Raw genomic sequence first — 72,089 nt, 5'->3', positions numbered from 1 at the left:
CATCGATTTGCTAAAAATCGACAAAACAAATTGGCACGCCCGGTGGGACAGTTTTTAAATCGAAGTGTGTCAGATAAATATTCTTTCCAGTAATTTTTAGTGTATGCGATTACGAAGTGGGAAGATCATTCACATGGCTAATGAATTATCAAATGTGAATGGTGGTTCGTCCACTAATGATAGCATACCAGTGTCCATGCAACAAACCGACGTATCTTCACGTTCGGAGGGTGCAATTGGAACTGAAAGTATAGTTGTTACGACTATTCAAACTGAAAATGTTGGACGCAATATTCGTCCACGTGGCCCTGTGCCACCATATCAACCTCCATTAACTGTTGGTTGGCCTCCTTATGGTCTTCCTCCTGGTTATACCCCACCGGTGGGTGATTTTGTGCCACCTGTCTTCTTTGGGAATGTAAATAGAGTGAATAATGTTTAAAACCCACAACAACATTCTGAGTATTCTTGTGATTTTAGTGTGGGCTCCACTTCAAATTCTGTGAGTTCGATGGCGGCATATCGACAACAAGTGGAGGAAAGTCATCATGACCTGGTCAATTTATTAACTCAGCAAATGACTACAATTCTGAATCCCATGATGGCTGATCATGAATCAAGATTCGAGCGTCTTGCTAGACAAGTCGAGAGGATTGCTCGAATTGTTGATTATGATGAAGGTGAAAGACATAATGCCAGGGGAAATAACGAAGCGATGGAAAATATTTTTCAAAATGAAAATGATATTCCAAATCGAGAAAATCCTCACGTGGTTCCCCGAGGTCAAAATGCTGATGACTATTTAGCCAGATTGCGTAGTGGCGAATGCTATCAAGTCACTAGAATTGTAGAAGAGATTTTAAATCGAGTTGGATTGAATGTTGGTTTTATAAACCAACCGCATTTTGTGTCTGCTTTTCCCTAAGTGGTCCAAATGGCAAAAGTTCCAAGAGGGGTAAAAAATCCAAAGATAACCACAAAATTTGCTGGTGAAGTTGGAGAATCAACTACTGAACATGTTGCTTGTTATTTGGTTGAGATCGGGAATTTAGCTAATGATGAAAATTTGAAAATAAAATTTTTTCCTTCGTCATTGACGAAGAATGCATTTACTTGGTTCTCGAATCTTAGACCAAATTCGATTACAACATGGAATCAGTGAGAAACTACTTTTCATGCTCAGTTTTATCGAGGTGAAATGAACGTAGCAGTTACCGATCTAGTGGCTTTGAAACGTGAAGATGGTGAGACCATTGATGATTATTTAATACATTTCAAAAACGCTAGGAGTAGATGCTATGTGTCATTACCTGAGAATGAGATAGTGAAAATAGCAACTATGGGGTTAGGATTCTATATGCGTAGAAAACTGCTTAACGTGCATATTCCTGATTTGGCCCATTTGGCTGAAAAGGTTCGACAGACCGAAATTATGAAAAAAGAAAAAGAAAAATATAGGAGTGAACAAAGATCGAAGAGTAAGCCTTTTACTCGAAAAGAAAAAGTTGCTTATGTAACAATGGAGTCTTTCGAAGAGGAATTCGATTTCGAAACAGAAATCGATTTGGCCGAACTTAAGAAAGGCCCTCCTTATGTTTGTTCTTTGTTAAAGAAATTGCCAAGTAGTGAAAAGTCAAATTATTCAGAACTAAAAAGGAAAGAAATATAGTTTTGATATTTTGAAATCTGATCAGATTTTTGATGTGTTGCTTAAAGATAAACAGTTAATTTTATCTGAGGGTAGAACTTTGCTTTCTGTGAAAGATTTAAAAGGAAAGCCTTACTATAAGTTTCATCAAGCAACAAGTCATTCGACTAATAGCTGTGTCCGTTTCAGGGATTTGATTCAAGAAGCAATAATGGAAGGACGGTTGAAATTCGATGATGGCAAGAAGGAGATGAAGGTTGATGTAGATCCCTTCGAAGTTGATGCCAGTTATGTTGAACCTTGCCTTAGAGTAAACATGGTGGGCATGTCCTACGATTTTGATGTGGCTCTTGATGATTTCGAGTCACAGGTCAGATCAGTATACCCTAGGACAGGGGATGGTTTACTGGACTTCTTAGTTTAGCAAAAGATCAAAGACTGGGACGTATCTCTGTGTCCGCGGTGCAATGTTGTTTTTGATGCTGAAGCAGCAGAAATCTTTGAAAAAGAAAGGATGAAGAAGGAGTTGGCTCATAGGGAAGAGCAGGCGCGCCAGAGTCAGCCACTCAGGCGTATGGAGGGCTCTAGTTCAAAGACTCCTCAGGAGAATGTATCTACACCTTTAAGCCATTCTCAAGCTGTAGGTGTTTAGTGGATCAGGAATTGCAAGGAGTTCCAGAGACGTGACCATTTGTATCGGCATAATCCACAGTGGGGGCATCGAGCACCTTCTCGAAATCAGTATTCCTACTATCGAGGTCGTGCTAGAGGTTACCCACGAGGAAGAGGAGGAAGGAGAGGTTTCAATCAGAATAAGAAACTTTCGATTGAGACAGGCAAGGAACTAAGCAAGGGGGCAATGCCTTCTGTGCATTCTAGAATCGTTTTTCCTTCTGATGGAGAAACTTACCCTAAAGAAATTCCATCACCTGCAAAAATGGAAAAGGGCAAGGCAGTAGCCCAATCTTCTGGAATTGATAAAAACAAAGATGTTGATGTGGATGTGGAATACTTCGATGAGGGCGATGATGATATGGTTGGGACAATATCGATCATTCCCACTGAATATTTGGGGGAGTATGAAGGAGATCCTGATGCAGATTATGATTCGGAGGATGAGGAAGCTTTTTCCTTCATCCGGATAGAGGATGAGCCAGGTTACTTCTTACGGCCTACTGAGAAGCAGATGTCTCACCTTCGCCCACTTTATATAACAACTACTTTAAGTGGGATAAAGGTGAATAAGGTTTTGATTAATGGTGGTGCTGCAATCAGTTTGTTGCCAGAAAGGATGTTAATTAAAGTAGGGAAGCATCCTGATCATTTAGTCCCTACAAACATTGCTGTGACAGATTTTAGTGGGGCTTCGACTCCAGCCAGGGGATTGGTGACTCTGACCGTAAAGGTTGGCTCATCTGAGTGTAATACTGTCTTTGTGGTGGTTCCTTCGAGAGCAAGTTATAATGCTTTGTTGGGGCGAGACTGGATACATGGTGTGGGAGCTGTACCTTCTACATTGCATCAAAGTGTGCTTTTATGGACTAATGAGGGTAAACCTGAAACCGTCAAGGCAAATTCGAATTTATACGTCGAACAAATGCATGTCGATTTCAGGATTTATAATTGTAAGTTAAGGGCCTTAGATGTTGATCGATCACTGAGTCCTTATAATTGTGAAGGGTGCTACTTGTCCTCAGAAGGCCTTTTGGTGAAGTTGCATTATCCAGAGTTGGATTGTGAACCAACTGGTTGGGATTGCCTCTCTTAAAGACTTAGAAGGGACTGCTCCATGGACCAGGTTGAGGAAGTTTCCAACTACCTGGTAATATTACAAAATTATTTAAATAATTCGCAGTTATTAGATAATAAAGATAATTCTTCTTATGAATTTGAATATGATAGGGTTAGTAAGTTTGTTAATTGTAATGCGTCCGATTCGACATTCCCAGTCAAATTTAGTTTCAATTTCCTTATGTCTTGTAATGGAACTAATAATGCGAGCCGGACTGCCGATTCAATAGCAGAGGCCCATTGTGTAGAAAATAAAAGTGATGATGATTTAATCAAAGATCCAATTTCTTCTATTTCTGATGATTTTATTGATTTCACTTTTGATTGTGTTCCGAGGGTTACCTGAAACTGTAGGTCGATCTCGGACGAGATCTTCTGTACTGGTCGGAGATGACGTGCCCGGCTGGTGGGTGGCGGCCGGAGCTGTCGTATCCGATTTGTTGAGCTTGGCTGCACTGCTGATCCTTGGTCACCGGAGGGTAGGGGATACCTGCAAGGGATTCCGATGCTTAAGTTAGCAAGGGTATTAAGCAGGTTTTTAGTAGAATCAGAGTATGAGTTATACCTGGGTGCTCCAGTGTATTTATAATGGTGTAGAGTGACCTTTTTAGATAAGATAAGTTAGTTATCTTATCTTATCTTATCTTATCTTTGAGTGAGGTCATCCTATCTTCTGGGGAACCGCCTTTATCTTTCTGGGCTTTAGCTGCCTTTAGATTGGGCTGTGTTCCTTTGTTTGGGCCTACTTGGGCCTCTGTGGCATTTTGTCCGAGCTCTTTGAGAAGAGGTCGGTAATGGGCCAACCTTCCAAGAGGTCGGTCATGGGCCAACCTTCTAGGAGGTCGGATAGTCTGACCTGAAGAGGTCGGTCGGCTTGTCACTAAACATCCCGGGTCGGACAGCTTTGACCCAAGGTATGAATAGTGCCCCTGCTTGAGTTCGATCTTTCCGTGGGATTGTGCTCAAGCATATGTCTGGCTTGTTTCTTCATTGCTTTGCAATCTTTTGCAGATTTTCTAGAGGTTTGGTTCTTCACAGTCCGACCTCTTTTGAGTGGTAGTGTGGGTTTTCTACTCTTGCCTTCTGGATCACGCCTTGCTTTGAGTTTGTGTTGACAATCCTCTGCTTTGGCGAAGTTGTCCTTGCGGCTTGATATCCGGGCTTTTAATGACTTGTCTGATGACTTTTTTAGTGTTCTTTATATAGAACCTTTTTTAGTCTCGGATGACATTCGTAGCCCTGTTTGAGGTTGTGCCTTTTTTGAGCGGAGTTGTATCCCTTTTAGCTAAGCACATTTGAGCCTTAAGTTGTTTTCCAACCTTTTGGCTTGTTCTTTTTTTGAGATCGTACTTGCGCCTCTTCTTAGCTGACGTCGACCTGTACGACTTTGTCCCTGCTTGAGTTCGGACTTTTCCGTGAGATCGTGCTTTCAGAGCTTCGATCTCTTTGGGGAAGTTGCGCTCAAGCATCTGTCTTTGGTCGATCTTGCGTAGTTTCTCCTTGTGCGAGTTTGGTATTGCCTTTTTCGTTGAGAGGTCTTTTAAGCCTTCTTCCGGCTTGTTTGTCTTCACTGCTCGGGCTTTTTAGTCAAAATCCAACAACTTTTTAGGTAGTATTCTGATGGGAAACCTTTTTATAGTTTGTTTGGACGACTTTTTAGCTCCGTCTTTGAGGCCGTGCTTTTTGCTTTCTAAGTAGTGTCTTTTTTCAAGACTTTGTACTTTTCAGCGAAGCACTTCTGGCTTTGGTCTTTTGACTTTTCCTTGGCCTTTATGAGATGTTTATAGAGTGTTGGTACTTTGTTGTCCAACCTCTTTTTGATTAGATCTTTTTTAGTCAGTCTTCTGTTTAGGTGGGATGACCTTTGGGGCTAACTTGTCCGACAACTTTTTAGTGTTCTTGGTAGAACCTTTTTAGTTGGTCTGAACATTTTTGATAGCCTTGTCGTAGAGCCGTGGCTTTTTGGGAAAAGCTGTGTCCTTTTTAGCGCACGCTTTTCGTTGATCCGACTTCTCGTGTCGATCCGAGCTGTAGCTTTCGTTGGTCTGACTTCTCTTGTCGGTCCACCCTGTAGCTTTCGTTGGTCGACTTCGCTTGTCGATTCTTTCTGAGTTATTTTTAGTAATCCATTATACCTCCCGGATCTTTTTTATGGATTTACTTTTTATAACTCTGTAGCTTTAATCGTCTTTGGGCCGACTTCTTCATGTCGGTCGCTTCTAAGTTCTTTCTAGTAATCCATTTTTGGTTGGACCTTGGTGGGTCTCTTTTATGGATTACTTTTTATAACTTTTTGTCACGCCGACTCCGTTATGTCGGTCTCTTCTAAGTTATTTTTAGTAATTCTCTTTTTTGGACCTTTGTCAGGTCTCTTTCAGGGATTACCTTTTATAACTTTTTCATTTTGGGCCGACTTTTTCATGTCGGACCCTTCTAAGTTATTTTTGTAATCCTCTTTCTTGGACCTTGTTCAGGTCTCTTTCAGGGATTGCTTTTATAACTTTTGTGTTTTGGGCCGACTTCATCATGTCGGGCCCTTCTAAGTTATTTTTGTAATCCTCTTTCTTGGACCTTTGTTCAGGTCTCTTTCAGGGATTACTTTTATAACTTTTATGTTTTGGGCCGACTTCGTCGTGTCGTGCCCTTCTAAGTTATAGTAATCCTCTTTTATAGGGTTGGCCAGACCTCTTTCTAGGGTTTACTTATAACTTTGGTTGACTGGTCCGACTTCTTAACGTCGGCCAGTCTTTAAGTTATTATTTAGCAATCCATCTTATCAAGACCTCGTCAGGTCCTTTCTCCGGATCACTTTCGATAACTTCTTGCATTATTCTGTTTTTATCTTTGCCGATTTGTAGAAATTGGGTTCAATCCTCGTTTGGTCGACCTTTAGATGAATTTGGTTTTCATCTCTGTTAGTCTTTATCGTGATTGTGCAGTGAATTTGATTTTCACTTTCTGGCGATCTGTAGCTTTATAATCGGGCGATGATTTTGCTTTCACTTTTTTGCCGACCTTGTCGAAATCAGGCGATGAATTCTGCTTTCATCTTTGCCGACTTTTATCGTGATCGGGCGGTGAATTTGGTTTTCACCCCGCCGACCTTGTCGTGATCAGGAAGTGAAATTTTGCGCTCAGATTAATGCGTCTTGGTAGAGCAGTGAATTTGGTTTTCACTTTGTCGACCTTTGTCGAAATCAAACGATGAATTCGGTTTTCATCGTGGTCGGGTGGTGAAGTTGGTTTTCACCTTGCCGACTTTGTCATGATCGGGCGGTGAATTTGGTTTTCACCTTGCCGACCTGTCGTAATCGGGCGTCTTGGTAGGAAACTTTTTAGGGAATCTGCAATCTTTTAAACAATAAAATAAGGATAAGAGTATGTATATGTTAGTGCTTACCCTTCTAGGTCAGGCAATCTTTTTAGATCTCGGCCTGGCACCCTTTTTAGATTGCAGGCATGCCATGACCTTGGTAGCTCTTGCCCTTCGAGTTCGGACAGTCGGTAGTAGCCCTTTCCATGTACTTCTATGATTCGGTAGGGTCCTTTCCAGTTTGTTGCCAGCTTTCCTTCTCCAGGTCAAGTTGTTCTGATATCATTTCAGATTAGGATGAGGTCGTTGTTGCCACAGCTTCGCTATACTACCTTCTGATTGTATCTTGAGGCCATTCGACATTTTAATGCCTCTTCCTTGATCCGAGCTCTCTCTCCGACTTCTGGAAGTAGGTTGAGTTCTTTCTTTTGGATTTGGGAGTTGACCTCTTCATTGTAGAGGATCATTCTGGGGGATCCTTTTTCAATCTCTACTGGGATCATTGCCTCCATTCCATAAATCAATCGAAAGGATGATTCCCCTGTGGTGAAGTGTGGAGTTGTCCGATATGCCCATAGGACTTGTGGGAGCTCTTCAGCCCAAGCTCCCTTTGTGTCGTTTTAACCCAGCTAGTATGACTTTGTTGGCAGCTTCTGCTTGTCCACTAGCTTGTGGGTGTTCTACGGATGTGAATTGGTGCTTTATTTTCAAGTCAGCCACCAACTTCTTGAAACCTGTGTCCGTGAATTGAGTGCCATCATCTGTGGTGATGGAGTAAGGAACCCCAAACCTTGTAACAATGTATATGTACAAGAATTTCCGACTTTTTTGAGTAGTGGTATTAGCTAGGGGCTCTGCCTCAATCCATTTTGTGAAGTAATCCACCTCTATAATGAAGAACTTGACTTGTCCCGATCCTTTGGAAAATAGTCCGAGGAGGTCGAGTCCCCTCTTTGCGAACGGCCAAGGTGATGTTACACTGATGAGCTCCTCTGATGAGGCAATGTGGAAGCTGGCATGCTTTTTGATGTAAAACTTTGACTTTGTATTTGGGTTTTGGCTCTGTTGTTGCCTCCAAAGGGTGCCCCTGGACTTTTGTGTGAGTCTTGGGGTTTCCCTTTTACTGCTATATCTGACATCTGATGTTTTTCTGTTATTGTCCGAGTTGTTTCCTTATTTTCCCGAGTTGTTGGTGCTGGCTAGTTTTGAAAGTGCATCAGCTCGGGCATTCTGCTCCCGAGGTATGTGTTGGACCTCATATCCACCGAAATGTCCGAGCTATTTTTTGTTTTTGTCCAGGGTCCCCGAATTGTCGACCTGTTCTCTGGTTTTGTCCAGGGTCCCGATTCTTCCAGCTAAGTTTATTTTCTGTAGGATGCCTTTTATGGGCTGGTTGGTTCGAACTCTGATAGTGTGAGCTTGAAAGTATGGGTGGAGTCGTTGAGAGGTGAGTATGAGGGCGTAGGAAAACTTTTTCTATCTTTTGATAGTTTAGTTCGGCCCCTTATAGAGCCTTGCTGTAGACGGGTTGTTGCCCCCTTTTCGTCTTCTTTGACTAGTGCTGAGGCTATTGCCCGACTTCCCACTGTGAGGTATGATATGAGTTCTTCACTTTCCCTTGGTCGGGTAAGAATGGGTGGTTGCCCCAAGAATTTTTGAAATCTCGGAAGGCTTGTTCGCACTCCATTGTCCTTTTCAAACCTCTCTCCCTTCCCTAATATACCTCTTTGAGGTGTCTTTTGCAAGATGATTTAGAGATGCCTCCTCCTGCGAATCCTCCATTTATCATATGAATATGTCTCTTAGGGGTGTGAGGTGGACGTTCAACTCATCCGACCTCTTCGGTGTGAGGTGGACGTTCAACTCGCCCGACCTCTTCGGTGTGAGGTGGATCTTCAACTCGCCCGACCTCTTTGGTGTGAGGTGGATGTTCCACTCATCTGACCTCTTCATTGTGATGTGGACCTTCAACTCGTCCGACCTCTTTGGTGTGAGGTGGACCTTCAACTCGTCTGACCTCTTTTGTTTTTGATTAGGCGAGGTGGCGGGATCTTCTCATTGTTGCATATTTCTTAGTAAACATCCACAAGAGACACCCGAAGAGGGGTGTAATTGTGGAATTTTATAGGCTTCTCACCGGGTTGATCTTCTTTTTTCTTGGACTCTTTATCCTTGTCCCGTGGTGGGTTAGGAGAATCCAGTTTTTGAGCTATCTCCCAATCGGGAGTTCTCCTCCATATTGATATATTTGTCCGCCCTTTTTCAGACCTCGTTTAGAGATGTTGGGTACTTCTTGGATATTAAGTGGTTGAAAGGTCCTTCTCTGAGGCCATTGATGAATCCCATGCTGGCCGCTTCTGTTGGAAGACTTTGTATGTCAAGGCATGCTTTGTTGAATCTTTCCATGTAGCTGCGGAGAGTTTTCCGATCTCCTTGCTTGATTCCTAATAGACTTGGGGCGTGCTTGGCTTTGTCCTTCTGGATGGAGAATAACGGATTGCATCTGAGGCCTCCGTGAGATACATCCTGCTTCTGAAATTGCTAAGATGATGGCTTGGATCTGATGTGCCGTCGTACGGAGTCATGTCGGGAGCTTTGAAGTCCTTTGGGACTTTAGCTTTCATGATCTCCTTGGTGAAGGGATCTTTGTCCTTGTGGGAGTCGTCATCGTGACTGGGTTGAATGGTTTTGGCTTTGAGATCAGCCTCGATCTTTAGAAGCTTGTCCTCTAGCTCTCGTCGTCGCCTAGTTTCTCTCCGGAGGTTTCTCTCAGCTTCTTGTTTCAGCTGTTTAAGACGATTCTGTTTCTTACGGATAGCTTCCAAAATTTCTGTGTTTGGGGGTTGCTTATCTCCCCCGTTTTGAGGTGTGTCTTTGGAGGTGGCGTCCGTGTCTTTGTTTGGCATTCTATCCACCAAACCAGAGTTGTGATCGTTGTCATGGTCATCCGCCATGGTGATGGGATGACTTCCAGGTTCCCTAGCAACGGCGCCAATGTTCCGAGGGTTACCTGAAACTGTAGGTCGATCTCGGACGAGATCTTCTGTACTGGTCGGAGATGACGTGCCCGGCTGGTGGGTGGCGGCCGGAGCTGTCGTATCCGATTTGTTGAGCTTGGCTGCACTGCCGATCCTTGGTCACCGGAGGGTGGGGGGTACCTGCAAGGGACTCCGATACTTAAGTTAGAAAGGGTATTAAGTAGGTTTTTAGTAGAATCAGAGTATGAGTTATACCTGGGTGCTCCAGTGTATTTATAATAGAGTGGGCTGACCTTTTTAGATAAGATAAGTTAGTTATCTTTATCTTATCTTATCTTATCTTTGGGTGAGGTTAGCTTATCTTCAAGGGAACCACCTTTATCTCTTATAGGCTTGGACTGCCTTTGGATTTGGGTCGTGTTCCTCTATTTGGGCCCTTTACTGGGCTTTCCTGGCAGTTTGGCCGAGTTCTTTGAGAAGAGGTCGGATAGTCGGATCTGTCGAGGTCGGTCGCCTTGTCGCTAAACATCCCGGGTCGGACAGCTTTGACCCAGGGTATGAACAGATTGCATCTATGATTTGGAACCTTTGGGATTTGAAAAATATTCAACCAAAGAGGATGATTATTATAAAGGGTTTGAATCTCAAGATCCCTTAGAAGAAATTAATCTAGGGACTCTTGATGATGTTCGAATTACATATATTTGTAAAGATCTTGTTGATCCTTTTCGAACTGAACTCTTTAATCTTTTATATGAATTCAAAGATTATTTTGCTTGGAATTATCATGAGATGCCTGGTCTCGATCGTTCATTGATAGAACATCGATTAGCATTGAAACCCAATGCTCGACCTGTAAAATAGACTCCAAGGCATTTTGCTCCTAAAATCAATATTAAAATTAAAAAAGAAATAGAATGCTTAATCAAAGCGAAATTTATTCGAATTGCATGTTATGTGGAGTGGGTATCAAACATTGTCCCTGTTATGAAGAAGGATGGGAATTTAAGAGTATGTATCAATTTTCGAGATTTAAATAATGCTACTCCAAAAGATGAATATTTTATGCCTATCGCAGATATGTTAATCGATTCTGCAGCGGGGAATGAAATTCTTAGTTTCATGGATGGATATTATGGATATAACCAGATTTTTATTGCAGAAGATGACGTGGCTAAAACTGCTTTCCGTTGTCCTGGAGCATTAGGTACATATGAATGGGTGGTTATGCCTTTCGGTTTAAGGAATGCTGGAGCAACATATCAGTGTGAAATGAATGCCATTTTTCATGAATTCATTGGGAAGTTTATGGAGGTATATATCGATGACGTAATGGACAAAACGATTTCCGCAAGTCAACATATTGACCACTTAAGAAAGGCATTCCTTACTATGAGGAAGAAAGGTTTAAAAATGAATCTGTTGAAATGTGCTTTTGGAGTATCGGCTGGAAATTTCTTGGCATTTGTTGTTCATAAGAAAGGAATAGCTATTGATAGAAATAAAGCAGATGCAATATTAGCATTGTCTGCACCCAAATCGAAGAAGGAAGTGCAATCATTTTTGGGTAAAGTAAATTATCTTCGGAGATTCATCTCGAATCTTTCAGATCGAACTAGGGTATTTGCGCCTTTAGTGAAATTAAAAAATGGTTCAAAATTCGAATGGACCACAGAACATCAATCGGTGTTCGATTCGATCAAGGCATATTTGTCAAAATCCCCGATTATGGCGAATGTTCGTCCATCTAAGCCTTTAAAATTATATATTGCAGCATCTGAAGATACTATTGGATGTATGTTAGCCCAGGATGATGAAAACGGGCATGAGCGAGCAGTTTATTACCTTAGTCGAGTATTAACTGACATCGAAGCAAGGTATTCTCCAATCGAGAAATTATGTTTGTCTTTATATCATGCATGTATGAAATTAAAGTGTTATATGGTGGCTAAGTCAGTGAAAGTTATAGCACAAACTGACCTGATCAAGTATATGTTAAGCTTTCCTATGTTAAGGGGATGTTTGGGAAAATGGATGCTGGTATTAACGGAATTCGATTTACAGTATGTTCCAGCCAAGGCTGTAAAAGGGCAGGTCATTGCCGATTTTCTTGTAGATAATTCGAAGGATCTGAATGACCAGGGGGCAAACATAATCGAAGTAGAAAGCAGTTATTGGAAATTGTATTTTGATGGATCCAAGCATAAACATGGTGCAGGAGTTAGGATTCTCATTATCTCACCAGAGGGTATTCCATCAGAATTCTTGTTTGAATTAAAGTATCTTGTTTGAATAATGTGGCTGAATATGAGGCTCTGATTTTGGGTCTTGAAATTTTAATCAGCAAAGGAGCTTTAGAGGTTCAAATTTTAGGGGATTCACAGTTAGTTTTAAAGCAGTTATCGAAAGAATTGAAGTGTAATAATGAGACGTTACAAAAATATTTAGTAACTGCTTGGGAATTATTAACGTCTTTTCGAAAGATTTCCTTGGTGCATATCCCTAGAATTCATAATGAAATTGCTAATGAGTTAGCCCAAATTGCTTCGAGGTATCGGGTTGGTCCGGAGACTCTTAGAAAATTATCTGGTATCCATCAAATTTTAGTACCAGCGAATGAAAGAGAGGTTTTGTGTATGGATGAATGGGAGGATTCTGATTGGAGAAAGCCTATTGCTCTTTATTTAAAGGATCCCAATGTTGTAGTTGATAGAAAGATAAAATTACGAGCAATGAATTTCGTCTTATTGGCTGATGAACTATATAAAAAAGGGATTGATGGGAGTCTGTTAAGATGCTTAAGTCGAGATTATCAGAACGTTGCCTTAGGTGAAGTCCATAATGGAATATGTGGTGCCCATCAGGCAGGGAAGAAAATGAGATGGGTATTATATCGAAATCATGTATACTGGCCGTCCATGATAAAAGATTGTATTGAGTATGCAAAGGCATGTCAGGAATGTCAGAAACATGGTTTGATACAACAGATTCCAGTGGCTGAAATGCATTCGATAATAAAACCATGGCCATTTAGAGGTTGGGCTCTGGATTTGATTGGATTGATCCATCCTCCTTTAGCAAAACAACACAAGTTTATTTTAATAGCTATTGACTATTTCACAAAATGGGTTGAAGCAGTTCCGTTGGTAGAAGTTGGTCAAAATGAAATAATAGACTTCATTGAGGAACATATTATCCATCGATTTGGAATTTCTCAGATGTTAAGTACTAACCAAGGAGCTATGTTTACTGGTCAGCGAATTAAAAATTTTGCGGTTTCGAGAAACATTAATATGGTTACTTTAACTCCTTATTATGCACAGGCTAATGGACAAGTAGAGGCGACAAATAAGATATTGATAATCTTGATTAAAAAGCATATCGGGAATAAGCCTCGAACGTGGCATGAAACTTTAAGTCAAGTATTATGGGCTTATCGAAATTCGCCAAGAGGTTTGACAGGAACATCACCTTATAAATTGGTATACGGCCATGATGCAGTGTTACCATTAGAAATCAATTTGAATACTTTAAGAGTAGCAAGACAGAATGATTTTCCAGTTGATCATTATTGGAATGCATGTTCGATGAGTTAAATGAATTGGACTCAGAGCGAATCCTGGCACTTGATAATGTAATTCGACAAAAAGAAAGTGTTGCTAGAAGTTATAATCGTTGAATTAAGGAAAAGTCTTTCAAAATAGGCGAGTTAGTTTTAAAAGTCATCTTGCCGATGGAGAAGAAATCGATATTTCTGTGTAAATGGTCCCATAGTTGGGAAGGCCCTTTTCAGGTAATATGGATGTATTCTGGGAACACTTATCAAATCAAAGATATCGAGTCAGGAAAAGTGATTAACTCGATTAATGGGAAGTATTTAAAACTTTTCTATTGTTGGCAAACATAAAAGTTCAATATATATAAAGTTCAGAAAAGACAAAAGAAGTTACAAAAATAGAAGTAAAAAGGAATTCAAGGTGCTACTAGTTTTGCCAAATCGGAGCGCAGTTTCGCCCTTTTGTTTTCCAGAATTGAAAGCTCTTCCATTTGTTTGAACTTGTCGGCTTGAATTTTCTCAAGTTGTTTTTCATATTCTCCCCGCTTGGTATCGATTGAGACAAGTTCTTGAATAAGGAGATGTTGTTCTTGTTGGGCTACGGCCAGAGGTTTGGCTATAGTGGCTCGATTCCGGCGTATGGTGGCAAGTTGTTCTTTAATTTGAATTATTTCTGCTTCGAGCCTTGCTTCTTCTTGATCATGAAAAGCTTGAACAGAAATAGCATGGGAGATTCTCTGGTCAAATTCCTCACGAGAGGTTTGGATTGGTTGAGCAGTTGCAAGACAATTTTCTATATTGGATCTGGCTGTGGCTTCTTTATTTTTAGTTTTCTGAAGTTGAAACTGAGATGCAACGCTCTCGTTAAGAAGTTGTTTGAATTCTTGAATTGAAGCAGAATACAGTGTGTTAGTTGGGAGTTCAAAAGAAGAATTCAAAAGATCAGCCAAGAGTTTGTTGAGAATTGGATCATTAACCCATGTGGTAGGTGGATGATCCAAGAGCTTGATGAGTGATCGAAGTTGTTCCCGAGTGTCAGGATCTAATTCGATTGGAGGCCTTGATGTAGCAGGTCTTGAGATTTCTGGTACAGGCACTGGCACTTTGTTTTCTTGGATAACTTTATTCAAAACAAAGATCAAGTCATCCAAGGTTGCACTGGTTGGAGTAGTAGGAACATTCGATGTTCCGGGTCTTGGTCCCGGAGGGGTCTGAAGATTAGCTTGGAGTGAAGGATTAGGTTGCAACTCTGGAGGAGTTTCTAAAACCTTAGATCGAGAGGAATTTGAGTTGGTGGTGTCAGCAGACTTAGAAGCGGAATCGGAATCCGGGACCACCTGGTTCCCTTCAGAGAATGCAGCTTGATTATTTGGTGAGATTGATTCAAGTCTGTGGGTTTCTTCTGGGGAATGCTGCAAGGGATTTGCTGTCAGATCAATCACCTGTGTTGAGTGAGGAAGAGGTAGATGAGCAGCAGGAATTGATTGTAGGGACCCTATAAATTGAATCGAATCATGTGATGTAGAGTGCTCTGGGTCATTTTGTTGTTAGGGAATCGGTTGATCAGGAACTCCAGTGGAAGAAGCCGATTGGGCAATATTAACGGGCTAATACAAAAGGTACACAGTTATGAGTTTAATTTTTTTTAAACTAAGTAAGATGTGTGTAGTGATGATTGTGTTACCTGAGAAACTCTGGATCTTAGTATTAACTGAGGGCTAGGATCAGAATCGGCTGCATCTTCCGATTGAGAGGAAGCAGCAAGAGAATCCTTATTGGTTGGTTCACTCTCATCAGCGCTTTCGCTTGATGATTGCAACACTAACTGTTAAAAGTCCAGAATAAAAAAAAACATAATATATAATTTGAAGGATATTTTGAGTTTGAAAATAGAGTTATGAATAGAAGAATTACTCTTCGAGAGGTTCTGGTAGGAGTTCTTCTGCTCTTATGTGGTGGTGGTCGAGTAGCATCAGCCTTCCTTTTGTGAGTTCTTTTTGGTAAACTCTCAGTGACAGCTGTTCGAACAGCAGTTTGCTGAATTTCTTCCAAGGTACGGGTGTATCTTGAGTAATAAGCAGTCCACCATTCAAAACAGGATTTGGTGATAAATGAACTGCGTTCATAGATCAAAAAGTTGAAACGGTATCTTTGTTTTTGATTTTTCAAGAGACAAGTGTTGAAATCTTCTTGAGATGTCAAAGTAATTTGATAGAATGGTTCACTGTGTCGAGGTTGTAGAGTTGGGATAGCTTGAGAAAATCCGAGTTGTCTGGTAGTCAAGTGAGGAGCGTACAAGGTTATCTTGAACTTTTCCTTCTTATACTGTGGTAACCCGATTGGTATCACTTGAACAGCCAACAAGTTTGCCCAAGTTCGATTTGCAAGTTCGTTTTTCTCATTAGTGTTTGGGAAGAGCAAACAATCGAGTCAGGCAGGGCCACAATTGCGGTGCAAAAAAGATGTAAAATTGAGTTGCTTATTATCAAAATCTTTGCAGGAATGGAAAAGAGAGAAAATAGACCAAAATCTGTCTTCATCTAATTGGGTGTTTGGAAAATTGGGTTTGTAATTAGACAAGCGAAAACCCTCAATGTGCTATTTATCAGTACTGCCACCTACAGGTTTTGTCATGAAATTTTCAAAAATGGCATTAAGCCATAATTAAAGGAGCCAAAGAGGACCTCCTGTGTTGATTATTTTGTTATCGCGGAGGTCACAAACAAGTAGACCAAATTCTTCGAAAATGTGCCCCAAAAGAAGTTTGGCCAAGTTGAGAACTTTTCCTTCATGTAAAAGAGCAGCCAGGGGAAGGTAGAGCTTTGACATCTGTACGCTTCAGGAACAGAACAAAACTGTATTTAGCCAGTAAAACAAGAAGGCTACATGTTCATTATCTGTGATTTCTGTACCGTCTGCACCCATGTTGTAGGCAATGAACTCACTGTAAGAGGTGCTGAAAGTAACATTGTACTGACGCTGAGATTGCATGTCAGGAGTACAATCTAGAGAATTTATTGGGAGTCCTGTAATGGCAGCCACATCGAGGAGAGACATCCCGATCATTCCGCAAGGAAGGTGGAAGTTGTTGGTAGTCCTATTCCAGAAACAAGTCACTGCTCCAATCATCCAAGGATGAGTAGTGAGTGAAAAATGAGAGAGCCTTAGTAGCTTTTGTATTCCTAGGGCTCCCCAGATAGCACCTTTTGTGGGTTCGAGACGTTGATACCAAGTTGTGAAATCAAATCCTCAAGGATTGATTTTTGGATTATTTCGGAAGGGTTTTTGGTTGATAAAGTGAGAAATGTTAAAAACTTGGTTTATCAATAAATCTTCCTCTTCAGCATTAGAGAAGAAAGAGAGTTTTTTCTTTGCTCTTTCAAGAGTTTCAATCGGTCCGAGGAAGCAGTGTGTATCTGTGCCGATTGTGAAGGGGATTAGGATTCTCGTGTCATTAACCTGCAAATGGGGGTCGTCAATGATTTCATCATTGATTTGATTTAGAATGCGAAGGGCTGGTGGAGATGGTGGCGCTATTACAGGACCTTTACCCTTATCTTGAGTAGTGGCATGAGAAGAAGAATTAGCCATTGTCAAGGAAAATTGAAGGTTGGGGATTTTTGTGAAAAAAATTCTTGGTGCAAGGAAAGTTCAGAGAATGATGGGGTTCGAAAGATTTGAACAAAGGAGAAAGTGAGAAATTTAAAGTATCACAGTAGCCGTTATTGTGGAAGGAATGCAAATAGAGGTAACTTCGCGAGGAATGTGAAGTGGTAGAAAGAGAAATCGCAAGTTTCGGGAGACGTATTGAGTGGATCAGTAGTAATGGAGAGTTTAAATAACAATTATTACTGATTTGAAAACTGACGTTGCTTTTTTGGATTAAGTGTTTTATTCTTCGATAATGTTATCGAAGGCAATCACATTAATCCAAGGGGGCAATTTGTTAGTCGAAAATATTTTCGACCAGAGTAAGTTGATTCGGCATGAGTCAGTCGAATAGGCCTAATCGAATAGGAGATTCGATTTGAGAAATCGAGCAGGTTTTCGATGAACTGTTCGAAATAGTCATGGAAGCGGGAGAGTTAGTAGCTTCTTTCACACAAGGAAATCATGGGGAATATCTACAATCATGCGGCGGGAACGGTTACCAAGAGTGATTGCAGTTCAAATTTGTATTTTCGTATTTAATTATAATTAATTGTAAATTAATTGTCAGTTATGTAAGATTGACCTATAAATACTAAGAAGTTATAGGGATTAAGGGTTGGAACTTTTACTCAGAAAAACACTCAAGCACACTCACATCCCAGGAATTTCCTGAGTCTGCAATCGAGTAACTTTTTTGTAGGATTCCTCCCATCTTTTCATTCTTTTAGTTTACACTTCTGTAAATTTAACATTTCAAGTAAATTTATTTTCCAAGTGTTCTTTATTTTCATTGTTCAATTTATCCTTCTGCATTTCAAATTTCTATGTCAAAGACCTTCGATTCAGTCAAAGGCATTTCTTTGTTTTCTTTTAAATTCCGATGCAAGCCTTTCTGCTTTCTTCACATTTAATCTTTGAAAATTTTAACCTTTAAGTTTCCTTTACCAATTTATAAACCTTCTTTATTTCTATTACCAATACTTATCTGATAGAAGATACTTTGATGCACTTTTAGAAAATTGGTACCCGCAAAGAGGAGTAGGTTTCGCTCGCAGACCACTAGATATCGAACCACCATCGATTTGCTAAAAATCGACAAAACACCGTCAACTCTTGGTAAAGAGTTTGAACTCTATGATTATAATGATTGAGATTAATAAAACTTTGGCCAAGGAATTGAATGAATGAAGAAATGAGTTTCTTAGGTCATTCATAGTTCATTATAATAATAGTAACAAGTTAGAGTTTGACAATTAAACCATACTCTAAGGGTTAACCAAGAGCTAGAAAAATGTAAGGAATTATACTTTGTTCTTCTCAGGTTCTTAGTAAAAAAATATACTACTTCATACTATCGGGTCGTTGAGGAGTGTTGGTAGACGTCAACCTTGATTAGTAAATTTAATATGACTAATTTACTATCCGCTTAGTATTGAACCTATGGGTCACACACTAACGAGTGTTTTAATCTTTACTGTAGAATTATTTAATTATTATTTTGATTTGATCAAATAAATAATTATATTTATTCAAATGGAATATTATTGTATTCTTTGTTAGCACCAATAATATAATAATAGTATGATAAGTAAGAATATTAAATGAGATTTGAGAATAATGAGTTATTCTATTTCTAAATTTGAATTCTAAGTTTGGACGAGATTCTAACTGATTCTGTTTCAAATTGAATTATGATTGATTCATAAATTTGAAAAATTCAAGTTTAAAATAAAAAGATATGATTTAAATTTGAATTTGAGATTCAAATTTAAAATCAATAACAAATCTCATACTATATATATGTATGACAAGAGCAAAGGGAAATGAGACTAATAACAAGAGTTTTATTCCTTTACCTCTACATACATAAACATATATGAGCCTAATTCTTGGAGAATAATTTTATGGTGTGCAAAGAGTTGCAAGAGATTTATTAATTTAGATTAGATGTCCACTAGTCAAGGAGTTGACAGTAAAGGTTCGTTTCAGTGTGGATACGCATAGAGTCTTCATACAATTGAAGAATAAAGTTTTTACTAAAGTATCTAACGGTATTTAGATCTGATCTATATATTATTGGAATAAAATTTAAACGCAAAATAGATCTTTAAGATTACTTTCTTTTCTTCCGTTGCGTGTTATGAACACATGGTAATCCTTCACAAACATCGGCTGGTCTTACAGAAAATGAAGCTCACTCTAAACTCAGAAAACTACCCAGAGCAAAATTCCTTTTGCAGAACGATCACGGAAGGGTACTCTTGCCTCCATCTGAAGGGGGAAAGGAAGGGACACTTTATTTATATTCAGAATGCATCGAAATTACTTAATGATAACTCAAAACTCCTCATCCTTCTTCTTCGTTATCATCATCATTTTCTTCTTCTCTTCCTCCTCCTCTTTTTTTTTTCCTCTTTCTCCTTCGTTATTGTCGTTGTTAACACCACCACACCACCACCTCCATCACTTAGTCTGTGCTTGTTTTGAATTGAGTTTGTTTGTGTGTCGTCATCATTAAGTAATTTCGGTGCATTCTGGATTTTATTTTGGTCTATTTTTTATTTATTTTCGGTGCATTCTAATCTGAACTTATTTTGAACTGAGTTTATTTGTGTGTCGTCACTATTAAGAAATTTTGGTGCATTTCGGATTTGAACTCTTATACATATAAGACGACAATAATGACAATAATAATAACAATGACAATAATAATGATGATAGAGGAAGAGGAGGAGGAAAAGAAAAGAGGAGATTAAAGAAAATTCAAATAAAAAAAGAACAAGGAGAAGGAGATGGAGGTGGTGGCACAGTAGTGGTGACAACGACGATAATAAAAGAGAAAATGAGCAAAAAAAAGGAGAAGAAGAAGCAATAGCATAAGAGTGGAAAGAAGAAGAAAAAGATATGCGTGACGGTGAAAAACGGTTATAACAACTTAATTGGATTTAGTTAAATATTTTGCTTAGTTGTAAGACTTTATTCTCTTTGTAAAGTAGTGCGTTATTTGAAAATTTTCGAACGTATAGTTTTCTAAAATTCTACCAAATAAGATGGCACGTCTTTATAAAATTTGATTAAGAGTGCCTGTTACTCTTGCAAGTTTATTTTGCTGTAGAGCTTTATTAATTCTTGGTCGGTTCAAGAATGTACACAGTTACACACTTTGGTTACTAATGAAATGTTTATATAATAACTATCCTTGATTCCCTGTATTGGAAAGATTGTAAAACGGCCATCACAGAGAGTTAAAACAGATCCTTCTCCTTTCACAAACATATTTTGATTATTCAGATTCAGAAAAGTGCATTCCATAACCAACAAGGCCAGTTCTCCCTAACTGCTACTACTAAATTTTAAGTGTCGTGGTGCTTCTTCATCGACGCTCAATATCTGATGTGAAACCATTACCTCCAATGCTTCCCTCATTGTTGGCGGCGTTCAATGGCTCATAAATGTCAGAAGGTCTCTTCTCAAATCTCCAGTCCTGTGTATCAGACAAGTTTACAATGAGACTGGGACATAGAAATGCAACTATACATGTCAAGACTCAAGAAGATGCCTTTGTGATTCAATCTGGAATGATTTCGGTCGGTTGTTGAGAGGCTCGAACGTCCTTGACTTTTATGTAATTGTACATCACGACGCCACATAGTGCTGCAGAAGTAAAAGATACAATAGTTGATCAAGACAAAGGAGGGAGTGATATTAAGAATGTGTTTCGAGTTTCAACTGAAACTTACCTATAGCATAGCCAGTTATATTCAACCCAGTCATTGTGGACTCTGGAAATATAACAGTTGAAAGGGCTATTAATATCCAGTCCTTAAGCACGCCGGCGACTCGGATGGTCACAGCACCAGTTCTACCGATTACTAGGAAAATAGAGAAATTCAAGGCGAGAGCACATAGAGCATTGGAAAAGAAGATCCAAAAATTGAACTGAATCTGTGAAACTTCCATTGCAGGCTTTTCCAGTAGGTACCAAGGTACAAAGAGAAACACAAAACTGCGCATAACAAAGCAAACGAGAAGTTATCACATCACATTAGACTGGATTCACTAATATCCAAGCATTGGTGCTCACAATAACATTACTTGTTAAGCAAGAGATTGAATCACATAAAGTGACATCTTTTATCAACATTGATCAATGTTAACAATACCTCTTCCGGAATAGCAAGAAGAATCAATTGGATAGTTGCTAGACACACACATTAGCTGTTACATTTTCTATACTTGATTTCTTGTATAGAGAAAACTAGTCGGAAAATTTCAACAGAATATACCTGCATGGAGCTATATAATATAAGCTTGTGATAGGATTTAAACTTAAGCCCTTCTTTTGCAGAAGGACTTGTGTTAAGACCAGTCTTAAAGCTTCTGCAAAAATGCCTGTGACCTGATAAAGTGTACCAACTACATTAAAATGAATTTCCCCATACGAGGAAACGACAACTCCAATGCTGACCAACACCATGTTCAAGAACACATCACACCTTGCTTTCTCAGTGCCGCACACAATAGCCACAACAAATGTTGCCACTGGCACTGAAACATCAAGTTTTGGAATTAAGGAAAGATTGTTTAGACTGTAAGATAAACATGGGAAGTTCAATAGAATGACAACGTACTCAGAGCCTTGAGCATCTGGATAAACGCCACAGATATATGCAAGTAGGCAGTGTTACCAAACCTGTCAACAAAAGTAATAATAATAAAATAAAATAAAAAATTTCTCATACAATTTTTCAACCAATTTCATAAGGAGCAAACTTGTGAATTTATCCTATATAGAAACCATAGTCAATAGTACTTAGTACTTAGTTACCAGTTACCACCAATGTGATCCTTTCAATTGTACAAGTGAACCATCATAGTTTCTTCACAAACATCATACTTCGAACAGATTCAAACAATAGAAATGAAAATTTCCAAGGATAGGTAAGTAGTGGCAGATGGAGAATTCCAGTTTGAGTAATCAAGGGAGGAGTAACAACTCCAGATTCATAAAAACACTGATTCACCCTAATCGAAAGTAACAGAACTATACTTAAATGGGGTAAAAATTAACAAATACTGCACCCGGAAAGAAAGCTTAAGCCCGTTGAAATTTTGATAAAAAATTCAACAGGGATAATATGGTTTGATGCAATATTGATCAAGCACTTTCCAAACTAAACTAGATAGAAAACATACAAATGAGAGATATTTCCCAATTCCCATTAACCCTGCAAGTTTATCATGCTATAGATGTGTGTGTGGCTTGGTGCAGTTCCCTGGTTCTTCTACAAGTCGTCAACAAGTGAAGTAGCATGCTCATGTACTTCAAGGAGTTGGTTGGTGTTTTTGTTTCTTTTTGGGTTTAGTTATTGTTACCGAGGTGCAGCTACTATTTGATGTTTGCATTTCTAATTTCTATGTGCATTCGGTGTTTATATTGATACTTGTTTGGTTATGCTTCCCCTTGGTTAGCCTTTGTGGCTTTGTAGATGCTCTTTTCAAGAGTCAACCATTGTTAAACTATCTCGAGGGGGGGAAAGAAAAACAGTTGTAGAGCTTACCAAAGGCTTGATGCGAAGAAAGCACTAATTGGTACCACACAAGTTGCATATCTGAGATAGAAAGAAAGTGAGTAAAAATAAATAAATAGAACAAAAAGAGAATAAGCTAAAGAAGGCTTCAAAGCGGAGAAGATACACTTACATTTCAAATGTCATTTTGACAGGAGATACAACCTGGAATTTAGAATGAGAGAACATAAATTAAGGTACTAAATATATAATAAGACAATGAAAGGTGATCAAGTAGCACAGTTAGAGGCATAGTGATGCTAAATTATGAAGAACAACCAAATGAAATTGGAACATGATCATGCATAGGCTTCATTGCACAAATCAAATCTTTGAGACACCTAAGAAAAATTGACCATAGTCTGTTATCAATGTCAAAGCCTAGTACAAAAGAGGTTGGCAATATCAAGCATACAAACTTAAATGAAATTATGTAATCTTTTTTTGTCCAATTATCACAATTCAAAGAAGTTCGTTAGTAAGAAATTAAAATATTAGAGTACATTTAATTTGTATTTTTATTTTTATCTTTTATTCTTATTTTTTCTTAACTAAATACCGAAAAAAAACACATTAAAATGAAAACATATCTTAATAGTTGTTTTCCTTTTTCAAATTAATTTACATGATTTAATTATATTAATAATTATGTAGATTTAAAAATGCATGCCATCTTAGCTCAGCGGTAGAGCGCGTGGCTTTTAACCACGTGGTCGTGGGTTCGATCCCCACAGATGGCGTTAACAAAGAGAGAGTTATTTATAACCTCTTATGTTAAAATAAAAAAAAATCTTAAACCTATAACTAAAGTCCAATTTAGTGAATAAATAAAAAAATTAAAATATATCAAACTAAATTAAACATTATAAAAAAATGAATTGAAATAGAAAAAGAATTATTAAAATTGAAAATAAAAAATAAAAAATAAATTGAAATTGAATACAAAAAGAATTGATTCTTTTTTTTACCTAATAATTTATCATGTATTTATAACCTCTTATAAAGTTAAAATAAAAAAATCCTAAACCTATAACATAAAACTCAATTTAGTAAATAAATAAACAAAATTAAAATACATCAAACTAAATTAAACATGATAAAAATATAAATTAATAACTTATAAATAATATTTAATCTTTTCATATCGCAAATATTTAAAGCACGTGTCATATATTGTGCATGTGTGATGTGATTAATGTCGCTGGTAGAATAGGTCTTTAGGTTTTGAATGATTGTTGAAATTGGGATGATTTTTTTTAAAAGAGAGCTCAACACAATAAGTGGAACAAGAACAACAACAAGCAAATAGAAAAGTCCACCGTGAAAACATAAGCGAAATTTATGACCGAAGAGGCTCTCAAGGCCCAGGTGAAGATCGTGGTCCCGGACTTCGACACGTCGGCTATTGGGATCTTCAAAACAATTCAGGACGGCAAGATTGTTGACATGCCCCGAAAGTGAACTCTTGTAACTTGCGCATTTTATGTGGATTTGTAGAACACTTGTTGAAACTGTTTACTTTTGTTATATTTAAGTGGTCGCCTGGTCGGCTTATACTTATCGCCTTTATCTTGCTGTTTAGTAGTATTTTGTTTTGTTACCATTTTTTCGGTGTGGACTTATTGCTTGTGTCTGTTTTACCGTTTGTGTTGGTAACTTGGTTGAAACCGTCTTGGTCTCATTATCGCGGCCGTTTGTTATGGCTATGATTCGATTGGCTCCCGGGGTGATCAGTCCTGGTTGCCGTTGAAGAACGCGATGGTGTGGGATACACATTGGGGAATAGTAGATGGGAGAATTCAGACAAGTAAATATTAATCGTCAGCTAAACAAGTTTATGAACATGGTAGGCACTTAATAAAAGTAAATCATTGGAAATTAAAAGGTTATCTAGCTCGTCAGGCCGCTTGACCGGTGTACCCAAGCTACGAATAGAACCTCCTCAAATTATCTGCATTCCATGTTCTCGGGATTTCTTTGCCGTCGAGTCTCTCCAATTTGTAGGCGCCTTTGCCAAGCACTTCTCTGATTCTGTAGGGACCTTCCCAGTTTGCCGCCAGCTTTCCTTCTCCTGGGTTGGTAGCCCGACGTCGTTTCGTCGCAGGACGAGGTCTCTTTCCTCAAACTCCCTTCTGAGGACCTTGGTATTGTAACGTAGGGCTATTCTTTGTTTCAGTGCTACCTCCGACAAGTGGGCCATCTCTCTGGCCTCATCCACCAGGTCTTTTTCCACCGCTTCTTCTACTCCCGTCAGAAGTAGTCGCGGGCTCGGCTCGCCAATCTCCACAGGTATCACTGCGTCGACCCCGTATGTTAGGCGAAAGGGGGTTTCCCCTGTGGAGCTTTGCTCGGTTGTTCGGTAGGACTAGAGGACCGAGGCAAGCTCGTCGGTCCATGTGCCTTTTTTGCTATCTAAACGCTTCTTGAGGCCTAGCAGGATGACTTTATTTGCGGACTCCACTTGTCCGTTTGTCTGGGGATGTTCCACCGAAGAGAACTTTTGTTTTATCCCCAGGCCAGTGAGAAACTCTGCAAACTTCTTGTCAGTGAATTGCGTCCCATTATCCGAAATGACGATTTCCGGGATGCCGAACCGGGTTATCACCTGCCTCCACATGAACTTTTTACAATTGGATGAGGATATACTGGCCAGCGGTTCAGCCTCTATCCATTTGGTGTAGTAGTCGACGGCAACTATGAGGTACTTGACTTGCCCTGGGCCAACCGGGAAGGGCCCCAAGAGGTCGACTCCCCATTGTGCAAAAGGTCGGGAGGACGTCAGTAGGCTCAGCTCGGAAGCCGGCGCTCTATGGAAGTTGGCGTTCTGTTGACACTTGGCGCATTTTTTCATGAATTCTCTGGAGTCATTCATCATTGACGGCCAGGGCTTTACCCCCGATATGGTGGCCGCAGCATCCCTCGTGGACTTCTCTGAGCACGTAGTCTGTCTGGTCGGGGTGTAGGCACTTCAGCAAAGGTTGGCTGAGTCCCTTTTTGAATAGCTGGTCCTGTATGACCGTATACTTGGCAGCCTCCCTTCTCAACGCTTTGGCTTCCTTCCCATCCCCAGGGAGTTTGCCGTTTTTCAAGAAATCGGTGATGGGGTCCATCCAAGAGGGGCTCATCTTGGTCAGGTGTAGAGCAACTGCGGGCTCTTTCGTGATGCCTTGAATGAGGGAGTGGTTGCCGGTTCTAGGTTTTGTGCTTACCAACTTAGATAGGAGGTCTGCTCGTGTGTTCCTTTCCCTTGGGACGTGTTGGACCGTAACCTCCTCAAATTGTTTGCTCAGCTCTTTGACCCTTTTCAAGTATTTTTGCAGCAGCGAGTCTCTGGCTTGGTAGCTTCCATTTACTTGCACGGTGACGACCTGCGAGTCGCTGCATACTTCTAACCTTGTGGCCCCGAATTCCTGAGCTAGAACCAATCCCCCTAGAAGGGCTTCGTATTCTGCTTGGTTGTTTGATATGGGAAACTCGAACTTAACCGATTGTTCGTAAATGACTCCGTCCGGGCTTTCTAGGATGATCCCAGGACCTCCAGACGTCTGGTTGGAAGCTCCGTCCACATGGAGTTTCCACCGTGTGCCCGTGTCCTCGGTTGGATTTCCGATCACTTCCACTAGGAAGTTCGCCATTGCTTGTGCCTTAATCGCGTGTCGGGGTTCGTAGCTCAGATCGTATTGGGACAGCTCGATGGCCCAGGTCATCATCCTCCCCGCCAAATTAGGTTTTGGGAGCACCTGGCAGATCCCCTGGTCCGTTCTCACGACCACCTGGTGACCCTGGAAGTATTGTCGTAGTCTGCGGGAAGAGATCAAGAGCGCTAGTGCCAGTTTCTCTAGCTTCCTGTACCTAAGTTCTGCCCCTTGCAGCGCTCTACTCACGAAGTAAATCGGTTGCTGGGCCTTCCCTTCTTCTTGCACCAGCACCCCTGCAAGCGCTCCTTCTGTTATGGCTAGGTATAGGTAGAGTGGTTCCCCGGCTCTGGGTTTCCTGAGCACAGGTGGTGCTGCTAGGATTTCTTTGAAGTGGTTGAATGCCTCCTCGCATGCCGGAGTCCATTCAAACGCTATTCCCTTCTTTATCAAGTTGAAGAAGGGTAGGGCCTTTGCTGCCGATGCGCCGAGGAATCGGGACAATGCGGTGAGCCTTCCCGCCAGCTGCTGAACGTCTTTGATGAAACCCGGGCTCCTCATCTGGAGTATCGCTTGGCACTTTTCGGGGTTGGCTTCCACTCCCCTTTGGGTTATCATGAACCCTAGGAACTTTCCGGCCTCCATGGCAAAGGCGCACTTAAGCGGGTTGAGCCTCATGTCGTGTTGTCGGAGGGATGCGAACACATTCTCCAGGTCGCTTATGAGGTCATCAGGTCGGGCGATTTTTGCAAGGATATCGTCCACATAGACTTCCACCATCTTGTCGATAAGATCGCTGAATATTTTGTTCATCAACCTCTGGTACGTTGCCCCCGCGTTTTTCATTCCAAAAGGCATCACCTTGTAGCAGTAGGTCCCTCCCGGCGTTATGAACGCCGTTTTATCCTCATCTGGCCGGTGCATCGGTATCTAGTTGTAGCCAGAGTAGGCGTCCATGAAGCTTAGATACCGGTATCCCGCGGCCGCGTCAACGAGTGCATCAATGTTGGGGAGGGGGTAGCAGTCCTTGGGACATGCCTTGTTGAGATCAGAGTAGTCCACGCACATCCTCCATCTCCCATTGTGCTTTTTTACCAGGACCACATTTGACAACCAGGTAGAGTAGTCTAGTTCCTGGATAAACCCTGCTTCAAGGAGGCTGGCCGTTTGTCTGGCCACTTCCTCTGCCCTTTCCTGAGACATTTTTCTTCTCCTTTGAGCCACTCGTTTGGCTTCTGGCCTGATGGCTAGGTGATGTGACATGAACCCGGAGTCTATCCCCGGCATATCGGCAGGTGTCCAAGCAAACAAGTCGCCGTTGGCTCTGATCATTTCCATCAAGGGCTCTTTTAATTCATGGGGGAGGTTCCTATTCACGAACGTGAACTTTTCCTCCGTGTTCCCGACCCTAAACTTTTCCAGGTCCCCTTCTGGTTTGAGCCTGGGCTTGTCGTCAATTCTGGCATCCAAGTCGGCGAGAAATACCCCCGATGCTTCTCTAAATTTCTTTCTTAATGCGAGACTGGCGTTGTCGCAAGCGACCGCCGTTTCCAGGTCTCCCCTCACAGATCCTACTGACCCTTCTTCAATTATGAACTTCATTACCAACATCCTTGTGCTGATGACTCCTCCTAGGTCGTTGATGGTTTTTCTCCCCAGGATGATGTTGTAGGCGGTGGAGTCTCTAGGATCACGAACTCGACCATTATCGTTCTTCTCCCTTGGCCTTGTCCCAATGAGGTCGGCAGGGTGATTATGCCATCCGGCTTAATGAAGTGGTCGCCGAGCCCTACGACGCCGTGCTGGTGAGTCTGTAGGTCGGTGTTCCTTAGGCCTAAAGCGTCGAACACATTGCGGAACATGATGTTTGAGTCTGCCCCCGTATCTACAAGGATTCGCTTGACGAGACCGGTTTCTACTCTGGCCGTTATGACCATGGGAGGGCTTTCTCCGACGTCGTCGAACCATTGATCCTCTGGGCCGAATGAAATGGGTGGGTGCTTCCTCGCGCTTCGTGCAGAGGACGAGGAGACCGCCAGAACTTTGGCGTCTTTCCTATGCGCCGACCTTGATCTAGGTGCCGCATTCCTAGCTGTTACTACGTTCACTATGGTGAGGCCTTGGTCGTCGCCCTCCGGTTCTTGGCGTCGCTTTGCTGCCTGAGTCCTGTCTTCGCCGTCGTGGTCGTGATTCCGTCATCTCGGCTCTCTAATGAGGTGGGAGAATTCAGCTAGCTTTCCATCCCTGATCGCTTGTTCTAATGCGTCCTTTAGGTCGAAGCAATCCTGTGTCTTGTGCCCATAGCCCTTGTGATAGTCACAGTAGAGGCTTCGGTTTCCCTCTGTTCGTTCTTTTAGTGGTCGAGGCTTCGACAAGATCCCCTTTTCGGCGATTTGTTGATAAACTTCCATGATTGGTGCGGTGAGGGGAGTGTAATTGGTGAACTTCCCGACACGAGGAAACGGTCTGGGTGCCTTGCTCGGACCGCCGTCCCTGGCGTGTTCCTTTTGTCCTTCTCTGCTCCTGCGGTGCTGGTCTTGGTTGTAAGAGGGCTGCCGTTTGTTGGCAGCCACGACTTGGCTAACTTCTTCGTTGTTGATGTACTCCTTGGCTACACATTGGATCTCCTGCATGGTCCACACCGGCTTCGTGGTGAGGTGCTTTCTGAGGTCCTCGTTCAGGAGCCCGTTTGTTAGGCACAAGCTTGCAACTGAGTCCGTCAGCCCATCTATTTCCAGGCACTCGTCGTTGAATCGGTCTAGGTATTTCCTGGTCGGCACTCTGGGCCGCTGGGCCACTCCAAGCAGGTTGATTGGGTGTTTTGCTTTTGCAATTCTAGTCGTGAATTGGGCTAAGAAGGTGTGGCTGATGTCCACAAAACTGGTCACCGAGCCTTGCGGAAGGTTGTTGAACCACCGTATTGCAGGTCCCGCCAGGGTGACCGGGAAAGTGTGGCACCTTACCTCATCTCCCACTCCCTCCAAGTTCATCCTGGCCTCAAAGGCCGTGAGGTGTTCCAGCGGGTCTTACATTCCGTCATACCTCATGTCCGTTGGCTTGTCAAAGTGTTTTGGCAGCCGGACCTCGAGGATGGAACGGTGAAATGGGGTCGCTCCCATTATCACGGGTCCCCGCGTTCTCGTTGTTCTCCCTTCGTCGTCCTCCTGACGAGTCTCCTCGTGGTTGCGATCTGTGGTATGCCGCCTTTCGTGCCTGGTGTAGATGAGGGGGTCGTGGCGTCTTCTCACGCGTCCTCTTTCCCCGGCGCTCTCGGATTCAGCCTGAGGGCTGGCTGTGCGTCTGGAATGGCTCCTTGAGTGAGAACGAGAGTGGCTTTAGTCTGGGGTGTGCTGGTCGTGTTCCCGGTCTGCTAGCCGGCGTTCCAAGTCTTGCATCCTGTGGCGTAGTTCCTGCATTATTCTGGCATGGTTGTCGCCAGTTCCCCCGAAAGGGCGTCTTTCGAGAGATCGGGTGGTACGTCTCGGAGGGGACCTCGTGCACGGTCGGGGAGAAATCGCGGAGGGTTCCCCTCTGCGCTCGGTCTCGCGGCCTGTCTCTCCCAAAACAACGTCCATCCAGGCGACTAGCTCCCCACAGACGCGCCAATGTTCGGTAGGTCGGATACCGGATGGGTTGGGTTGATACCTTGATCAAAGAAGGGGAAGTCGTCTGGTCGCACGTCTCTGAGTTGAGGATAGGCAGAGTCCCGAGCTCTTCGGATGTAGAGGGGGGTGTCACCTGTAAAGACACTCCGACGCTCAAGTCAGTGAAATGTGCAGGCGAGTAAAGGTTGGGTGGTATGTGACGTACCTTGGGGGAAGGGCAGGTCCTTCCCTATTTATACCGTGTCAGAGGTGGGCCCTGCAAGGGCAGGTCCATCTTCTTCGAGACCTCCCTCGCACAGCTGTAGCGAAGCTGTCAGGGACGCGTGTCTGGGTCGGCAATCGGGCGCCTTGTTACTAATTGTCCGGGTCGGGTGGCGCCCGGGTCGGGCCGGCCCACATTCAGTCTGGGCCAGGCCGTAACATATACGATATTAACTTCACTCTACTTTGCATGTATTAAGAGGCTGTTTTGTGGGTGGAAATGCTGTGAAAATTTGATGTTGATGAGAAATAACTTGCAACAGGATCATTTTACTGTCTAAATCTAATCTAACTAAAAGAATTTCAGCATAGGATAGTTTTATATTATAGTAATAATTCTTGTTATTTGCTTTTCAAAATTTAGCTCATCATATACGATTACACCTACTTTTTGAAATATTTGGTCTGAAATGCTTGCTATAAACTGATTTTTCTTAACAGGCACTATTGCTGCTGACATTGACATTCACTTACCAACAGTGCAACAAAGGGAGTTCATTAGATTAGAATTCACTTACCATTGTTAAACTCATGCCTTAGAAGTCATAGTATACTTGTGCTTTAGAGTTGCTATTTTGCATTCCTTTTTTTATCGTTTTACATGGTCTTCATCCTATGTTAATTCCTAAGTTGTTAATATAAACAACTTATGACTTTAGTATTAAGAAGTCATTGTTTAATGACTTTTGACTTTTCTATAATTTGCCCTGCCACTTATCCTTAACATTTTCTGTAGGATGGGTTTATAAATTGCATGTACGATATTCGCTTCAATATACTTTTGGCATGTATTAAGATGCCATTTTTCAGGTGTGAATGATGTGAAAAATTAATGTTGATGAGATGTAACCTTTTTTTGACAGATTGATGAGATGTAACTTACTTGCAAAAAGGATCATTATATTGTCTAAATTTAACTTAAAAAATTGCCTGTAATAAGTCAAAATGGTTTAATTGCAAATTATCTTTCAACATGTGCTCCAATGATAACAAACACGAAGATAACATCCATGAGGAACCGAAGATTGATTACATAAAGCAATAACTCGCATGTTTTTAGAACCGTGTTAATTGTCTTATTGTGGTTATTTATATGATAATAAACTAACTGAAAAGCATATGTTATTATATTAATGAAACTTATGAAAAAATAAGAAAGATATCACAAAACGCATACAAAAAGCTTTAATAAACAAAATTAGATATTTAAAATAGTTCTTAAATTTGGGATGTTACATTATGGGTGTGAAAATTATCCCATATAACACGAATTCTGAATTTTATTTTCCTGTTGCACTGTTTTGTCTAGCTGGGTACTTGTAGTATGAGTTAACTAAGTAAACCTTGATGAAGGATTTAGGCATTTAGCAATGTTTTTCACTTTTCAATCAATGTTTTTGTCAGAGGCACAGCAATTTTGGACGACAAATGCATTGCATGCGGAAAAAAGCTCTTGGCACTACACTTATAGTTTAGAAGGTTTAGTCTGGTTAGTCTTACATCGAGAAGAGCACGCAGAAAGAGATGGGGTTTTAGTATAAAAGAAAAAATATTAAAGCATATCCTTCCCGGTTTTCGGACTAAGATCAAGTGAAGTATGGTGAGTTTTAACCTGCACCTGGTCAATTGAGGTTAATGAAGAACCTTTTACCTCTAATACAGGTTAGTGCAAAGGTGTCCCTTTTTTATGATATTGTCATAAAATCCTTATGATTTGTTAAGGTGTCTCTTTTTTATGATATTGTCAAAAAATCCTTGTGATTTATTATGAATTATGTAATAGAATCTAACAAAATCAAGGAAAATGCTATTTATACGTTACCTTTCAGCCACTCTCTCACCTCACCTCTTGTGCTTTCTTCTCTTCTTGCAAAAAGGGTTTCATTGCATGCACCTCAATTCTCTTCTCTTCGATTGCGCCAACCTCACTTTTTACTTCTCTTCGATTGCACCAATCTCACTTCTCACTTTCTTTTCTTCTCCACGGTGCCCTTTGCTTTGCTTTGCGCTATTTTTGGTTCTTGTTATCTTAGGGTTTTGATTATAAATTTTGATTCAATGGAATCCATAAACTCGAATGATGAGGTTTGTATTTAATTTACTTCATATGTTAATTTTTTATTCTTGATTTGATTTTAATTTTTTTATTATATCTTAGGGTTTTTTGTTCTTGTTATCTTAGGCTTATGCTTCTGATATGTGGCTTCATTATGTCATTTAGATCCTTTTACATCATGTACGTTGTGTGATTATATCCTGAAAAATTTATGTTATAAATTTGTGTAATGAAAAAAATGTTTAGCTCCTGGATTGTAGTCAAATTGGTAGTTTGCATATTTGAAATTTCTGCATTTACTTAGATTAGATGATGATGTTGATTCTATGAATGTGTTGGGGTTTAGTGTTATATTTGACTATTGAGTTTGATTATGATGTTTACTGAATTTGATTATATTCAAGATTAGTGCTATATTTGACTACTGAGTTTGATTATATTCAGGTTCAATGCTTGACAACTAATTTGTCTTGTTTATTCATAGAAAATTGAGAGCGTTTTTATACCTGATTTAATTTTAAATTTTTTATTATCTATGTTTTAGGTTGTTCCAAGCATAGGAATGGCATTCTCCTCTGTATGTTCTAGAATTGGTTATCGAAGATAAAAAATTGATCCATTAAAGAAGACAAATCCTTTCGAGAAAAATTATAAAGTTAGGATTATTGTGAAAAGGGATAAGAAGATGGAATATGTGTTAACCTTTGTGAATATCCAGCACAACCATGCTATTAGTCCTAGCATGGCAAAGACCCTAAGAAAGAATAGGGAACTAAGCTTGCATGCCAAACGGATAGCTAAGATCATTGATTAAGCTAGTGTTACAATGAGAAACACATATCAGAGTTTAGCAACTGCTACTGGTGGCTATGATAAATTAACTTTTACTGAAAAAGATCTTCGGAATCATGTAGCAAAAAGTGTCAGAGTCATACAAGAGGAGGGGGATGAGCAATCGTTAATGCAGTATTTTCATCGGATGCAACAATAAAACTGCAACTTCTTTTACAAAGTTAAATTGGATGAGCAACATCACATAGAGCATGCTTTTTGGGCTGATGCTAGAAGTCGTACTGCTTATGAGCACTTTGGGGACGTTGTGAGCTTTGATACGACGTACCTAACAAATAGGTACGACACCACAATTATATATTTCAAGTTAATTATATATACTTTGGTTTTTGCATGTGTTTGATGGATAAGGATAGGTAGAATAGAATGAATTTGTTGCTGCTGTGCATGATATACTGAGTTTGATTATGTACTCTTATTTTTGCATATGTTTGATGTATAGGGATAGGTAGAATAGAATGAATTTGCTACTGCTGCTCTGCATGATATACTAAGTTTGATTGTTTGATTTAGTCAGTTTGATTATGTTCTCTTGTTTTTATTATAGGTATGATATGCCTTTTGCCTCATTTGTTGGGGTTAACCACCATGGCCAATCATTGCTACTTGGTTGCGCTCTTCTTTTATGCGAAGAAGAGAGTTCCTTTGTTTGGTTATTTAATTGTTGGATACGATGTATGGGTGGCAAGCCGCCTATTGACATATTGACGGATCAATGCAAAGTTTTGCGGAATGCCATTGAAAAAGTTGTTGCCAATGAGACAACATTGATGGTGTATTTGGCATATCATGAAGAAAATTTCAAAAAAAATAGGAGCATGCAAGCAATTTAACGAGATTAGTGCTGATATGACATATATTGTATGGGATTCTAGGTCTAAGGAAGCATTTGAGAGCTCTTGGATTGATTTTATCAACAGATTTAGTTTGCATGATAATAATTGGTTAGCAGGTATTTTATCAGTTTGATTATCTTATATATACTGTTTGTTTATTTATCATTTATTAATCAATATGCCTTACAAGTTTGATTATGTCCATTTTATGGTTTCAGATTTGTACGAAGAACGTGACAGGTAGGTCACTATTTTTCTTAGTAACAGTTTTTGGGCAGGCATGCGTAGCACTCAAAGGAGTGAAAGCATGCATGCGTTTATAAAAGGCTACCTAACCTCAAAGAGCAACTTGCAACAATTTGTAACACAATATGACAATTGTCTTGCAAATAAAGCTCAACAAGAATATGAATTGGATGTTGCCAGTTTCAATACCATTATCCCTTGTGCTACTGCCACTGCTATTGAAAAACAGTTTCGGTTGTGCTAAACATGCACACCACTTTCAGCCACTATTTTCAGCCACCGTATTTATATACATATACAATACAAAATACAAAATTCAAAAATTAAAAATAAAAACCTCACTCCCAACCTTACTCTCACGCGCTGAAACAACGTTCTTCTTTCTCCTTACCTTACTCTCACTCTCACTCTCCGACGCGACTCGTTCCTCATCCTCATTCTCAACGGTGATTTTCCTTCCCCCTCTCTCCGGCGACATGATTCTCCTTCCCTCTCTCTTGGGTGGCACAATTCTTCTTTGCTCTCTTTCAGGCGCGGTTGCGATTCTCCTTCCTCTGTCTCGGGCGTGGTGCTCTCTGTCTCAAGCACGAATTTCATCGACTGCATTTTTCTTGTTTGATTCTGTAAGGTAAATTTCTATTCCTTGTTTGGTTATGCATTATTCTTGTTTTATTCCATCATCTTCTTTGACGGCATTTTTCTTGTTCGTTTCCAACATCTATCAACTTCTTCGACTACATTTTTTTTTGTCATTTTGAGTTTCTATAAATGAATTTGTGTTGTGCATATTTTGTACTAAAAATATTTAAGTTAGGGTTTTGAATTGAAGTCTCAGTATGCTAATTTTAACAATTGATTATTAGTAGACTATTAATTGATTATAACTGGATTTTTGTGATATGAGTTGGAGTATGTTTGATTATTACACTGAATGAGTTTGATTATGCTCAGTTTTTTAAAATTATATTATAGCATAGTTGGATGTTTTCATATCCAATACTCTTGTCAACATTTATGTCAGAATTGGCAATTTGTTTTGTGCGCGGAAGCTGTTTGCTGAAATGCCCCAAAGAAAACACTGTTTCCTGGTCTTGTTTGAATTCAGGATATGCACAAAATGGCATGCCTGATGACGCTTGTATTTTATTCAAAGAGATGATTTTTGCTGGCCTCATGCCAAATCACTATGCCATTGGCAGTGCCCTTCGAGCTTGCCAAGACGGAGGTCCAACTAGGCTTAAACTCGGCATGGATATTCATGCCTTAATTTCTAAGTCTCCATTTTTTTCAGACTTAAACAAATGTGATATCTACAGCATGTTTGATTACAACTGAATTTTGTGATATGATTTGGAGTCTATTTGATTATGCTCAACTTTTAAAACATGATATTACAGCATGTTTGATTATAGCATACTTGATATTTGATTATTGAGTTTTAACTTTTTTTATTTTTGAATTTGATTGGATTTTGATTGTTTAATTTGCTAGTTTTGAAATATGCGAAAGAAGACTACACCAAAACGAGTAGAAAGAGAACCAGAAAACAGGGATACCAAAGAAAATAAAAGAAAAATGTAACCAAAAGACTTCGAAGGAGATGGAGTGGAGAAAGGTATTTTGTCTTTATTTTTTATCTTTTATGCTAGATTTTTTTTTCATTTGATAAGGTCTTTGCATGCTTTGATTTTATTATGCAGAGTGCATTACTAAATATTAGTTTACACAATGAATCATATGCCACTTTAGCTAACACATGCTGTATTTTAGTGTTTGATTATTATCTCTGAATTTCAGAAATAATACCCACTGAATGCAGTGTTGAGTTCAAATCTTTTATTTTGCCACTTTAGCTAACACATACTGTAACTGATGATTCCCAAGCATGATACATTGCTACTGTGTGTGTGCAGTAAAGAGAAGTGTGAGTTGCATTTGCTCCAATTATTGGTCTTTTCGGGTGATTAACTTGCAACTTTCAAAGTTTGACCTATAATTCTGGGTTTCCAATAAAGTTGCTATCATTGTGTCCATGATCTATATCTAGCTGCATTGCACTAATAAAGTAAAAACATTATTCACAGTAACCTCCAACACTAGTCTTACATAGGTCTGGTTGATTATTAACACTAGGTCACAAGCTAAGCGCTTATTAATAATTAATTATTAAAGTTTAAAATTAATTAATTAATCAATTAATAAAGAAGCACGAAGAATCTGCAGGTCCTTTTAGTTGGAAACCAATTCATCATCAATTAGGTTGTCAAAATTCAAGAAACAGCATTCCTTCTTGTTATATATAGTCAACATGGTCTAAAAATTAAGTGTTAGTAACGGTAATTAATAAGAAAATGTGTCACTAATAGGAACTCTAATCTAATCCTTTTTTTTTTCCTGCAATGCAGTAATGGTAATTAATAAGAAGGGAAAAGGGGAGATTCAGTATTCTACTATTCTCATTCTATATAGCAACTACATAGTTTGATTACAATGTTATTCATATAGATGTTACATTATTGCCTTACTGAAATGTTTATTATTTTAACTAATTGCAAGTTGCTAATTTGAATTGAAACTGAGCACGCTACTACTTTATATCTATGATTTGATTAGAATATGATTACTATTTTCATTCATGTAGTGCTATATATATGTTGACACGAGAAGCGCACCAAACTTGTTAGCGACACTTTCTTCTGATTATTTGAATGATGGGTAACGCAACGAAATCCGAGCAATGGGTTTTGGATCTCTCTTGGGTATTCCCAAGGAGAATTTAAACCATGATTTGATTTTGGCCCTTGCAAATGCCTATAATCCCTCCAAATTTCATCTTCTCACTCCGATAGGAAAAGTAGATGTTACTTGGGATTCAGTTGCAGCTGTCTTTGGATTCCATGTATACGGTAATAATTAAAATTTCTTTAAGATCCTTTGGTTTTATTAATTAGGATTTACTGTATAAAATCAAACATGCTGTATAACATGTTTTAAGATCCTTCATTATGTTGCTATTAAATTTGATTTTTAATATCACTTGATTGGTATAGGAGTATAACTATATATTGAATCTGAATCTTGCATTATTGATGACTTGCTTGTTGAACTTTTTACATATTGAAGCTATTGATGTTAAAAATATCGTGCTATGCTGAGTTTGATTATCATGTTGACTACTGAGTTTGATTATACATATTTACCGAGTTTGATTATAATCATGTTTCTCATTATTTTCTTTAAAATAGGTGACCCATTCAAGGATGTAACTAAAGAGCATGAGCCCATGCTTTTAGAGTTCAAGAAAAAAAGTCCAAATGCTTTGAGACAAATCATGTTAGAAAATCCAAGAGGGGGTCCCAGATTTAGGAGAGCTTTTTCGTTGTATGCATTTATAACATTTTTGTTATCAATAAATACAACAATAACTCGGGATAAAATTTTTCCATTTGTAATTGATATTGATAATCTAATGAAGTACAATTGGATTAGATGCATTGTTGATGGCCTTGCTGATGGAGTTAACAACTTTAAAGAAGGAGTGGTGTCAAGTTTGAATTGGTGCATATATGTGCTTCAGGTATTTTTCATTTAAACTAATATTTCTTTTAGGGGTGGCAAAGCGGGTCGGCCCGCCCAACCCGCCCCGCCCCGCCTAGGCCCGCCCCGCCAACTAAAATGGGTTCAAAATGCTAGCCCGCCCCGCTTTATGGCGGATTGGCGGGTTGGCGGGCTAGCCCGCTTTTTTATTTTTTTTAAATAAAATTCATTAAAATTAACCAAAAAATAATAATTAAAAAATAAATACAAATAAAAAATAGTCAAATTATAATATAATTTTTTATTTTTTTTTTTAATTTTTAACTTCAATAAAATTGTTCAAAATAATATTTATCAATAGAATCATCTTTATTTTAAAAAATAAGTCACATAATTTGAGCATATATACAAAATTGTAAAATAAAATAAATAAAGTTAATAACTAAAAGAAGAATAAAAACAAAAAATAAAAAAAAAGTGTTTAAAAATTCTATAATTATTAATTTTATAATAGTAATCACACTTTTATTTAATAAAAAAAAAAGAAAAATAAAAATCTTCGGCCCGGCGGACCGGCCCGCCCCGCCCCGCCAAAACCCGCCAATTTGGCGGTGCGGGTTTGGCGGGCTTTTTTAATTTGGCGGGCTCCAAATCCTAGCCCGACCCGCCTTTTTTAGCGGGTTTAGCGGATTGGCTCGACGGGCTCGACCCGTTTTGCCACTCTTAATTTCTTTGACTATTATCTAAAGCATGTTTGATTATAATATAACTTTAATTAATTGAATTCAGATTTTATACTTCCATAAGAAAAAATATGGACCATTTGATTTTGAGAAAGAACCACAACTGCCTTGGCTTTCCCATTGGACAAAGAAACTCATTTCTACCCAAATAGCATTAGAAAGAAAAAGTTCATCGATACTTACATTGTCCGCTCTCTAAAATTTCATTTTCTATCCATAATGAATGAATTTTTACTAATTATGCATGTCTTATAGAGGCTGGTTAGGTCAAAGGAAGAGCAACATATGCCTAAAAGGCCAGTTCGACCAAAGAAAAGCGTTGTGAAAGAGGCTACCAAAGTGGAAAAAGAGCAAAGTGAAAAGATAAAAGTGGTAGACAGCCCTAAGAAGGATAAAAAAGAATCGAGGCAAGAAGATTCTGCAAAATCAACCAAAGTAAAAAAACAACAAAATGGAAAGAGAAAAATGGTAGACAGTCCTAATAAGGACAAAAAGGAATTGAGGCAAGAAGACTCTACAAAATCAAAGAGAGAAAAGAAGCCAGAATGAGGAGCAAACACAAATTCCAATGAAAAGTAAGTTAGTTTGGCATTCCCATCATTCTCTATTTTGACTTTTCAGCACTCATGTATACTACATTCACTTTCGTACATGATGTTAAAAATTAATAATTACTTGCTTCCTTTGATTATACATGTTTACATATTTACAAAGTTTGATTATACTCTAAGTTTGATTATACATATTTTTAAAGTTTGATTATACTCATGTTTAGTGCTATATTTGACTACTGAGTCTGAGTTTGATTATACATGCTTACCGAGTTTGATTATAATCAGGTTCAGTGCTATATTTGACTGCTGAGTTTGATTATATTCAGGTTCAGTGCTATATTTGATTGTTGAGTTTGATTATATGTGTTTGCTCAGTTTGATTATGCTCAGGTTTAGTGCTATATTTGACTATTGTGTTTGATTATACATGTTTACTGAGTTTGATTATAAATGACTAACGAGTTTGATTATCCTTCCCATAGTACAATCTAAATCTTCATGAAATATAAATCGCAAATATGTTTGTAGTTTGATTACATCCTTGCTTTTCCGTGTATTATCTACAGCCGGAATGAAAAGAAAACACACTCACCATCAATGCCTACCTTCGACCTTGGAGTTGAATTTCCTCCAACACCTCCAGCACCTCCAACACCTCTAACAACTATGACCTTGGATTCAATTGATGTTCCAACCCAACAAGTGTTGGGTTCAAAGATACCATGCCTAATCAAACAACAGATGTGTCAATAGAGGTGTCAGAACTAATTGTTGAGGAATTAGTATTGGATGCTAATATGATTGAAAAATTATACGAGTGGGTGATGGACAAAAGGAAAGATGAAGAGAAGATTGTGGAAACATTTAGTGGCCAACGCAATCTCTTCCTTAAAAGAACTAATGCGCAAACATTAAAGACACGAAATGAAATAGATAATTAGGTTAGTAACACTAAATATTTTTTTTAGTATAAAGTATTTATTTTATTCTTGAATTATTTGATTATTAATTGTTTGCTTTGCTTGTATCAAGGTGGTCAACTATTATTGACGCATGCTTAATGAGTTACCACAAACAAGATTCAAGAAAGATATATATTGCATGAATTCAGACTCAGTGGTAAGAAATTTTATTATGTATCTCTTCGTTTTTTTATTTGACAGATTTTGTTCTATTCTAATTTATGATCAATTTGATTTTAATTGCAGTTATTGAGTTTTTATAAAGATGGGCAACGTAAGAAGAGCTCTACATCAGCTGACATATCTAGGATCCCTAATTTTATCAAAATTAGGATGCGAGGAAGAAACTTGTTTTCTTACCTTTTTACCATAACCATCATTGGTGGTTATATGCATTAGATATTTGTAATAACAAATTTTACGTCCTCGATCTGTTGTACACATCTTAGACTGCTGAACGGGATGAAATAGATCAATATGTTGTAAGTTTATTTTTTTATAACAACTTTTATTTAGGTCTTGATATTTGATTATCATATAACTTTGACAATTTCAGGACATTTTTTAACAGGCAAGTTATCTTGAGAATATGTTAGGAATTGCGGATCCTGCATATGTTCAAACCTCCTCAACTCCAATAATTGAATATCTGGACACCCAAACAACCAAATTTTCATGATTGTGGTTTGTTTGTAATGAAATGAATGGAATTGTGGGAACTATCAGAAGCCATGCCACAATTCCATCCATTTCATTACAAACAAACCACAATCATGCAAATTTGGTTGTTTGGGTATGTTCAGATATTCAATTGTTGGAGTTGAGGGGGCTTGAACATATGCAGGATCCGCAATTCCTAACATGTTGTCAAGATAACTTTCCTGTTAAAAAATGTTATGAAATTGTCAAAGTTATATGATAATCAAATATCAAGACCTAAATAAAAGTTGTTATAACAAAATAAACTTACAACATATTGATCTATTTCATCCCGTTCAGCAGTCTAAGATATGTACAACGGGTCGAGGACGTAAAACTTGTTATTACAAACATCTAATGCGTATAACCACCAATGACGGTTATGGCAAAAAGGTAAGAAAATAAGTTTTTTTCCTCGCATCCTAATTTTGATAAAATTAGGAATCCTAGATATGTCAGCTGATGTAGAGCTCTTCCCACCTTGCCCATCTTTATAAAAACTCAATAACCGCAATTAAAATCAAATTGATCTAAATTAGAATAGAACAAAATCTGTCAAATAAAAAAACGAAGAGATACATAATAAAATTTTTTACCATTGAGTCTGAATTCATGTAATATATATCTTTCTTGAATTTTGTTTGTGGTAACTCATTAAGCATGCATCAATAATAATTGACCACCTTGATACAAGCAAAGCAAACAATTAATAATCAAATAATTCAAGAATAAAATAAATACTTTATACTAAATAAAATATTTTGTGTTACTAACCCAATTATCTATTTTATTTCGTGGCTTTAATGTTTGCACATTAGTCCTTTTAAGGAAGACATTGCGCTGGCCACTAAGTGTGTGTTTGGATTACAGTTTGCAAACGGGAGTTTGCATAGAATTGATTTTGCAAACTTGATTTTGATGAAAAGTAAGTTTGTATTAACGTGATTTATGTTTGGCAATCTTTATGTCAAAATGGATTATAGTAAAATAAATGTTGTTTGGATTATACTACTCAAAATTACTTTTAGATGAAAAATTACTAAAAGAGACATCAATTAAAATAATTTTTTATATTATTCTATTATTTTACTTTAGATAGTTGAAAATCTTATTAACCCATTTTATAATAAAGTTAATATTTACTTACTAAATTAAAGTAACATATAAAAATTGACAAAATATATTTTAATACATAAAAATACTAATAAATATTAAATTAAAAGATAAAACACTAATGAAATACATAAAAAATAATATCTTATACAAAATTAATACATAAGAACACTATTATTTTTACTGCATGTGATTAATAATTTGATCCCTAATCAAATCTCGAACACGGTCCATTTCTACAGAAGAGCTAATGGTTAGAGTTTGATCTGAGCTTTCACCAACATAACTATTATCTTCTCCATCAAGAATGTTTGCATGTTCATATTGATTAAACTTAGTATCTATTTCAGAATATCTTCTAATAAAATTATGAATAGCCATTGTTGCACACACTATCTGCACTTGAGTTTCAATTTTGAACTTGGGCATGTGTCGCAAGATAGCAAATCTATTTTTTCACACTCCAAAATTCCTTTCTATTGTGCATCTTAAGCTTGAGTGATAATAATTAAATACTTCATTATGATTTGTAAATCCAGAAGAACGCCTAAAATCTGAAAGATGATAGCGCTCACATTTATATGGACCAATATATCCTTTCGGTGTTGGATAACCGGCATCTACCAAATAATATTTACCTAATGAGGAAAAAATTAGTTACATGATAACCAAGTAAATATAGTTTATTTGTAAGAAAATGATAAAAATTAACCTGGAGGAGGATGCGGAAAATTCATGGTAGGAGTTGTAATAGCATTATCAAATACACGAGCATCATGCGCAGTGCCTTCCCATCCAGGTAAAGCAAAAATAAAGCACATGTCCCAATCACATACCGCCATTATATTTTGTGTTGGATATCATTTTCTTCCAATAAATTTGGGTTGATCACTTGGGCTAACCACACATGGGATATGAGTACCATCAATTGCTCCTATAGCATTTTTAAAAAATGGCCAATATCGTTGGTCATTTTTTATTTTGCTATGAACATTCTGAAACTTAGGATCCGATGGCTTAATATATTTAATAGATAATCTCAAGCAAGCAACCAATACCTCATGAAAATGTCTACTTACTGTCTCTTCAGAATGTTGAAATCTTTCTTATATCATCCTATTACCCACTCCATGACCAACCGTATTTAAGAACATTGCAACTATTTCCTGAACTCCCATTTGTCTTGTACATTTTAATCCTTATTCAACTAATTCATCACAAAATTAAAAAAAAATATGTTTTTCCATCCGAAACATTTCATAACAACGAATGCCATGGCCACATAAAATTTCTTGCCCCCATAAATAACATGTTTGTTCACTAGTTCTGCATGATTTTTTGGACAAATAATTGACTGCATATTGACCAATTAATGCAGAAATATTTTCAATTTCAACTGTTTCTTCTTCTAGAATGGAAAGTAATTTTGATTCTTCATGTTGTTCCTTTTCATACTCTTCAAACAAATACTCCATGTTCATTCCAAATTAATTAACAAAAATTAAGTCCTACATAAAAATATAAATAAATTCTTATCAATACCAAGCTAAGAAATAAATTATATATAATAAGAACAATAATTAAGTATCACAAACATTATATTATAAAATGATAAATAAGCAACACACAAATTTTTCTATTGTAAGTCCTAGCATAACAAAAAATTCATGGACAAATTAAAATGGAGTACAATAATAACTTAACTAGTTTTGCATGAAAATCACAAAAAAAAAATAATTTTGCATGAATGGTAGTGGATTATATGCTGCATGTTTGAGCCAATCCAACAATCTTTGATCATATCCTTTTAAGGATACAAACATTTCTCTAGCAAATTTAAACATCATTAGTTGACAACAACAACTATGAAAATCGGAATCACTAATGATCATTTCCATCTTTTGAATCTCAGCCATTACTTCCCCAATAGATGCACCGGGTACTAGAAATGTGGACACAATAGTTGAGCGTGATTCAGATGCAAAGGCAATTCTACTTATTGCATCTACAATTTGCTTTGAGGTAGGGACTTTAAAATTTTTTTCTTTTTGTTGTTTCACAAACCATATCTCTCTTTCTTTTTTCCGTACTCTTTTTACTATTATTTTCTTGAGAAGAGCTAAGATTTATGTGTTGAAATTCAGAACTAACTCCCACACTAGCACCTATACCTTCTTCACTATCTCCATAATCTTCTTCTATATCAACATGACCTTCCTCAAAGTATGGTCGATATCCATCACCATCTTCTTCTATGTCACTAGGTAACATCCCAGATGAGGGAGCCCAAGCAAATTTGCTATTGGCCATAACATTTTTTAAATAATATAGTTAACTCATCTTTAAAAAGAAGTCCTTTATTTCTGAATTTTTCATATAAAGAATTTTCCTGTATGTGTACAACTAATCAACACAAGACTTATTACCAAAATTAAAGTTAAAATTTTTGCTTTAATAATAAGTTATTACGTACCAATTATTTTCTCTCCCACCATTCATTTGGTGCATCAACGGTATGTTTAGTATAATCCCATCCTAAACCCATTTATTTGCTAAAAAGCTTGTACCATGATGACCATTCCTTGTCCCATTTATTTTTTAATTGAATCTTATTATATTGTTTTCCAGTTTTTTCATTAAACTGAGACAAAGCATCCTTCCAACTTTTTTTTGTAAAAGTGGTTCCATTACGTTGCTGTTTAGCAACTTGATCTAAACATGCTTGAATAAATTGTTTAGTAGTCTCCATGTTCCATGCTGCTTTTGTCTTTAGAGATTCATTGTTACTCATTATTCTATTATATATATATATAATCAAATATGTTATCTTTTTTTAAATTTCAAGTAATAATGTGAGAATATTAATTTAATATTATTTTTATACTGTACTTTCAATAATTTTATTTTTATAAAATTTTTTTGGCATCCAACATTCATAATTTTGTTAATACTTATGAATAATTTTTTATTTAGTTTGTCTTTTTTAATGGGATCAATTAATCTATATTATAAAAAAAGTTACAATAAAATATAATATATGAGAATTATAATTATAAATTTTACATAGTCGAATAAAAAATAAAAAATTTCAGCCGAAACAAAAATAAAGTATAATAAAAATATAAAACGAGAACTCACGTAAATAAAAAACGATAAAAATTTTATAAAACCAACAATATATATCATATGAATAAAAGAAATATAATAAAAGATAAAAAAAATTCATATGAACTATATCAAATAAGAAAAATAAAATAAACTTTGTATAAGATATAAACACCGTGCATAAAAGAGAAAAAAATAGAATTCATATGAACAAGAAATAATAAGAATACCTTAAAAATTAATAGCATGCCTGAGAGATTAGAACACTGAAAAAATAATATAAAAAAAGCCAATGATAAAAATAAGTAAAAAATAAAGTCAAATAAAAATAAAAAAGACATTTTACATATTAAACATAAAGAACAGTAAATAATAAAAAAAATTCATATGAACTAAAAAACAATAAGAAATAAAAATATAAAAGAGAGTACTATATATTTTATAATATTAAACAAAAAAATATTTTATAATTTATTTTTGTGTCGTTAGTACTCTTTAATTTAGTATCATTTGGACTATAAATTTTTATTATTTATGACCCCTTTGTTACTTATAATTAGTATATAATAAAAACAAAAATAAAGTACAGTAAAAAGTACAATAAAAATAAAAAATAAAAACAAAAAAAATTCATACAAACATAATATATAATAATCACAACCAACAACATATATTATATGAACAAAAAAATTATAATAAAAAGTAAATAAAATTTATATAAATAAAATCAAATAAAAAAATTTATACACAACATAAATATAGTACAATAAAGGATAGAAAAAATAATTTATATAAACAAAAAATAATAAAAATATCATAAAAATTAATAAAAATAAAAATTTAGGGCAATTTACACAAACAAAATGATTGAGGAAAACCTTTACGCAAATACAATATTGGCAATTTCCAGACGCAAATGCAACAAACGCATCTGTATATAATCCGCTACACCCTGTAGCGGAACTCAATTTGCACGTAATCCGCTACAGGCTATCGCGGATTACGTTGAGGGCTGCATTACTCATAAACCGCTACACCCTGTAGCGGTTTATGACCAAATGGCGTTTGTGCATAATCCGCTACACCCTGTAGCGGATTATGAGTATAGTGGTGATTATATGTTAATAGTAACAACCCATGATGCAAAATGCACAAATTGATACAAAATGTAATCGTCATTCTTAATAAGTCGTACAAAAATAATAACCACCAAGCATTAACAATAACACAGAATAAGTTAACTACATAACTCATATAAATAAGATATAACTGTCACAAGTCGTTAACCCTAACAGAAAATAAATAAGTAATAATTCATACAAGGATTGAAGTCGGAAATAAGACAATCGGCGCTAGTGCTGGTCACTACCAACATCATGGTCGCCCCCGAATGGACCAAGTAGGTGCGAGCCTGTGCCACATCGAGTCGGACGCCTAACTCTAGCCGCTCGCCGATCTCCCGGTGGAGCCTCCTGTGCCCCAACTCCAAATGCAGATGGTGGCGTCCCCCCATGCCGAACCAAGTGTCGTACGGGCTGCCTGCGGGCTCATTCAGGTCGACCGGGAGCTAGGTCTCAGGAACCTGTGACGGCACATCCACTGGCTGTGGCCTATACTATGGAGGGTCGGAAGGGCCGCCTGGAATCGGGCTCTGGTACTGATGAACGTCGTCACCCCGTATGATCTCAACAAAATCCGCATAGAACTGGGGTCCACCCAACTGATTGTCCAAATCCATGGTGAAAGAAGTGGTAGCAAGATCGGCTAACAGCTGTGTGCTACACTCATGTAGTATCTGAGAGCTAGATACGTGAGTAAAAGTTGTACCACCCATACTAGCCTCCGCGGTGCCACCAACATGAGTGTTTGTAGGGTGCCGACGGGACGATCCAGCCTCGTCATCATGGTGGACGGGAGGTGCTCGTCCACCACGAGCAGCCCGTCATCTAGCAGCAGATCGACGAAGACGATGATCTGCCTGGCCTCCGTCATCACCACCAACCTGCTCCTCCTGCATCATGTCGTCGAGCCAGCACCACTCGCGATCAGTGTAGCAACTGTAGGGGTCCAGCCAAGTTGGTGACGTTTCTGTTCGCCACTCTGCACATGCATCGGTACAGCCACGCCAATGCAGCGGCTCCCCAGCTATAGCTGCCTATGTCATCTAGTCTCGCCACAAAAGGCAACCAGCGAAGGTGGACCCGATTAGCACTCTTGTCCATGAACAGCTGTGTCGACAGAAGCATCATAATATACGCACGTGCATATATACGCACGGTCTCCTCCGAAGCATCCGCTGGTAGCACCCTGAACCACTCATGAAATCATGTGAAGTGGACTGTGTATAACTTTTTGTTATCCAATGGCGGAAGCTCACCAAATAAGTCCTGGAACCACTCCCATGCCAGTCTGGCCCCCTCGATGTGCAGGTGGAAGTCTGTCATGCACCCGAAAATAGCCTGGCCATCCACAGGCAGCCCCAACTGGTATGCTACGTCCTGGAGCGTGATAGTACACTCTCCGAATGGCATATGAAAAGTGTGGGTCTTAGGCCGCCACCTCTCGATAAATGCGCTGACCAGAGGCTCATCCAACTAGAACCAATGCGCGTTCAGCCTAGCCAGGTGGTACAACCCAGCCCTCTCCAAGTAAGGTATGATCCTATCATGTAATGGCATATTTTGTTGCCTACGGACGCTATACACACATCGGGTTGGCTGCATTTTCAGAAATAAAGAACACCGGCTTAATTTCTAATAATGACATCACCAAACTATAGCTTATGTTTCTATTCTTAAGCTACTTAGGTTTTGAAATTACTAATTTACCTCTCTACCTTGACTATTAAATGTTAAATGTCAAAGTTTAAAGTTCAAATTTTCATTTTCAAACCAAAAGCTAAACTAAGTCTCTATCTATCTAATTAATGAATTACTTCCTTAATATTGAATAAAATATACATTTATTAAAATATTGAAGGGAAATAGAGACACTTACCTCTTCATTGATGGTTCCGGCTACCACTACAAGAAAAAGCAATATTTGTAACAAAAAAATTGTTACAAAAAATCGAAATTTTGAAACAAAAGGATTTTGTAACAAAAAAAAGGAGCCGTTACTGTATGTCCCGTTACAAAAAGTTTTTGTAACAAAAAATGGAACTGTTACAATTCAAAGTGATATTTTGTAACAAATTTTTTGGATACAAAAAACCATAAGTCATTACAAAAGTGGTAACAAATTTTGATCTTCAAGGTATTTTTGGTGATAATCTATTTTTTTTTTCTATCATAAAATTTTGTTACAAAATGTAACTTGATTTTGTAACATTTGTTTTCTTTAGTTACAAAAGTAAAATAATTATTTTGTAACAATTTTTTTTAATACAAATTGCATGCATAATTTACTAAATTATTTTTTAAATTAATATATTAACTATTTTATTAAACAAGTCTATATTTATATAATATGTAAAAACATACATAATTCAAACATGTCTCATTTAGCTAAAATTGTTTTAAAACAAAATAACATTATTGAGTACATTGATTAGTTCTACAAGTTATATGTCTTGCACAAGTTCAACCAAAAGTTAAAAGTTCTAACATAGATTAGTGTCTCTATGAATCAAAATATTCTTGAGCCCTCAAGGTAGTATGTGGTCACCATTTTAGCACTCCTGTAAATAAGAAAAACCGAAACAAAAAGTTAGGTGCATAATCAAAAGTTCCTTAAGTTCAAAAAGTTTCTAAATTTTCAAAACAAGCAAGTTTGTATTCACTTCTCAACAATTCAAAATACCAAAACAAGTGATACACATGTATGTGTAGAGCACATAATCAAGTAAATATCAATCACAAATAAGTGGCATAAATTAAAACAATTTGGTGTTGACTAAGATAGAAACATAAAGAAACATGTAAGCCAAAGAACATTCAAACACCAAATTCCAATGAAGCATAAAAGTCACAAGGTTGAGACAAGACTTGAAAAATTCATGCCCTATGTGACTTAAGGTAAGTTAGGCATGAATAAAATAAATCAAATTAGCCACATAGGTAAAAAGAAATCTCCAACCTTGTGAGAGCATGCAAAAGAGGCTCTTCTTTTAAAAGAATTTCAAGTTCGTGGTCAATTTGAAAATTCACTTGAACTATTCAATGCATAGGAGTAATTTAGTATGAAAAAAAAAAGGCAAAGAATGTTAAAGGCATGACCACACTTGCAAAGAAATATCTTGAGGCAATCAGAAATCATGTAGCAAACAATGGTCTATTTTGACACAGAAAACCAACCAAGCTGAATAAGAATCATGAGTTTGGCAAATAAAATAACCTTTGCATTTTCTTTTCCAGAAACAACTCCAAACCTGGACTTTTTGGCAGGAAATACTTCATCAACACGCTTATTGGTGTATTTTGGGCTCCTCAACAGCCCTGGTCTCGTATCCACATTATCCATCTGATTGGTGCTGCAAACGTAAATCAACCAAAATCTCATGAAATCTTGAAATAACACAAACATTTTAAGAGAAGCATAAGAAACATACCTTGTAGTATCACTCAAAGGGAGTGAAGATTTATCAGTGACAGCACTTCCCCTCTTCAACTGCTCTCCCTGCCAACCATGTAAAAATGAGAATTTCTTCCTCAACAATTCAATACTATTTTGTCCAACATTGGAAGAAAAATAGAAAATATATTGGAAAATCAAATCAAAACTATTCAACAAGCTTGTGATTATAAGCAGATGGAGAGAATTAAGCAAAAAAGAACTTAGCTTATGTCACTACAAAAGTGAAATTAATATATGTACTAGTACAGCATAACAAGTAGCGAAATTTTTTATTTTGATTCTTTTTTTAAAAAGCCTAATTTTTTTCCTGATACAAATGACTATGTTACTATAGGTATTGGAAGCTCCTATACAGAAGCATCATCGTAATTGAATTGAATAACAAATGTGAAATAACAAATCAAAGTAAAGCACTTGGAAATTGAAACCAACCCGAAGTTTCGAAGGTGTCTTTCTTTTAAGCACGGCGCCACCACCGTTCACCGGCGCTGCCAATTTTCCCATGGTTCCGATCACCACTAACTTGTAACTACTATCACTATATATCTCCAATAATTATGCAAAAAAAAATTACACAAGAAAAAATCATAATGAATTCATATGAAGGAAGTAAATAAACCAATTCCAGCAAGAAAACATGAGGAAACAATTAAAACCAAGCAAGAAGCAGAGCAGCACTCAGCAGAACAGCAATTAATGGCCCATCATACAGCACCCAAAACAGTAAAATAAACAAAGGTAATGGATTCAGGCAGCATTCTATTCATTGAAGTCAATAACCATTACACTTGCAAGCAGCAGGGGCACAACAGTTTATCCATTAATTCAACAGAAAATCAAGCAAGCCAAACTAAACAATTTCAGCAACAGATTTATCAATAAAACCAATCTCAGTTCAGCAACCATCATCTATTCCAACACAAACAACAATAACTCAGCAGCATTTCCTTTCTCATTGAATTTAACAATCATTCAACAAGCAAGCAATGAGGGGGAAAAATCAGCAGCAACCAACAGCAAGTATAGAGCAGCAATAACAACTTAATGTGAGAAATTATTCAATGACAAATGCACACACAATGCAATCACTATAAACACAAGTAACTATTCGAAAGGTATTTATATCATTTCCAACAACATATTACACCAATTGAAACTATGATAACATTAAATGAATTCAAAGATTGAAACCATAAACAATTAACTTTAGAATCAGAAGTTCAGATCTTAACACCATAATCAAATTATTTACCCCAAAAACAGGCACTATTGAGAAGGATATATACAAAATACTAGTATTTTCTCCCGGCGGTAGTGGGCTTTGGTGATGGCTGAGCAACGGGCGGAAAAAATAATCGCAGCAACAGTAATCGCAGCTTCAATAACTGACAAAGAATGGAATGGAAACAAGGTAGCAGAAATAGGATAACAGTAGAGTAAAAGTGGAAGTAGAACAAATTAAAGGAGCGAAGGACCTAAACCGAAGAGGCAGCAAAGACACCTCCATCAGTGACTCCATAGACAGCGGAGCTCAGTGGTGGTCACGGCAGCATCCGGCGAGCCCAGCAACGACAGTAGCAGCGATGGTGGCCTCCGTCATTCTTCTTCGCGTCTCTCTCTGTCTCGTTCTACTTCTTGATAGTGACAACGCGGGGCAGCGGCGAAGGCGCAAAGAACACCCCTCCTCCTCTTCCTCGCGGCTAGGACGAGGTCTCCGGTGGCAGCGGCGGCATTGGAAGCTTCAGTGGCGAACGAAATGGCCTTCTCCTCCTCTCCTCGTCGCGTCTCCTTCCTCTGTCTCTGCCTCTCTTGCGCACCGTTGCCTTCTCCATGGTGGAACTCAACAGAGACGACGGCAACCTCAACCACGGTGGCTTAGCCGCGACGGAGGCGGCGCCCTTCCTCCCTCGTTTCCCTCGCGCTCTTTCCCCTATCTTCCTTCCTCTTCTCCGTTCTTCTGATTTCCCCCTTCTCCCCTCTCTGTCTCTGAGTGTGCGTGTGTTAGTGGATTTAAGGCACAAATTAGAGATTTTGTGTATTAGGGTTAGAATTTGAAATTTTCATAATAATTTTATAAAATATTTAAAATAAAATAATAATTTAAATTTTAAATATGATATTGTAAAGATTATTTTTAAAAAGTATAAAATTTTATTTATTAATAAATTAATGTACTTAAATAATTATTTTTAATTTAAATTATAAAGTAAACATATTAATCATGTTTTATAAAATACAATTTAAATTCAAAAATGCCTTAAATTAAATTAAATTATATAGTATTGTTATTATTGAATTTTAATTTCAAATTATATGAAATAATTAATAATAAGATCTTTAATAATAATTATATAAAAATATTATTTAATTATAAATTCTCAAATTATTTTTAAATAAATATTCTAATTTTAAGAATTAGACATAATTAAATTAATTACTCTTAAAATGCAATTTTATTATTAATTTATAAATTATTTTCAAATAAACACTAATTAAGATAAAATTAGAGATAATTAAATTAATTTTTTATTCATAAAATTTAAAGTATTTAATCTAAAAATTTTAAATATTTAAATCAAATCATATAAAAATTTATTTTTTTTCAATTACTAAAAATTTCTAAAAATTTATTTTGAATAAATATAATAAATTATAAATGACTTAATATTTAATTTTTGAAATAATTTTAAACTCAAAGTATCGTTAATTTGACTTTAATATTTTTAGTAAAATAAATTTTTGAATATAAAATTATAAATAAATATAATAAATTATAAATTATTCATTAGGTTAATTTTCAAAAATTTGAATTCTTATATTTAATATGTTGAAATAAATGTTTTTTTATTAGTTATAAAAAATCTTTGAATTTTGTGACAAATAAATAACTTGTTACAAAAATATTGTATTTTGTGATAAATTAATTTTTTGTTACAAAATATTTAGAGTTTTTGAAACAAATATATATTTTGTTACAAAATATTTTTAATTTTTGTAAGAATATAATCTTTTGTTACAAAACATTATAATATTTTGCAACAAAACAACAATTCGATACGAAAGCCAACATAATTTGTAACAAAAAAAATCACATCGTTACAAAATATTGAAATATTTTGTAACAAATTTTTTTCTTGTTACAAAATATTCTTATTTTGTAACAATAACTAAATATTGTTACAAAAAAACCATCATTTGTAACAATTTTAAATTTGATACAAATTTTTTGTTACAAATGCTCTATTTTCTTGTAGTGTACGTGAGCAACGCCGTCGAGCCGGTACAACCGCCGTTCATCCTCCATTCTTCCAAACTACTCAAGAATTTGAATTTTCTCTCTCTTCTCTCTACTTTCTCTCTCTAACTTTCTTTCCAAAATACTTCAAATGATTTCCACTACAGCCTCACGCGGTATATATAATCACCACTATACTCATAATCTACTACAGGGTGTAGTGGATTATGCACAAACGCCATTTGGTTACAAACCGCTATAGGGTGTAACGGTTTATGAGTAATGCAGCCCTCAATGTAATCCGCGATAGCCTGTAGCGGATTACGTGCAAATTGAGTTCCACTATAGGGTGTAGCGGATTATATACAGTTGCGTTTGTTGCATTTGTGTTTGAAATTTGCCAATGTTGTATTTGCATAAAGGTTTTCCTCAATCATTTTATTTGTGTAAATTGCCCAAAAATTTATATCAACAATAGTTGTCATATAAATAAAAAAATACAATAAAAATATAACAATAGAAAATTAAAAAAATAACATCAGAATACTAAAAAAATGATATGAAAAATATTTATCGTATAAATAAAAAATACAATAAAAAACATAAAAATCAAAATATGAAAGAAAGAACTAAAAATAATAAAAAAAAAATTAAAATCTTTACCTTGGCAGTGATGAAAACAAATCTGGAAAAAAAAATATGTAACGAAGAACATACAGAGAACTACTGTGAAATTATGTGGTTATGTGCATCCTTTTTATAGAAGAAATTAAGGGTACAGTTGGTAGATATGGAATAAATTTCTTACCTAATTCCTCTAACGGTAATTAACTTTCCCAACGTGAACGCAGAAGCTTGAATTTTTAGCTTCACGTGAACATACGTTCAGAGATGAAAGCACTTATGGGTTAGGGGTTTCAAAAAATTGCCAACATAACAATGGGACGTTCAAGACGCTCAAACAGGCTTTTCTATTCCCCAACGTGAACCACAAACACGCCCTAAATGTTGCCACAATCTTCTCTTCATCTTTCCTTTCGTCCATCACCCACTCGTATAATTTTTCAGTCATATTAGCATCCAATACTAATTCCTTAACAATTGGTGCTGACCCCTCTATTGGCACATCTGTTGTTTGATTTATGCATGATATCTTTGAACCCAACGCTTGTTGGATTGAAACATCAATTGAATCCACGGTCATAGCTGTTAGAGGTGTTGGAGGAAATTCAACTCCAAGGTCAAAGGTAGGCATTGATGGTGAGTGTGTTTTCTTTTCATTTTGGCTATGGATAATGCATGGAAAAGCAAGGATGTAATCAAACTAGAAACATATTTGCGATTTACATTTCATGAAGATTTAGATTGTACTATGGGAAGGATAATCAAACTCGTTAGTCATTTATAATCAAACTCAGTAAACCTGTATAATCAAACACAGTAGTCAAATATAGCACTGAACCTGAGCATAATCAAACTCAGCAAATACATATAATCAAACTCAGCAGTAAAATATAGCACTGAATCTGAATATAATCAAACTTGGTAAATATGTATAATCAAACTCAGATTATAATCAAACTTAGTAAACATGTATAATCAAACTTAGCAGTCAAATATAGCACTGAACCTAAATATAATCAAACTCGGTAAACATGTATAATCAAACTCAATAAACATATATAATCAAACTCAGTAGTCAAATATAGCACTAAACCTGAGTATAATCAAACTTTAAAAATATGTATAATCAAATTTTGTAAATATGTAAACATATATAGTCAAACTCACAGTATAATCAGAGAAAGCAAGTAATTATTAATTTTAACATCATGTACGAAAGTGAATGTAGTATACATGAGTGCTGAAAAGTCAAAATAGAGAATGGTGGAAATGCCAAACTAACTTTTCATTGGAAATTGTGTTTGCTCCTCCTTCTTGCTTCTTTTCTCTCTTTGATTTTGTAGAGTCTTCTTGCTTCAATTCCTTTTAGTCCTTATTAGGACTGTCTACCACTTTTCTCTTTTCACTTTGTTGTTTTTTCACTTTGGTTGATTTTGCAGAATCTTCTTACCTCAATTCTTTTTTATCCTTCTTAGGGCTGTCTACCACTTTTTCCTTTTCACTTTGCTCTTTTTCCACTTTGGTAGCCTCTTTCACAACGCTTTTCTTTGATCGAACTGGCCTTTTAGGCATAGGTTGCTCTTCCTTTGACCTAACCAGCCCTTACAAGACATGCATAATTAGTGAAAATTCATTCATTATGGATAGAAAATAAAATTTTAGAGAGCGGGCAATGTAAGTACCGATGAACTTTTTCTTTCTAACACTATTTGGGCAGAAATGAGTTCCTTTGTTCAATGGGGAAGCCAAGGCGGTTGTGGTTCTTTCTCAAAATCAAAGGGTCCATATTTTTGTTTATGAAAGTATAAAATCTGAATTCAATTAATTAAAGTTATATTATAATCAAACATACTTTAGATAATAGTCAAAGAAAAAATTAGTTTAAATAAAAAATACCTGAAGCAAATATATGCACCCATTCAAACTTGACACCGCTCCTTCTTTAAAGTTATTAACTCCATCAGCAAGGCCATCAACAATGTATCTAATCCAATTGTACTTCATTGGATTATCAATATCAATTACAAACGGGAAAATTTTATCCCAAGTTATTGTTGTATTTATTGATAACATTAATGTTATCAATGCATACAACAATAAAGCTCTCCTAAATTTGGGACCCCTCTTGGATTTTCTAACATGATTTGTCTCAAAGCATTTGGACTTTTTTTTCTTGAACTCTAAAAGCATGGGCTCATGCTCTTTAGTTACCTCCTTGAATGGGTCACCTATTTTAAAGAAAATAATGAGAGAAACAAGGTTATAATCAAACTCGGAGTATAATCAAACTCAGTAAATATGTATAATCAAACTCAGTAGTCAACATGATAATCAAACTCAGCATAGCACGATATTTTTAACATCAATAGCTTCAATATGTAAAAAGTTCAACAAGCAAGTCATTAATAATGCAAGATTCAGATTCAATATATAGTTATACTCCTATACCAATCAAGTGATATTAAAAATCAAATTTAATAGCAACATAATAAAGGATCTTAAAACATGTTATATAGCATGTTTGATTTTATACAATAAATCCTAATTAATAAAACCAAAGGATCTTAAAGAAATTTTAATTATTACTATATGCACGGAATCCAAAGACAGTTGCAACTAAATCCCAAGTAACATCTACTTTTCCTATTGGAGTGAGAAGATGAAATTTGGAGGGATTATAGGCATTTGCAAGGGCCAAAATCAAATCATGGTTTAAATTCTCCTTGGGAATACCCAAGAGAGATCCAAAACCCATTGCTCGGATTTTGTTGCGTTGCGCATCATTCAAATAATCAGAAGAAAGTGTCACTAACAAGTTTGGTGCGCTTCTCGTGTCAACATATATAGCACTACATGAATGAAAATAGTAATCATATTCAAATCAAATCATAGATATAAAGTAGTAGCGTGCTCAGTTTCAATTCAAATTACCAACTTGCAATTAGTTAAAATAATAAACATTTCAGTAAGGCAATAATGTAAATTCTATATGAATAACATTGTAATCAAACTATGTAGTTCCTATATAGAATGAGAATAGTAGAATATTGAATCTCCCCTTTTCCCTTCTTATTAATTACCATTACTGCATTGCAGGGGAAAAAAGGATCAGAACAGAGTTCCTATTAATGACACATTTTCTTATTAATTACTGTTACTAACACTTAATATTTAGACCATGTTGACTATATATAACAAGAAGGAATGCTGTTTCTTGAATTTTGACAACCTAATTGATGATGAATTGGTTTCCAACTAAAAGGACCTGCAGATTCTTCGTGCTTCTTTATTAATTGATTAATTATTTAATTTTCTAAACTTTAATAATTAATTATTAATAAGCGCTTAGCTTGTGACCTAGTGTTAATAATCATCCATACCTATGTAAGACTAGTGTTGGAGGTTACTGTGAATAATATTTTTACTTAATTAGTGCAATGCAGCTAGATATAGATCATGGACACAATGATAGCAACTTTATTGGAAACCCAGAATTATAGGTCAAACTTTGAAAGTTGCAAGTTAATCACCCGAAAAGACCAATAATTGGAGCAAATGTAACTCACACTTCTCTTTACTGCACACACAGAGTAGTCATGTATCATGCTTTGAAATCGTCAGTTACAGTATGTGTTAGCTAAAGTGGCAAAATAAAAGATTTGAACTCAACACTGCATTCAGTGGGTATTATTTCTGAAATTCAAAGATAATAATCAAACACTAAAATACAGCATGTGTTAGCTAAAGTGTCATATGATTCGTTGTGTAAACTAATATTTAGTAATGCACTCTCCATAATAAAATCAGAGCATGCAAAGACCTTATCAGATGAAAAAAAAATCTAGCATAAAAGATAAAAAAATAAAGACAAAATACCTTTCGCCACTCCATCTCCTTCGAAGTTTTTTGGATACATGTTTTCTTTTATTTTCTTTGGTTTCCCTGTTTTCTGGTTCTCTTTCTACTCGTTTTGGTGTAGTCTTCTTTCGCATATGTCAAAACTAGCAAATTAAACAACCAAAATCTAATCAAATTCAAAATATAAAAAAAAGTTAAAACTCAATAATCAAATATCAAGTATGCTATAATCAAACATGCTGTAATATCATGTTTTAAAAGCTGAGCATAATCAAATAGACTCCAAATCATATCACAAAAATTCAGTTGTAATCAAACATGCTGTAGATATCACATTTGTTTAAGTCTAAAAAAAATGGAGACTTAGAAATTAAGGCATGAATATCCATGCCGAGTTTAAGCCTAGTTGGACCTCCGTCTTGGCAAGCTCGAAGGGCACTGCCAATGGCATAGTGATTTGGCATGAGGCCAGCAGAAATCATCTCTTTGAATAAAATACAAGCATCATCAGGCAAGCCATTTTGTGCATATCTTGAATTCAAACAAGACCCGGAAACAGTGTTTCCTTTGGGGCATTTCAGCAAATAGCTTCTGTGCGCAAAACAAATTGCCAATTCTGACATAAATGTTGACAAGAGTATTGGATAGGAAAACATCCAACTATGCTATAATATAATTTTTAAAAACTGAGCATAATCAAACTCATTCAGTGTAATAATCAAACATACTCCAACTCATATCACAAAAATCCAGTTATAGTCAATTAATAGTCTACTAATAATTAATTGTTAAAATTAGCATACTGAGACTTCAATTCAAAACCCTAACTTAAATATTTTAAGTACAAAATATGCACAACACAAATTCATTTATAGAAACTCAAAATGACGAAGAAAAATGTAGTCGAAGAAGTTGATAGATGCTGGAAACGAACAAGAAAAATGCCGTCAAAGAAGATGATGGAATAAAACAAGGAAAATGCATAATAAAAAAAGGAATAGAAATTTATCTTACAGAATCAAACAAGGAAAATGCAGTCGATGAAATTCGTGCCTGAGACAGAGAGCATCACGCCCGAGACAGAGGAAGGAGTATCGCAACTGCGCCTGAAAGAGAGCAAAGGAGAATCGTGCCACCAGAGAGAGGGAAGGAGAATCATGCCAATGGAAAGAGAGAGGCAAGTAGAATCACCGTTGAGAATGAGGATGAAGAAGGAGTCGCGTCGGAAAGTGAGAGTGAAAGTGAGAGTAAGGGAAGGAGAAAGAAGAACGTTGTTTCAGCGCGTGAGAATAAGGTTGAGAGTGAGGTTTTTATTTTTAATTTTTGAATTTTGTATTTTGTATTTTGTATTGTATACATATATAAATACGATGGCTAAAAATAGTGGCTGAAAGTAGTGTGCATGTAGCACAACCGCAAAAACAATAATTAGTAATTACACAAGTATCTCATTCTGTACAGTTGGGCTTATTGGGAACTATTGGTCCAATTATTTTACTTCCAGGAACCAAAGTATGTCTTCTAAACAAAGTTATTAAACAAAAGGGAACATCCACCAATCTGAACTAGCTGAACTGATCAGAAGGGAGGCTTCTTTGTTGATAGCAACAATGGCGATAATCAGGAATCAAGCAAATCCTTTGCTAGCAGTGGAGGAAGAAGTGCGATGCAGGGAGGATGGACCACCACAATAGTTCAGAATTTAGTTCAGAATTTTTTATGTTTTTTTAAGATTTTATACTATTTATGAATTTGTATCTCTTTGCTTATCTAGTTATCTAGTTATTTATCATTTTTTTTAATTAATCTGAAAGTACATTGTGTTCAAGCTTCAAAAGCAGAAAAAAGATAAAAATATCAAAAGCTAATTGATTATCAAAATTAAAAGTTTAACCGCTCATCAATCCACCGAAACACCTCACAAACAAATATACTTTCAACTTTTAGGATAAAAAAGACAAAATCCAATAAGCTAAGGAGTATCATTATCATCACCATTATAACCCTTTTTATATTATTTGTCTAATTTTGATGCTATACAAATCTAATCTAATATCAAACTTTTAAAAGAGAATTTTCAAGTAAGTGGAATGCTGACTTGTCTTAAAGAGAGCATGAGAGTTGGATTGTTTAAGGTGTTTCATGTCCAATGTTGCTCTATCTTGTTCTCACATTCAATTACTCAGTTATGTTTTAGTAATGGAGTGATTTTTACTATTTGACTTTACTGTCTTCTGACAACTACTTTCAATTTCTCCCTTTAATGTCTATTTGTTTTTTCATTCATTCTTTGTTACATACATTTATTTTCGAGCAAAGCACATAAAGAAACTAAATAAGAGGCAATTTTACATAGATTCCCTAAAAGAAAAAATGTTATGTGCATGTCTTGAATTATATATATATATATATATATATATATATCGAATTGACTAAACTCGATTTAGCCATTTTAGTGCTAAATCGAATCAACTATTTGGTAAATACAAAAATCAAATTTAATGGATTCGATTTACTAGAGTTTGAAATTCGAATTAGAAAGTAACCCATAGTATATCAAAACTAGTTGCTTCGATTTATGCCCATGATTTATACCCCTAGTAATTCGAATTGATTGAATTCGAATTAGGCCCATAATAAATTAAAATGATTGAATTCGGTTTACATGAAATGTACGCTAGTAGTGGTAATGGAATTTACTAGCCTCGAATTAGTATATATATACTTATATAAACAATTCGAATCCACTTTTTCGAATTACATTTCACCAAATCACCAAATTTCCAACGCCGAATCCAGAGATAAGTGAACAAAAAAATTACAACATTCAAAATGCAGAAATAGAAGACGACCCGAATCGTATCTATTGGTTGGACGGCGTTATCCATATTGATGGTTCCATCTATAAAGAGGTTAGTGAATGAAATTTATTTTTTTTAAAAAATAAATAATTGTATGTGATATTAAGTCGCTTAGAATTTCATTATATGCGTTTTTAGAATTCTTAAGCTACAAATAGTAATTAGAGTAGTGATTTAATAGATTGTTAGAATTTTAAAAGTACAAATGCAAGGTGGAGGAGTGATAAACAATGGTAAGCTAAAGTAGTGATTAACTAGATTAGAATTTTTTTTTTTTTGGAGTTTAGGTTTCGAATGTTAGATTAAATAGGCAGTAATAGTTTGACAAGGATTTAATTTACTTTAATTTTTTAAAATTTAATTTAATTCTTAAAGTTAGATTAATGAGGCAGTAATTTAGTCAATTTTAATTTATTTAAAATTAATTTGGTTTAATTTGTTTAAGATTAATTTAATTTAGTTTACTTTATTTAAAATTAATATAAAATAATCCTTAAATGATAGAGTTTGTTAATGTAATTTAACTTAGTTGAATTTTATGATTTACGTCTTAAATATTAAATTAACTATGTAGGTTAGAAACTAATTTAATTTGATTTAATACTTAATTAAATTATTGAATGTTAGGTTATCTATGTCCAGGGTTGCAATATAATTTACATTAAAGTTTATTTTTAACAGAGTTGTCGGCTTTAGGTGATTTTTGATATATCTTGGATATGATTTTTTTGAAAAGGATCTGCATTACTTAATGGTCTTTTGATGAATTGATTTATTAATTATCATGATTCTAAGAAAATTTTTCATTGTCATGCAGCCCCATTGATGTATCACCAGTATGAGGAGATAGCATGAGCCAGGTTTGATTGAAAAATCATCTCAAACCTATGTTTTTTATTATCTATTGCAATTTCCGGATTATTATCTAATTTTCAATCATGTAATGGATTTACTTGAACCACTACATAATTTTTTTTTAGTCTTTTTGGGATCATGTCTTGTATTAGAAAGTTTAGGAGTAGTATTTTTTACCAACCCCATTTTTTCTTAACGAGGGTTACGGTGTTTCATCTCCTTCTTCTCCTCTCATTCAGCGTATATCTTGAATTTTTAAAGGGGAGGAAAGGCTGAATCAAAGTTTTAAACGTGAATTAGGCTATGGGCTTGGGCCCACTTGGGTCTGATTCGTCCGGTTTGGTTCATTTGCCTGTTTTTGTACCAAAATCTTTAAAATTAGTGTCAAAATTCATATTTTAATTATCTCTACTTCTTTAAACTAAAAAATTTAAGTTTCTAATTTCTTTAAATAATAATTAATTTATTGGTTAATTATTTACTAATTACTCGGGGTTTACATCCTACCCCCCAATAAAAATTTTCGCCCTCGAAAATTTCGATCACTTTACGAAAAGTAATCGAGAACAGCTCCTCATTATTTCCATAACACCTCGCTCGCGTCCACAAGATGTCCGTTGGGTCTTGTCCACACCGAACAATCAATATTAAGGTGATCAGTCTTAATATCTCAAGTCAAGTGCTTCGAATCTCCAAAATATGCTCACCAACATTTATGTTATATATTTCAAGCAGACATCCTAAATAGCATGTACACACAGTCAGAGTATACTCATAAGCATAGTCAGTCCGTCCCTCAAGCTCTACAGAAACGAACTGCTCTGATACCATAAGGTAACACCTTACCACACAGAGCTTTACGCCTATGATGTAAATCAGAGATGGCGAGGCGCTACGACCTCTAAAAGTAAAAATACTTATATATGTGACAAGAGTAATATAACTAGGAGTCTTGAAAGAAACAGTACGATTAAAATAAAAGCGAAGGTACAAAGCTCATGGTCAACGATAAGACGAAAAGCTTATACAGAAAACTAAAAGACATATATATAATTCCAACTGGTAAATATAATCAAGTTCTAGACTCGACCTGCGAAACAAAGGCCGGCCAGAGTATATATATATATATATATATATGACCCCAAAGAATACCCTAAACCCAAGCTACAAACCTATTTTTCTAAGTCAACCTCTAGGAAGAACAAAACATAATATATACAAGGTGGAGAATCTATATACATGTGCAAACATAAATAAAATACAACCCTGATACCTAAGAGTTCTTCACTTCCACAGTCTCTAGAATGTTCAGTGCGGTGCTGCCCAACCTGCATTTGAAAAATAACATGTATGAAATGAGAATTGGAAGTCCTCAGCATGGTAAAAATGCCGGCATAGTTAATATAAAAGATCCCGGAAAAGCCAACGGCAATCCTAGAACTCTGATACTGAGATATAAAGCTTAGAGTTAAAGTTTAAAACCATAATACAATGTGGGCTATCTACGGTTCTTAAGTCTAACTCAATTCTACTTATTTTCTCAGCTTCTCGCCTTCCTCCAATCCTCCAAAACTTCGGTGCACAGACAAGCAATACAGACAAAGTAAAAACAAGTAGGATACAGATACAGCAAATAGCAAATATAGCAAGTAAGCATAATAATCACATAGTCAAGCCTAATTAATGCACAATCAAAAAAAGACACATATGCATATGATGTATGCCTGCCCTATGGCCGATGAGTCTCATATGTCGGTTATAAAGCCAAACCCGACATGTCCAGTAACTAACACTGGACAAAACACCAAACACGAAGCAAGTGGAACAACACCGCAACCCTTGCATCTTACCCGCGTATCCGGAGCAGGGGATAACTTCACCCTTGCCTCTTACGCATGTGGTGTTACAGTTCTCAACCTTCCTCTTTCTCATAGCCAACCACATCCTCAATCATATCTCATACAACGTCATCATTGACTCGGAGCGAGTGGACAATGCCACCGCATCTTATCCGGTCACACATATCTCATTATCATTATAATTCATTCATATTCATTCAACAGTTAAACTTAAAAATCAATTCTCATCATTCTACATTCTTTATTATCACACCTCTCATTTCGTTCATCAACAATTCATATTCAAAACACGATTCATTCTTTTCTAAATAAAGCAAACTCAAAACGTAATCATTTTCTTAATAACTCAATCAAATTATAAAATCCTTAAAAATCCAAATCTTTCTAAATAACCACTTCAAACCAAGCCACCTATTTTCATAAAAATTTCGACATCTCTAAAACTTGGACTTTTGCCACCCCACAAGGATCCTAACCACCAAATCAAACATCTCTCGGTCATTTAAATCATTTCCAGTATCAAATTATTTCAAAATCAAACCAATTCCAATATTAAATCTTTTCCAAAAACCAACTAACTCCAATAGCAAACCGTTTACGAAAATGAATCACACATCATATGCCATATACACAATCCATCAATAATTCATTCAGTTCATTCCTATCTTAAGGACTTCTAGCCTAAGTTTTCACGTGACATTAAATATTAACTATGAGAAACCAAAACTATACCTTGGTCGATTTCCCCCTAATGCTCGGAACACTTCAAAGATCCACCGTTCCTCAAGCTCCAAAACTCCAATTCCTCTCCATTAAAAATTCAGCTTCCATAGTTCACTCCCAAGCATCCAATTTCACCAATTCAATCTCCAATTCAATATAAATTCAATCTAATACATATGATTCCATACATAGCCACAAATCAATACCTAAACTTCACATAATCAAAGTATTCACAAGGGATATGAGTTTTTCACTTTACCCATGAATGATATGGGCGAAACCCAATAATTATCCGCTGCTAAAGTATCCCTAAACCATCAAAATCACAAAATCTCTCAAATACTAAAACCCAAAATCACGAATTGAAAAGGAGTGAGAACTGGCACGAGATATCAATTTTCTTACCAAATTGTTGGGTGGGTTTTGTAGAGAATTCCAAGACAAACGCGTGGCCACTGACGGCTCGTCAATCGGAGCTCCAAATTGAAAGTTACGTGAAATTAAAATTGGAAACGAGGGTTACGGTGTTTCATCTCCCTCTTCTCTCATTCAGCATATTTCTTGAATTTTTAAAGGGGAGGAAAGGCTGAATCAAAGTTTTAAACGTGGATTAGGTTATAGGCCTGGTCCCACTTCAGCCCGGTTCGTCCGATTCGGTCTATTGGCCCATTTTTGGGGCTAAAATCTTTAAAATTAGTATCAAAATTTATATTTTAATTATTTCTACTTCTTTAAACTATAAAATTTAAGTTTCTAATTTCTTTAAATAATAATTAATTTATTAGTTAATTATTTACTAATTACCCGGAGTTTACAAAAGCCGTTATAAAAAGATGGCCTTTGATTCTTGGTGTATTAGCGAAGCGGAAGGGTTTTCGGGATTCATTTGGTGTCTTTGGAGGAAAGATCATTGGAATGTCACACCTCTCAGTCTACAAACAATTTATTCATATGAAAATCATATGGGAGAATGACATACACTGGTATCTTAAAGCGGTATACGGTAGTCCTAGAGTAGGAATTTGGAATGATCTTTGGGTTAATTTGGAAAACATTGCGAGCACTATTGATGAACCTTTGTGCGTGGGAGGGAATTTCAACTCCACTTTGTCTAGTAATGATAGAGAGGGTTTCTCAAACTTATCTTTAGACTCCAATAAATTTATAAATTACATTAATATTTGTGATTTAAAGAACTTAAGCTTTTCTAGGCCACCCTTTACTTGGAGTAGAGGAAACACGAGGAGAAGGCTGGATCGCTTTCTTACAATCTAGAGTTCTCTAATTCTTTTTTTGCTATTGGTGTTAGGCACCTACCTAAACTTAAGTCTGATCATTTACCTATGTTATTAGACTTTCATATGACACAGATTAAGGATGGGAATAGGCTGTTCAGATTCCTGGCTCCCTCGGTCCTACATGAAGATTATGATAATATGGTAAAAGAAAGTTGGAAGAACCAAGATGATTTGCTGAAGAACATAGCCAGCTTCATAGAAAAAGCCAAACTTTGGAATAGGAAAGTTTTTGGTAATATTTTTAAGAGAAAGCAAAGGCTCCTGTCAAGGCTCGAGGGTATTATTAACAAGCAGTCCTTTAGCCCCAATCCCCACTTGGATAAACTCCAAAAGGGATTGTGGAAAGAGTATGAAGTCATAGCAATCCAAGAGAAAATCTATTGGCAACAAATGTCAAGATGTAACTACATCAATTTTGGTGAGAAAAAATTCAAAATACTTTCACCAAAAAGCGAATGGAAGGAGGCGAAGGAACAAAGTCACAGCTTTAAAAATGACGATGGAGAATGGGTTGAAGATATAGAAACTCTTAAAGCTTAGGAAGTTGATTTCTTTAAAATTCTTTATTGTTCTAGCATGAATTTTAACCCCTTTAGTATTACTGATAAGTTTCCTAAGTTGTTAGACAGGGAATATCCTGATATAGCCAGAGAGGTGACCACGGAAGAAATCAAGGAAGCTGTTTTTTCTACGGGGAGTTGGAAGGCGCCGGCGAGTGACGGATTGCCAGCAAAATTTTATCAACAAGCTTGGGATGTTGTTGCGAACTCCTTACTGGACTGGGTGAAACTGATTTTTAATGATCCCAGTAATATTGCAAGAGTTAATCAGACTCTTATTGCTATTATCCCCAAAATTTTCTTTCCAGAGAATTTTGGGCATTTTAGACCAATAAGTCTCGATAATGTTTGTTATAAATTTGTGACTCAAATCATAACGTGTAGATTGAAAAAGTTCATGCCTACTCTTATCTCTAACACACAATCTAGTTTCGTGCTTGGTAGAATTAACGCAGATAATATTCTTGTGGCTCAAGAGGTGGTACACACTGTGAGGAACAAGAGGCGAGGAAAAGAGCTCATGGCTATCAAAATTGACCTAGAGAAATCCTATGATAGATTAAATTGGGGCTTTGTGATAGATACTCTTAGTGATACGAGTATCCCGGAGAAGATAATAAGGTATTATTGCTCATTGCTTATTAACTCCAACCATGAATCTGTTGTGGAATGGATCACCTTCAAAATGCTTCTCTCCTACAAGAGAAATCAGACAGGGAGACCCCCTCTCACCTTATCTATTTGTTCTTTGTATTGACAAATTATCTCAATTGATTTATAGTTTGGTGGAAGATAAAATTAACACTCTTGAGAAGAGGTCCTAAAATTTCTCATCTCTATTTTGTAGATGATCTGGTTTTATTAGCTAAAGCGGATATGAGGTAGGTTCAGATCATTAAGGAGGCTCTCCAACACTTTTGCGACTATTCGGGTCAGAAAATTAGTTTTGGGAAGTCAAGCATTTTTTTCTCTAGCAATGTCAACCACAACAATAGGCAGCAGCTTAGTCAGGAACTAAGTATTTCCCTTACAACAAATCTGAGAAAGTACTTAGGGGTCCCCTTATTCACGAGAGATACAATCAACAACAGTTCCAATTTGTCATTGTTAGAATGCAAGCCAAATTATCTAGTTAGAATAAAAAGACCCTCTCTTTGGCAGGAAGGTGTACCCTCATCTAGTCGGTTCTCTCTACCATTCCAAGTTACTGTATGCAGACCATGAAGATTCCAACAGCAGTGTACAATAAAATAGACAACTTGTGTAGGAATTTTCTTTAGAGGAGCAGTGCGGAAGAAAAGAAGATCCATTTACTAAACTGAGATAGTGTTTGTAAATCAAAGGACAAAGGGGGCTTGGGCATAAGAAAGTCTCAGGAATCCAACTCCCTCTTTCTTATGAAGTTGGCTTGGGGGATAATTTTGAATATAGATGTGCTTTAGGTGAAGGTTGTGCGAGCTAAATATGGGTGCGGAGATGATATTAACCCCAAAGTCCAGTTAAGGGCAAACAATTCTAATGCACGATGTGGCATTAACAAAATCTGGAAAAATTTTAGAAGAAAGTTTATTTGGCGGATTGGTAATGGCAAGAGGATTCATTTTTGAACAGATCAATGGATCCCAGGGTTCGAAAACTTAAAAGAAGTGGCACTGGTGAACCTAGATGAAGATAGATTACAAGAAAATGTCGCCAACTATACTACAGGTCATGGGGATTGGAATTGGAGAGCTCTAAGTCTTGTGCCACCTGAGGAAATCACAGACATAATGCACTCAATCAAAGTATCTAATCCCGTCATAGGGGATGACTGTATTAGTTGGTTACCAGCCTCAGACGAAATTTTTTCTATCAAGTTAGCATATGAAGCATTTTATAATGATGGGGAGTGAGAAAACAATTCGTTCAAACACATATGGACAGCCAAATTACCACAGAGATTAAAATCATTTAGTTGACTTTTGATGCATGTGGCCTTGCTAACAAATTACCAGAAAAGAAGAAGACTTACAGAGGATGGGAGCTACCCGAGATGCCAAGGAGATGATGAGACTTTGGTCCACACGTTACGTGATTGTCCCTATATCCGTAATGTCTGGAAGAGCATTGAAGCCAGTGATTCACAGGGAATGTTTTTCAGTCAAAATTATAAAGACTAGCTAAAAACTAACCTGATGAAAACCACTGTACTTCAAAATGGTACACCATGGACCATTACTTTCATCATAACCTGCAACACAGCATGGAGGTACAGGAATGAGATAATTTTCAATCACACTTCCCCCCAGAGCAACCGATTGCAACACTTGATTCAGACATTGGCAGAAAACTATAATTCTGTTCTGAATATCACGGAACAGAGTAGCAAGAAATTGAGACTCGCCAGAGAAGATGTTGTTTGGGAACCCCTGGAAGAGGATTGGATAAAGTTGAATGTCGATGGGTCTGTGTTCCAACCTGAGAGCAACAGAGCTAGCGGCGGACTAATCCGAGATTGTAGAGGACGGTTTATTGCAGGTTTCAGCCTATATTTTAGGAAGATGCACAATAACCATGGCAGAATTATGGGGTTTGTATGTGGGAGTGAAATTCGCAATTGACTTGAAGATTATATATATATATATATATATATATATTATGTGTATATAAAAATTAGTATTAAATTATTTATTAATTATTATGTATTCGTATATAAATATATGTATTATTTAATTTATTTTTAATATGTATTTTTTATTTCAATATATATACATAGTTAGTTATTTTCGATATAAATATAACATGATTAGTTTTTATAATATCTAATTTTACAAATTAAAATACTAAAATAATCATTTATAAATAGGATAAAGTATATTTTTTGTTTTTAAAGTTTGACAAAAGTTTTAAAAATATCCCTAAGTTTTATTTTGTTTCAATTTTGTCCCAAAAGTTTTCGATTTGCATCAAATATACCCCTGAGGCTAATTTTTCAAAAAATTTAAGATCGATTCAACAACAATTTCATAAGAATAACCTCTCAACACAAGCAAATCAAGTATAATTTTCATGCATTATTGTTATATTGGTCTTAAATTTTCTGAAAATTTAGCCTCCGATGGTATATTTGATGTAAATCGAAAACTTTTGGGACAAAATTGAAACAAAATAAAACTTAGGGATATTTTTAAAACTTTTGCCAAACTTTGGGGACAAAAAATATACTTTACCCTTATAAATATCTTTTTTTTTTAAAAGAAAGAGCTCAACACAATACTGTGGAGCAGTCAATCAGAGCTAACAACCAAAATAAAGAAAAATAGTAACAACAAAATTCAAGTAAGAGTAGAACAATTTAAAATCCCCTTGTCATCTCCGGTATTGCCATCAACAACAAAAGGGGTCTACACCACTCCACTCGTTATGGCTCAACACAGTCATGTGAGTGATATCTTCAACACCTTTGTTCATGTTCTGAAATATCCTTCTATTTCTCTCCAGCCAGATGTTCCAAACAATCGTACAAAAGCATCTCAGTCGTTGTTCTTTATCCTCCCTCCTCCTTGGTCCCTCTGTCCAGCTCAGAAAATGTTCTCGCATTGACCCTGAAATAGACCATTGTTGTCCAAACATCGCTAACCAAGCACTCCACACCTGCCAAGTAAATTCACAGCATACAAACAAGTGGTGCACATGCTCCGCATACTTATTACATAGAACACAGATGTTGTCGTCCTGGTTAATGATCCCCAAACGGCTTAACCGTTCTTTTGTATTCACCCTACCTAGCAGGACAAACCAAGCAAATAGTTCCACTCTAGGTGGAACTAACCCTTTCCAGATGGTTTTTGTAAAGCTGTAGCTTGTCACCTCCTCCGGTAGTATCGCCTCCTGCAAAACCTGAACAAATGAGTTAGTTGTATAAACTCCTTGTCTGTCATATTTCCATACTACCCTATCCTCTCTGTTAACAACTAGTTGCACAGGTCTCAATGTCTCATGTAATTGATCCAGTAGTTCCAACTCCCATTGAAATACTATATATTCGTATTTTTTTGTTAACCAAGTCCAATCAAATTTGTCTAAGACAACAAAAATCAGTTATGACTAATATTATTTTAAGTTTGATTGTTTAACTTGGTTAGACTTAGTTCATAAAAAGACTTGGATGTATAGTTTTTTTTTTACATATATATAAATAAATACTTATTTAAAAATTTACTTATACAATTAGAAATCAATTCTTATTGAGATTCATAGTTGAAAAAGTTCTTTCAATTAATGTAGTTACAAAAAAAAAATTAAAACTAATATAAAAAAAAAGATAAATTACACTCTTTCAAGTTAATTTCTAAGAAAAAGCACAAATTTTATTTAAATTGAGAATTGATCATTCTAATGACGTCTACTATATAATTTTTAAATTGACTATGAAGTACCAAAAATTAAATAAAAATTTATTGTGGGATCAAATTTAATAATTTAGTAAAGACAAATAAATATTATTATTATATACTACTCAAAAAAAATTTCAAATCGTAGTAGAGACGATTGCCTCCACACTCGTATACATACAGAGTGTCCCTGATCTGCTCTATCAAGCAGCTCCTGACTAAGTTAGATAGAGTGAACCTTCGCCATATCTACCGTGAGGCAAACTTTGTTGTAGATTTGCTGGCTAAACAAGAGCAAGGAAGGGAACTGGAAATTTCCTTCTTCGAAGTCCCACATTTTTTCTTAATTCACGTCTTGCATGCAGATGTTCAGGAAGTTGTGTTTCCTAGAAGATTTGTGATATAGTTGTTTTTTGTGTTTTTGGTCTTTAGACCCCGTTTAGTATAAAAAATGAGGCTATTTTTTGTAAAAGAAGGCGTAAAACGTCTTTTTATAAAGATACTTATGTGTTGTATTATTATTGGACATATTAATAAATTAATTATTTTTGAATTTTTTAACAAATTAGAATAAAACCGATTTTTTTATAACAATAACAATAAATCCAACTGTTATCGGATTTGGTCAAACTGACCAATTTATATAATTTTTGTTTTAAAAATTAGGGATATATTTATCTTTTTATTAAAAAATATAAACATGATTCAATTTAAATTGTGTAAATCAATCAAATTAAATCGGATTTAATAATTATAATACAGACAATTGAGTTTATTATTGTTGTTATAATAAACTGATTTTGTTTTGGTTTATTAAAAAATAAATTATTAACTGATTTAATAAAAATGTCTAATAATATTATGATACATGTAAATATCTTTAAAAAAAATATTTTTAATGTCTTTATCGAAGAGGCCTTCATTTTTGTATTCGTTGAGTTGTGTATGAATTGTGTACACATAATTGAATAATTTAATTTGTTATCATTAAGTGTCTTTCAACCATTTTTATTACAAAGTAATTAATAAAAATATGTGTTTAAGCAGTCTGTATTTGAACTTCAAGGTTAGATTCAGTGAATTAACAATGCATATTTTTTGGGTTGAAAACTCATTTATTTTTCTGTAAGATTGATAGTTAAAAGTTGTTAAATAATAATTTAGTCAAATATATTAATTTATCTAACAGTTTTTAACTAACAACTTTATATAAAAATTCTGCATGTGAGTGTTTACCTTTTTTTAAGTATAATGTTAGAATTTCGAGTAAATTATTTTTATTGTATTGTGAATTATGTATAGGTCATTTATAATTCTGTTATGTTACATTAACTAATCTCTTGTAGATAGATCTTTTTTTTTCTTTGTTTTTTTTTTAGTTTATTTTAAAGTAGCGACAAATCCAAAAATTTTATAAAGAAAAGCAAAAAAAAAATTAAAAGTATTATATTAAAATTAAAAGTTTTAATTAAAATTTTATATATTTTAATATTATTTTTAACTAAAAGTAATTTTTAAAAATTCATTTAGATCAAAGTTTTTTTTTCATGAAATTCTAATTTTTATTCTTATTATAAAAAATATAGCATAAAAAATATAAATTTATTTCTCTAATATTTTAGTATATACATTTAAAATAAATGGGTGAATATAATATATAAGATATATATATTCTTATTAATTAATAATTTACTTAATATATTCTTATTTTAATATTATAAAAAATAAATTTTAATTTAATTTAGTTTTATGTATATATTTTTTTATTATATTTAATTAGAATTATTATAAAAATTAAAGTATTTTTATATGATAATAGAGGTAAAATGACCAAGAGACAGCTACTCCTACTCTATTGCAGTGGAATAAGAAGTTAAAGTTCTTAATTCTATGTGATTTATTATTGTGATGCATTAAGTACACATATACGAGTGGTTAAAGTTGTTATATATTTTGGTATTGTTTGTATGAACTGTATCATATTTTTTTTTGCTAGAGTTTAATACAATACTAATAAAAACTTATATTATTTTTATACCACTTTTATTTACATTAGATTATAATGAATCTAGAATGGTACACCAAAAGGAATGAATATTAAGTTAATTAACTTGTAATAGTCAGAATGATATGTATATAACATATAATTATTTATTTTATACTTCTTTAAGTTCCATTTTAGATAAATGAAAATTTTTTTATTTTATATGAATACAAGTTTAACATATCATCGATTAGACTAACTAGTGTAGTGTCAAAACTCAAAAATATGTGCACTCAACCTAAATCGTACTTAGGAATCTGTCAAACTAACAAATTCAAATTCCAAACAAGGCACAACAATCTACTTAATATACTAAAATTGGGTTTTCCCCTAGCTAATAAGAGTGACGTGTCACTTTCTCGTGAGTCCGTTTTCCCTCCAAAACGAATAAAATTTTTCATCTATTCTAAATTATTTATTATAATTATATTATTATATTATATTATATTTAATATTTAATGAATAATATATAATTATACTAATTTAAGAACATATCTTCATTATAATTATATC

General features: G+C 36.0%; 3 protein-coding genes, 2 long non-coding RNA genes and 1 other non-coding gene across 6 annotated transcripts; 2 read left to right on the top strand and 4 right to left on the bottom strand.

The window, feature by feature from the left end:
- Nucleotides 1-20,118: 20,118 nt before the first annotated feature.
- LOC112724068 (probable sugar phosphate/phosphate translocator At3g17430) lies at nt 20,119-22,547 on the bottom strand. Its single transcript, XM_025775357.3, has 6 exons — nt 22,499-22,547; nt 21,569-21,630; nt 21,224-21,485; nt 20,678-20,943; nt 20,497-20,591; nt 20,119-20,421 (listed from the first exon to the last, which is right to left on the bottom strand). Exons 2-5 carry the CDS (start codon nt 21,582-21,584, stop codon nt 20,506-20,508), a joined length of 630 nt encoding a protein of 209 aa, XP_025631142.1. The 5' UTR covers nt 21,585-21,630; nt 22,499-22,547; the 3' UTR covers nt 20,119-20,421; nt 20,497-20,505.
- Nucleotides 22,548-23,175: 628 nt separating this feature from the next.
- Nucleotides 23,176-23,247, top strand: TRNAK-UUU (transfer RNA lysine (anticodon UUU)). Its single transcript has one exon. It is a non-coding gene; the product is annotated as a tRNA-Lys (tRNA).
- A 2,124-nt stretch (nt 23,248-25,371) lies between these two features.
- Nucleotides 25,372-27,744, bottom strand: LOC140176214 (uncharacterized). Its single transcript, XM_072206134.1, has 3 exons — nt 27,238-27,744; nt 26,846-27,072; nt 25,372-26,746 (listed from the first exon to the last, which is right to left on the bottom strand). The coding sequence occupies exons 1-3, from the start codon at nt 27,742-27,744 to the stop codon at nt 25,372-25,374; spliced, it is 2,109 nt and encodes a 702-aa protein (XP_072062235.1).
- A 593-nt stretch (nt 27,745-28,337) lies between these two features.
- LOC112721841 (uncharacterized) lies at nt 28,338-29,132 on the bottom strand. Its single transcript, XM_025772867.1, has one exon. It carries the CDS (start codon nt 29,130-29,132, stop codon nt 28,338-28,340), a length of 795 nt encoding a protein of 264 aa, XP_025628652.1.
- Nucleotides 29,133-31,587: 2,455 nt separating this feature from the next.
- Nucleotides 31,588-37,525, top strand: LOC112722694 (uncharacterized). Its single transcript, XR_011867803.1, has 6 exons — nt 31,588-31,670; nt 32,609-33,195; nt 33,464-34,626; nt 35,490-35,613; nt 36,640-36,904; nt 37,244-37,525. It is a non-coding gene; the product is annotated as an uncharacterized lncRNA (long non-coding RNA).
- Nucleotides 37,526-61,744: 24,219 nt separating this feature from the next.
- On the bottom strand, nt 61,745-67,763 carry LOC112722693 (uncharacterized). Its single transcript, XR_011867802.1, has 4 exons — nt 67,543-67,763; nt 67,331-67,389; nt 67,171-67,254; nt 61,745-62,047 (listed from the first exon to the last, which is right to left on the bottom strand). It is a non-coding gene; the product is annotated as an uncharacterized lncRNA (long non-coding RNA).
- Between the last annotated feature and the right edge of the window lie 4,326 nt (nt 67,764-72,089).

This window comes from Arachis hypogaea, chromosome 11 (genome assembly GCF_003086295.3).
Source record: "Arachis hypogaea cultivar Tifrunner chromosome 11, arahy.Tifrunner.gnm2.J5K5, whole genome shotgun sequence".
NCBI classification, from domain to species: domain Eukaryota; kingdom Viridiplantae; phylum Streptophyta; class Magnoliopsida; order Fabales; family Fabaceae; genus Arachis; species Arachis hypogaea.
This window is presented reverse-complemented; position numbering and strand designations above follow the sequence as displayed.

Bases quoted from the DNA above. Each gene is read 5' to 3' on its own strand.
- LOC112721841 (XM_025772867.1), bottom strand. From the start codon at position 29,132: ATGAACTTGGAGGGAGTGGGAGATGAGGTAAGGTGCCACACTTTCCCG.
- LOC140176214 (XM_072206134.1), bottom strand. From the start codon at position 27,744: ATGAAGTTCATAATTGAAGAAGGGTCAGTAGGATCTGTGAGGGGAGAC. The intron at 27,073-27,237 runs GTAAAAAAGCAC...GGCTACAACTAG, and splicing joins GGTTGTCAAATGTGGTCCTG to ATACCGATGCACCGGCCAGA. The intron at 26,747-26,845 runs GTTCGCATCCCT...GATAACCCAAAG, and splicing joins ATAAGCGACCTGGAGAATGT to GGGAGTGGAAGCCAACCCCG.
- LOC112724068 (XM_025775357.3), bottom strand. The intron at 20,944-21,223 runs GTATATTCTGTT...TGTTATGCGCAG, and splicing joins TATTATATAGCTCCATGCAG to TTTTGTGTTTCTCTTTGTAC. The intron at 20,592-20,677 runs GTAAGTTTCAGT...TTACTTCTGCAG, and splicing joins TATAACTGGCTATGCTATAG to CACTATGTGGCGTCGTGATG.